This window comes from Panicum virgatum, chromosome 4K (assembly GCF_016808335.1).
Source record: "Panicum virgatum strain AP13 chromosome 4K, P.virgatum_v5, whole genome shotgun sequence".
NCBI lineage: Eukaryota > Viridiplantae > Streptophyta > Magnoliopsida > Poales > Poaceae > Panicum > Panicum virgatum.
Genome location: NC_053139.1, coordinates 14,580,996 through 14,652,659, shown reverse-complemented (window position 1 = coordinate 14,652,659; position 71,664 = coordinate 14,580,996). Strand labels below are relative to the sequence as shown.

The 71,664-nt window shown below is 49.4% G+C and overlaps 2 protein-coding genes across 2 annotated transcripts; both read left to right on the top strand.

The window, feature by feature from the left end:
* The first annotated feature begins 35,636 nt into the window (after positions 1–35,636).
* On the top strand, positions 35,637–38,019 carry LOC120701935 (protein FAR1-RELATED SEQUENCE 5-like). Its single transcript, XM_039985729.1, has 2 exons — positions 35,637–37,239; positions 37,955–38,019. The coding sequence occupies exons 1-2, from the start codon at positions 35,637–35,639 to the stop codon at positions 38,017–38,019; spliced, it is 1,668 nt and encodes a 555-aa protein (XP_039841663.1).
* Positions 38,020–43,582: 5,563 nt separating this feature from the next.
* LOC120701933 (SH3 domain-containing protein C23A1.17-like) lies at positions 43,583–45,002 on the top strand. The gene is made up of 4 exons (XM_039985728.1): positions 43,583–44,124; positions 44,217–44,307; positions 44,382–44,473; positions 44,711–45,002. The coding sequence occupies exons 1-4, from the start codon at positions 43,583–43,585 to the stop codon at positions 45,000–45,002; spliced, it is 1,017 nt and encodes a 338-aa protein (XP_039841662.1).
* The last annotated feature ends 26,662 nt before the right edge of the window (positions 45,003–71,664 follow it).

Below are 71,664 nucleotides of genomic sequence, written 5' to 3'. Positions count from 1 at the left end.
GGGTGGATTCAAAGAATCAACTGCTCCTCTATCAAGGCTCCCCTTGATCTTTAGCTGGCTTGAATCAATGAACCTCTCCAAACCTCGATTCCACTAGAGTTGCTCTGCACCACACCAGCGAGGTGAGCACAAAGACCTGTCACAACCAATTTCGGGGCTCCTCCACAATCTCTTTGAAGGGCTCCACGAAATCACCTTCTTCAAGTCGTCTAGGGAGTAGCAACTCCCAAGAGTAACAAGTCAAGGATGCTTGCTTGAAGATTCTCTAGTGCCACAAAGCTCAAACTCTTGATGCAATACACTAGGATGCTCTCACACTCACAAGAATGCAATTCCTAAGTAAAGAGTGTGTAAGAGAGGGGGAAACTAGCTCAAGTATGTCAGAAAAGCTTTCCAAGAGGTCAAAAGAGCTCCCCCATGGCCGGGTATGTGATATATATAGAGTATCCCTTGGGATCTAGCTGCTACACTCAAAACGCGTGCAAATAGAGGATTTGCGGACTGTCCGCTTTAAACAAACTGGACTGTCCACCATTCAAAACCAATGGCTAGATTCACAACTATTACATGTCAGAGTCTACCGTTACAGCACTTCGAGGACTGTCCGCACCTTAGGTGCAGACCGTCCACCGTTCAAAAGCTCTAACAACTCAGAGAGACAACATCTCTAGACAAAATAGAAAATGAGGGGCGGACCGTCCGCACCCACTGAGCGGACCGTCCGCCAGTCAATTTTTGCGAGCCACTAGAGACGCTATGTTTCTGTCCAAACTGGACTATTAGGGGGTGGACCGTACGCCTGTGAGGGCCGGACCGTCCGCCCTAATATACTTCGGCACAACACAGAAACAAGAGTTTATGTCCAGACAAACCAAGGAGGGGCGGACCGTCCGCCCACAGCATTCAGCCCTCATTCTCAAACCGATCTTGCCATTTTACAAATGAAGTTAACCCTTATGCATGCAACATAAGTGTAACACCCGGTTTATAAAAGGACATAAACCGAGCAATCATATACGTGCCAGGATCAAGTCACACGTATATACAACAGAATGAACAGTATATCATAGCACATATCACGTAAAAAGATATAATAAAGCGAATACGAATGTTATTTATTACATTAATGACAAAAGTCTGGTACAGAGTACGCGAAAGCGTAATACATAAACGATAACTCTCGTCGGAAGCTGAGCAGGGCGCCACAGGGACGTCGACTGGGAGACGAACGCCTAGAAGTCCTCGTAGTCCTGGTAGCTCCGAGTGAACTCCCTCGCGTCAGCAGGGACTGAGCAGCAGTAGAGTATCCAAGAGGAAAAAGTAGAGAAGAGGCAAGAGTGAGTACACAACTTGTACTCAACAAGTATAACACAAACTATGAGGCTCTAGGTTGGCTGACTGACTGCATTAGCTTTTAAGTCTTGGCAAAATTTTATTAAAGCTATTTACTACAAGTTGATGAATTACCATAAACCCGGTTACATAGTAATTAATCAGAATTAATATGATACTACTGAGAACCAAACCGAAACCACCAAGGTAACCCCGAGAGGCACCCCCTCGTCGGAAGGAGCTAAACCCCACTAATCAAAAGGAGGATCTGGGCCGCTCATGACCGTGAGCACGGCTAGTATACCAGTTTTACACTCTGCAAAGGTTGCACATCTTTACCCACAAGTCGTGAGCTACGCTAGAGGTTCATCACACTTCCTTAGGTGAGATGACTAGCGACTCACTACGAGGCCGTTACAAAGGACACGTTGGTAAGGTGTAACCGCTAAGGATTCAGGCAATGCAACGATGGTACCCACCTCGAGGGGTACGCACACCAAGCCTCGTAGCCTGGGCACCATTGAAGGCTCGACTCCTCTCTTGCCCCGTCGGTAAGTTACTCCCGAACCAAAATGACCTAATTAGTAAGCCAAGACCGTCCCATTCCAGTCTTGTGGTAGCAGCTGTTGTCCCAGGTTGTCGCTCTATGAACCGGTCCTTATGGAGAGTGGCCAACCAGGCAGTAAGCACCGTGCTGGCCCCCTAAACCATGTTTCTAACAAAATCAATTTTAACGAGACGTGAGCCACTCAAGCCACACAGAGGGCCACTCTCAGAAATAAGTTCAAGTAAACCATTAATCAAATTAATTAAAAAGAACCAGAGTGTGTTATAGCGCGGCACCTAGCACAAGCTAACCAAAATGCAACCCAAAGGATATATATAAAGGATATAAAGTGGCTAGGAAAGTCCTTATAGGCATACAGTATTAAAATGCAGTATGAAAATGTATTTAAAAGTGATAGGTTGTTCATGTTATACTTGCCTTCCTCAAACTGTTCCTGCTGCTCAAACTGCTCAGAAGATGACTCCTGGTACTGGTACTGGGGCTCCTCAGAAGGATCAACGTCTACTCACGAACACATGGCCAAAACAAGGCAACAACATAAACATACATGCAAACAAATGCTAACACTAAGAAACAGTACATCATTACATAAAAATAGCGAGAAAAACTAAGCTAAAACTATTCTACGCGTTACAATGATCATGTGGACATAAAGAATGCCTAAAACGGAGCTAAAACGCATATTCTAGGCTAAAAACAAGTTCTAGGGGCTTATCTGCGAGAAAAACTAAATTCTAGGGGGTTTTCTGCAAAAACCGAGGGCTAAAATGTAATTAATAGCTAGATCCGAGGTCTAACTCGCAAATCCACCAGAGCAGGACGGCGGGTTCTATTTTAAAGAAGCTCAGGGGTTAAACTGTTAAAAACAGGGCCTAGACTGCAAATACTTTTGAATAAGCCTGGACTGCGGGTTGAATTTAGGAAAGCTGAGGGTCTCTTTAGAAAAAGAGCCGGGCTGAAGCGGTATGGACAGATCGAAACCGTTGGATCTAGATCTAAAGGTCCAGGACGAAGAGGTAAGTTGGATCTAATCTGGGCCGTTTCCCCCAGATCTAACGGCCCAGATCTGATCCGCGTGAGGGGCGGCGGCGGAGCTCGCCGGGGAAACTTTTCCCGCGGCGACGCGGCTTGGGAGCCCGCCGAACTTCGGCGTTTCGGGGTTTCTAGGGCTGGTTTGGGCAGGGGTTTGGCCGTGGAGCATGCCCGTGGCACGCGTAATCCACTGGAGGTGGTTGCGCGGGGCTGCAGGGTACGTAGCATGGCGCACGGTGAAGAGGGCGGAACTGGGCGGCGGGTTTCGCCGGCGTGCACGCGCGCGGCCGCTGGGGTGCGCTACAGGCTACGCTAGCAGGTACAAAAGAGAGAGCGGGCGGAGGAGGTCCTCACCGAGGCTCGAGTCGAGTTGCGTGGATGTGCAGGGGTGTCAACGTCGACGGCGGGCGGCGGCGTAGGAGCGGAGCTTGCGGTCTGGGCGGTGGCGTGCTCCTCCAGCCTCCGGATCTCCACTGGCGGACTCGTGGGGTTCCTGCTAACGCGTGCAGGGAGTCAGGAAGGCTTGGAGATGGCCGGCGGCGAGCAATTGCGGCGCGGACTGAGCTCACCGAAGTTGGAGCTCGGGCACGATTTCGGCGAGGCAAAGGCCTAGGGCCGATGTAGGGACCGCAGGGACCTTTCTTGGGCCATGGCGGAGCTACTGGGGTGCTTGCCAGGGCCTGGGAGGCGGCGGGGCGGCGTGGCCGCGGCGGCGAGATGCTCTGCTCCAAGCAGAGGCAGGGCGGAGCGGCTAGGGTTTGGACGCGGTGCTACGGGGCGAGGATGGGGGAAGCGGGGTCGCAGGGAGGCGTTTAAAGGGGCGCCGGGGATCTCGGGGTGCAGCTGCGGAAGGGGATCCCCGGTAGTTTCGCCGGTGATCTCGGGCGTGCTGGTGCGGTAGAGAAGACGGGGCCGACAAGCGGGCCCCGCTGGTCAGCGGCAGAGGGAGCGGTTCACGGGGGGAAGAATGGGTGATGCGTGGGCCCGCCCGGTCAGGGAAGGAAAGAACGCGCATGGTACTGCTGGCTGAGGCAGGGCAGGCCGGGCGCGTGCGGGCGGGGTGCGCTCCGCGCGGAGAGGGTCTGGCAGGTGGGCCAGGGGCGGTCGGTGGAAGCGGGCGCGAGCCGGGCTGGAGCGAGCGGCGAAGCGAGCTGGGCCGGGCGTGCGCGGCTGCGCTGGCTGGCAAGCGGGGCCGGCGGCTCAGTCGCTGAGGGGGGGAGGCGTCGCGCGAGCGGGAGGGAGCGTGCGGGCTGAGAGCGGGAAAAGGAGGGAGTGGGAGTCGGGCCGCAGGGAAGTGGGCCGCGGGGAAAGGCTGGGTCGGCCCGAGTGCGGGAAAGGGAAAAGAGAGGAGAGTTAGGCCCAGGGAGGGAGAGGGAGGAGTGGGCCGCGGGATGGGTTGGGCCACGGGTTTGAGCTGGGTTTGGGTTGCTTTGGGCTGGTTTTCAAGTTTGGGGTTTTGGGCCGGGTTGCAAGGGTTTGGGTTGGGCTCACATGTTTGCGTTGGGTCTTTCCTAATTTCAAACCAACACAAACTTAGATGAATTCAAATTCAAATTTGAATTCACAACTAGCGCTCAAACAACAAAAGCAATGCACCAGCATGTATGCATCAACAAAGTTAAACCTAAGAAAATTTTAATTACTTGTGAAACAAAAACTAGATTAAATGCAAGACTAACACAATAAACCTTAGAAAATTAAATAAATCCAATTAAATTTATTATTAATTATTGAAATTTGAATTAGGGTGTTACAAATCCTACCCCCTTACAGGAATCTCGTCCCGAGATTCTGGGCTAGGCTAGCAAAGAGATTAGGATATGTCTTCATCAACTCCTCTTCCTTCTTCTGGCAAGTCTTCCGGAAAGACATCCGGGAATTCAGACACCAAGCGAATACCATCCGTGGGTCTAGCCTCCATCTGATGAAGAAAACCAGAAGGCTCTGTAGCACTGACTGTCACTTCTTGGCCATTAGATACTAACAAGTGAACTGACCGCTGAGCACAATCAACTCTGACTCCCCACTTGGCAAGAGTATCCATTCCCAGAATCACATCGATACCCTTGGTGTCTAGCACCCTCAGAGCAATGCTGAACGTTGCCCCCCTTATGGCTATACTGACTCGAGGGCTAACAATATGGGATCTCAACTCCCTTCCTGGTGAAGAGACTAGCAGATACTTCTTTAATGGGGTGGTAAAGAAACTATGCTCCTCAACATATGACTTGGTGATGAATGAATGAGTAGCACAAGTATCGAAAAGCACTGTAGCTGGATGGGAGTTGACCATGAACGTACCAATAACCACGTTAGGAGCCTCGGCCGCTGACTCGGCCATCACGTGGTTCACTCTGCCCTGTGCTGGCGTCCTGGGCTGAGCTGGGCGCCCCTGCTGTCCCGCCTGCCGTGGAGCCAGGTGAAAGGCGCTTCTGTGGACAACCTTTGGCATAATGACCTTTTTGTCCGCACTTGTAGCACTTGCGGTGGTGGTGAATGGCGCTACTTGGTTGACCTCCAGGTGAACTTAGCATCACATCTGGCATCATTTCTGCTGCTTGCTCTTTGGACTCCTTGCGACCGCGTGGCTGAATCACATTCATAGTGATAGTCAACCCATCAACGTAATCAGGGAGAGCTTGATTCTCGACCTGTGCATCTCTAGAGCACTTAGGATCCTTTCTCTTCTGGATGGTCTGTAGCTCAGTGACCGATGGGGAATCAATGAAAAGGGAATCATCTGCTAGCTGCTCTTGATAAGACCTCTTTCTCTTTGTACTGGAGAACAACCTCTGATTCCTTCTATTTGTGGCTTCATCTTCAGTTGCACGAACTTGACGACAAGGGACGCCGTAGAATTGGCAACACGGGCAAGCTTCCTCACCATTCTTCGGGTGGTGTGTTGTTTGTGAAGACTGATCTTGTATCATCGTCGGCTGCTTCACGGAAACTGTTGCATGAACACCATCACCCATTGCACGGTCTCCAAGGTCTTTTTGTTCTGCCGCCATCTAAGCTGGGTAAAGAGGAAACACAGGTAAGGTCAAGGAAGAGAGAAAAACTCCAGATAGGTGTTACATAAATCCGGAGAAAAAGGAACTATAGCATAACTCTTCTGCCTCGTCTGAGAGATTCTCAAATTCTCCAGTACTATCTGTAGGCCAGGGTGTCACATCCCTACCCCCTTACAGAAACCGATGTCCTCGTCAGTGAATCCCTGGATATCACCTCGCCTTCGCGCTATCCTTCTTCTCGACGAGCAAGACAGAAGCCCAAAGCATGATAAGGTAGAGAGAATAGAGTGGATGATTTTACGCCCGGCGATCTAACTCTTTTTATTAATTAATTAAACTTTAACTTAAGAGCTTTTTTTTTCTAGACAAATCTAACTACTAAGCTATGCAATCAACCAAAAATCCAAATCAAACATGTAGCATAATAACAAGCATACAAATTTCACAACCTAGCCGAGTTTAACATCCGACTCGACTAACCACAACGCGTCGCGGAACGTGCTATCGTATTATTATAAAGGGTCACCTAGATGATACTTATGGTGGTCAGCTGACTGATTCAGGCCAAAATCTACGAAAACTATTCTTTAGAGAGAGAAATCAAGACAAGACGAGTAAAAGGCATAGAATTCAAGTGGTATAATAGCAAAATAGTTTCAGCAGACAAGTATTGGAGAGAAGAAGTCCTAAAACTCGACCAGTTCTATCTAGGCTTCGTCCTACAGTCGATACGGCTCTGATACCACACTGTAACACCCAGTTTATAAAAGGACATAAACCGAGCAATCATATACGTGCCAGGATCAAGTCACACGTATATACAACAGAATGAACAGTATATAATAGCACATATCACGTAAAAAGATATAATAAAGCGAATACGAATGTTATTTATTACATTAATGACAAAAGTCTGGTACAGAGTACGCGGAAGCGTAATACATAAACGATAACTCTCGTCGGAAGCTGAGCAGGGCGCCACAGGGACGTCGACTGGGAGACGAACGCCTAGAAGTCCTCGTAGTCCTGGTAGCTCCGAGTGAACTCCCTCAGCGTCGGCAGGGACTGAGCAGCAGTAGAGTATCCAAGAGGAAAAAGTAGAGAAGAGGTAAGAGTGAGTACACAACTTGTACTCAACAAGTATAACACAAACTATGAGGCTCTAGGTTGGCTGACTGACTGCATTAGCTTTTAAGTCTTGGCAAAATTTTATTAAAGCTATTTACTACAAGTTGATGAATTACCATAAACCCGGTTACATAGTAATTAATCAGAATTAATATGATACTACTGAGAACCAAACCGAAACCACCAAGGTAACCCCGAGAGGCACCCCCTCGTCAGAAGGAGCTAACCCCACTAATCAAAAGGAGGATCTGGGCCGCTCATGACCGTGAGCATGGCTAGTATACCAGTTTTACACTCTGCAGAGGTTGCACATCTTTACCCACAAGTCGTGAGCTACGCTAGAGGTTCATCACACTTCCTTAGGTGAGATGACTAGCGACTCACTACGAGGCCGTTACAAAGGACACGTTGGTAAGGTGTAACCGCTAAGGATTCAGGCAATGCAATGATGGTACCCACCTCGAGGGGTACGCACACCAAGCCTCGTAGCCTGGGCACCATTGAGGCTCGACTCCCCTCTTGCCCCGTCGGTAAGTTACTCCCGAACCAAAATGACCTAATTAGTAAGCCAAGACCGTCCCATTCCAGTTTTGTGGTAGCGCTGTTGTCCCAGGTTGTCGCTCTATGAACCGGTCCTTATGGAGAGTGGCCAACCAGGCAGTAAGCACCGTGCTGGCCCCCTAAACCATGTTTCTAACAAAACCAATTTTAACGAGACGTGAACCACTCAAGCCACACAGAGGGCCACTCTCAGAAATAAGTTCAACTAAACCATTAATCAAATTAATTAAAAAGAACCAGAGTGTGTTATAGCGCGGCACCTAGCACAACTAACCAAAATGCAACCCAAAGGATATATATAAAGGATATAAAGTGGCTAGGAAAGTTCCTTATAGGCATACAGTATTAAAATGCAGTATGAAAATGTATTTAAAAGTGATAGGTTGTTCATGTTATACTTGCCTTCCTCAAACTGTTCCTGCTGCTCAAACTGCTCAGAAGATGACTCCTGGTACTGGTACTGGGGCTCCTCAGATGGATCAACGTCTACTCACGAACACATGGCCAAAACAAGGCAACAACATAAACATACATGCAAACAAATTCTAACACTAAGAAACAGTACATCATTACATAAAAACAGCGAGAAAAACTAAGCTAAAACTATTCTACGCGTTACAACGATCGCGTGGACATAAAGAACGCCTAAAACGGAGCTAAAACGCATATTCTAGGCTAAAAACAAGTTCTAGGGGCTTATCTGCGAGAAAAACTAAATTCCAGGGGGTTTTCTGCAAAAATTGAGGGCTAAAACATAATTAACAGCTAGATCCGGGGTCTAACTCGCAAATCCACCAGAGCAGGACGGCGGGTTCTATTTTAAAGAAGCTCAGGGGTTAAAATGTTAAAAACAGGACCTAGACGCAAATACTTTTGAATAAGCCTGGACTGCGGGTTGAATTTAGGAAAGCTGAGGGTCTCTTTAGAAAAAGAGCCGGGCTGAAGTGGTATGGACAGATCGAAACCGTTGGATCTAGATCTAAAGGTCCAGGACGAAGAGGTAAGTTGGATCTAATCTGGGCCGTTTCCCCCAGATCTGATCCGCGTGAGGGGCGGCGGCGGAGCTCGCCGGGGAAACTTTTCCCGCGGCGGCGCGGCTTGGGAGCCCGCCGGACTTCAGCGTTTCGGGGTTTCTAGGGCTGGTTTGGGCCGTGGTTTGGCCGTGGAGCATGCCTGTGGCACGCGTAATCCACTGGAGGTGGTTGCGCGGGGCTGCAGGGTACGTAGCATGGCACACGGTGAAGAGGGCGGAACTGGGCGGCGGGTTTCGCCGGTGTGCGCGCGCGCGGCCGCTGGGGTGCGCTACAAGCTACGCTAGCAGGTAGAAAAGAGAGAGCGGGCGGAGGAGGTCCTCACCGAAGCTCGAGTCGAGTTGCGCGGATGTGCAGGGGCGTCAACGTCGACGGCGGGCGGCGGCGTAGGAGCGGACCTTGCGGTCCGGGTGGTGGCGTGCTCCTCCGGCCTCCGGATCTCCACTGGCGGCCTCGTGGGTTTCCTGCTAACGCGTGCAGCGAGTCAGGAAGGCTTGGAGATGGCCGGCGGCGAGCAATTGCGGCGCGGACTGAGCTCACCGGAGTTGGAGCTCGGGCACGATTTCGGCGAGGCAAAGGCCTAGGGCCGATGCAGGGACCGCAGGGACCTTTCTTGGGCCATGGCGGAGCTACTGGGGTGCTTGCCAGGGCCTGGGAGGTGGCGGGGCGGCGTGGCCGCGGCGGCGAGATGCTCTGCTCTGAGCAGAGGCAGGGCGGAGCGGCTAGGGTTTGGGCGCGGTGCTGCGGGGCGAGGATGGGGGAAGCGGGGTCGCAGGGGGGCGTTTAAAGGGGCACCGGGGATCTCGGGGCGCAGCTGCGGAAGGGGATCCCCGGCAGTTTCGCCGGCGATCTCGGGCGTGCTGGTGCGGTAGAGAAGACGGGGCCGACAAGCGGGCCCCGCTGGTCAGCGGCAGAGGGAGCGGTTCACGGGGAAAGAATGGGTGATGCGTGGGCCCGCCCGGTCAGGGAAGGAAAGAGCGCGCGCGGTGCTGTTGGCTGAGGCGGGGCAGGCCGAGAGCGTGCGTGCGGCGTGCGCTCCGCGCGGAGAGGGTCTGGCAGGTGGGCCAGGGGCGGTCGGTGGAAGCGGGTGCGAGCCGGGCTAGAGTGAGCGGCGAAGCGAGCTGGGCCGGGCGTGCGCGGCTGCGCTGGCTGGCGAGCGGGGCCGGCGGTTCAGTCGCTGAGGGGGGGAGGCGTCGCGCGAGCGGGAGGGAGCGTGCGGGCTGAGAGCGGGAAAGGGAGGGAGTGGGAGTCGGGCCGCGGGGAAGTGGGCTGCGGGGAAAGGCTGGGTCGGCCCGAGTGCGGGAAAGGGAAAAGAGAGGAGAGTTGGGCCCGGGGAGGGAGAGGGAGGAGTGGGCCGCGGGAAGGGTTGGGCCGCGGGTTTGAGCTGGGTTTGGGTTGCTTTGGTCTGGTTTTCAAGTTTGGGGTTTTGGGCCGGGTTGCAAGGGTTTGGGTTGGGCTCACATATTTGAGTTGGGTCTTTCCTAATTTCAAACCAACACAAAGTGAGATGAATTCAAATTCAAATTTGAATTCACAACTAGCGCTCAAACAACAAAAGCAATGCACCAGCATGTATGCATCAACAAAGTTAAACCTAAGAAAATTTTAATTACTTGTGAAACAAAAACTAGATTAAATGCAAGACTAACACAATAAACTTAGAAAATTAAATAAAGCCAATTAAATTTATTATTAATTATTGAAATTTGAATTAGGGTGTTACAATAAGTTTGAGCAAATATGGCACTAAAGAACAGTCAAGCATGGGCACAATCACCCCTCTTGATAGTACGGCTATTTATCCTATCAATCCGGTCATATGTTATCCTCTAAACACCTCATGGCCGATAAATCTCTACTACTAAAAAGATGCTAAGGGTGACATTTTTTTCAGTAGTACTTCGTCCGTCGCCCCCACCCCGATCGTACATCGCTCGCACCCGTGCTGATTCAAAATTCATCGCCCCTACCCACCACCCATCACCCACCGCACCAAATCACGTTGCCCCTCCCCAACATCGCTCTTCCCTTCCCAGAACCGGATGCCGCCGTGCCCCATCCCATCCGCATCGTCACTCGTCCCCGCCGCTGCACCACAGCTCCGTCATCGGCGCCATCCTCGCCTAGCCGCCGTCCGTGCCGTCCCGGCCATCGATCCTCGTCCCCGGCCGCCGTCTGCGTCATCCTCGCTGCGCCACCGCTTCGTCCCCGGCGGATCCTGTGACACCCTAGGTGTTCAAAAGTCATTAATGGACAAAACTAGAACAAAGGAGAGAGCTAATTTGAGAGCAAACATTTATTAAAAGCAACAAAAGGCAATTTAAATTCAAATTCGAACAGTGGTTTCACAATTTGAGGGCAAATAGAGCAAAATCTAACTATATTTCATGTACAAATAAACTCACCAAAATAAAGTACACAAAATTCTGGTACAATTAGTGACATGTGCTCAATTGGAGGTGGGCCAAAATTCAGCCCAAGTAAACAAATCAAATTGAAGTCTTTTGTGTAGTTTTGGAATCTTTTAAATTAACTCCAAACCTTTGCTCAAATGAAAAGGTGCCTAAAACGAAAGTTGTAGCTCTCGAAAAACTGAGAAATATTGGTATTCAACAGTTTTTCATTTGAGGCCAAGAAGAGGGAGAAAAATTGAAAATAGAAAACTGAAATCAGAACTTCGAAATATTTACAAGACTGCCACTGAGTCTATCTCTCTCTCTCTCCTCTCCCTCTCAACCGGCGACCGTACGCCGCCGGTCGCGCCGTGCGCCGCGCGAGGTCATTTTCGGCCAAGTGGACCCCGCAGCGCCCCCGGTTTTGCCATCCCGCATCCGTCCTGTCCTTCCCTCGCGCCTCCACGTGTCCCAGAATAGCTGGGAGGACGCCACGCCGCCTGGCCGCCATCGCAGAGGCACCCCTCGCTCCGCCAGTGCCACCGGCGATCGGCCGTCCCGGTCCCGACCTCCCCCGGTGCCTACATTGCCTCCCAAGCGAAGCAAACGAAGTCCTCTCAGTCTATAAATAGAACCCAGGCCTCACCCTCGCTCGCGACCCGCATTTCTCCTCCCTCTGCCGCCCGCCATTGCCGGCGAGCTCGAGCTCGCCGTGGCCGGCCCAATCCCGCCCCACATTGCCCAAACCAAGGCCACCACGAGCTTCGCCTCACCCTGCTGAAGCTCTAGAGCCCGGTGTTTGCGCTCCTTAAGTACCCATTTTATCCCTTGTTTATCCTTGATAATGACATGAATATAATATCAAAATCACTAACCGTCCTAACCCTGGCCTAATTATTGGTCATTTTCATATTTGCACATATATTTTGGTGGAACTTCGTTTTTGCAGGTTTTTGGTCTATTTTGGAGCATGAAATGACGAGGCCCGTGATTGAGCGCTAACACAGAGAAATACAAAGGCCAAAGCCCAAAGGAAGGACCAAAGCCCATGTTGATTCGAAGCCCATTCATGCACATCCATCCTCCAAGAGAGCCCAAAGGACCAAGCCCACGAAGATGAGATCACAATACTTCGGGATTAAGCAAAGTAAATGAAGATTTAAGGAAGGATTCCCTATCCTTTCCTTTCCTCGAAGATATCTCCAAGATAACGATGTCTAAAGGGGTGCAATCGTGAAGGACATAAACTCTAGAAGATGCGAGGAGTCTACACGCGAAAGATGAGACCGAGGCGGGCCTGAAAGAGGGTAGGCCGGCCGGCCTAGGCCCATGAGCCGGCCGGCCTAGCCCGTTTCCGAGGCGGTTCGGCCTCCCCTTCGACCGGTGGCTTCCTCGGCTCATAAATAGCTCGCACCTTATTCAACTCGCGGGATCCGTCCACCTAGAACTCGACGAAAAATTAGGGCCAAGACCGGAGGGAGGCGACGGCCGCCGCAAGTCTAGGAGATGGCTTAGGCCGCCCCTAGCCACCATGGCCTCCCTACGTGGTTGTGTCATGGTGGAGTTCATTGTAACACCCGGTTTATAAAAGGACATAAACCGAGCAATCGTATACGTGCCAGGATCAAGTCAGACGTATATACAACAGAATGAATAGTATATCACAGCACATATCACGTAAAAAGATATAATAAAGCGAATACGAATGTTATTTATTACTTTAATGACGAAAATGTCTGATACAGCGGAAGCGAAGTACAAAATACGATAAACTCTCCGAAGCTGAGCAGGGCGCCACAGGGACGTCGACTGGGAGACGAACACCTAGAAGTCCTCGTAGTCCTGGAAGCGCTGAGCGAACTCCCTCGCGTCGGCAGGAACTGAGCAGCAGTAGCGTATCCAAGAGGAAAAAGTAGAGAAGAGCCAAGAGTGAGTACACAACTTGTACTCAACAAGTATAACACAAACTATGAGGCTCTAAGGTTGGCTGACTCAACTGCATTAGCTTTTAAGTCTTGGCAAAATTTTATTAAAGCTATTTACTACAAGTTGATGAATTACCATAAACCCGGTTACATAATAATTAATCAAAATTAATCATGTTACTACTGAGAACCAAACCACTACCATACCAAAACCCCGAGAGGCACCCCCTCGTCGGAAGGAGCTAACCCCACTAATCAAAAGGAGGATCTGGGCCGCTCATGACCGTGAGCACGGCTAGTATACCAGTTTTACACTCTGCAGAGGTTGCACATCTTTACCCACAAGTCGTGAGCTATGCTAGTTGTTCATCACACTTCCTTAGGTGAGATGACTAGCGAAGAAGAAGGATAGCGCGAAGAGAAGGTGATATCCAGAGATTCACCGACGAGGACGTCGGTTTCTGTAAGGGGTAGGGATGTGACACCCCGGCCTACAGATAGTACAAGAGAAGTTGAGAATCTCTCAGACGAAACAGAAGAGTTATGCTCTAGTTCCTTTTTCTCGGATTTATGTAACACCTATCTGGAGTTAGCAGCAGTGATGCATGGGCAGTGTTGTCTAAATAGGATAGAACCTTAAATAATGGAGTTTTTCTCTCTTCCTTGACCTTACCAATCTGTGTTTCCTCTTTACCCCAGCTCAGATGGCAGCGGAACAAAAAGACCTTGGAGACCATGCAATGGGTGATGATGTTCATGCAACAGTTTCCGTGAAGCAGCCGACAACGGTACAAGATCAGTCCTCGCAAACAACATACCAACTGAAGAATGGTGAGAAAACTTGCCCGTGTTGCCAATTCTATGGCGTTCCTTGTTGTCAAGCTCGTGTGACTGAAGATGAAGCCACAACTAGAAGGAATCAGAGGTTGTTCTCCAGTACAAAGAGAAAGAGGTCTTATCAAGAGCAGCTAGCAGATGATTCCCTTTTCCTTGACTCCCCATCGGTCGATGAGCTATAGACTATCCAGAAGAGAAAGGATCCTAAGTGCTCTAGGGATACACAGGTCGAGAATCAAGCTCTCCATGATTATGTTGATGGGTTGACTATCACTATGAAGGTGATTCAGCCACGCAGTCACAAGGAGTCCAAAGAGCAGGCAGCAGAAATAATGCAAGATGCGATGTTAAGTTCACAGGGAAGTCAACCAAGTAGCACCATTCACCACCACCGCAAGTGCTACAAGTGCAGACAAAAAGGTCACTATGCCAAAGGTTGTCCACAGAAGTGCCTTTCACCGGCTCCACGGCAGGCGGGACAGCAGGGGCTCCCAGCTCAGCCCAGGGCGCCACTTCAGGGCAGATAGAACCACGTGACGGCCGAGTCAGCGGCCGAGGCTCCTAACGTGGTTATTGGTACATTCATGGTCAACTCCCATCCAGCTACAGTGCTTTTCGATACTGGTGCTACTCATTCATTCATCACCAAGTCATATGTTGAGGAGCATAGTTTCTTTACCACCCCATTAAAGAAGTATCTGCTAGTCTCTTCACCAGGAGGGGAGTTGAGATCCCATATTGTTAGCCCTCGAGTCAGTATAGCCATAAGGGGGGCAACGTTTAGTACTGCTCTGAGGGTGCTAGACACCAAGGGTATCGATGTGATTCTGGGAATGGATACTCTTGCCAAGTGGGGAGTCAGAGTTGTTTGTGCTCAGCGGTCAGTTCACTTGACAGCATCTGATGGCCAAGAGGTGACAGCCAGTGCTTCAGAGCCCTCGGGATTTCTTCATCAAATGGAGGCTAGACCCATGGACGGTATTCGCGTGGTGTCTGAATTCCCGGATGTCTTTCCGGATGATCTGCCAGGTATGCCGCCTGAACGCGCCATTGAGTTTTGTATTGATCTCTTGCCTGGCACAGCTCCTATTGCAAAGCGGCCCTACCGTATGGCACCTATAGAGCATGAAGAAGTCAAGAAAGCTATTGATGAGTTGCTAGCCAAGGGCTATATCCGTCACAGCTTCTCTCCTTGGGCTTTTCCATTGTTGCTGGTAGATAAGAAGGATGGCTCGAAGAGAATGTGTGTTGATTATCAGGAGCTGAATGCAGTTACTATCAAGAACAAGCATCCACTGCCCCGTATTGAGGATCTCTTTGATTTGCTTCGAGGTGCTCGTATATTCTCGAAGATTGATCTTCGCTCGGGTTATTTTCAGCTGAGGATCCGTCCTGGGGATATTCCGAAGATGGCATTCACATGCAAGTACAGGCTATATGAGTACACGGTCATGTCCTTCGGCTTGACTAATGCCCCGGCTTTCTTCATGCATCTGATGAACATGGTTTTCATGGACTATCTGGATGTCTTCGTGGTGATCTTCATTGATGACATTCTGATCTTCTCCAAGACAGAAGAAGAGCATGAGGAGCATCTGAGACTCGTATTGCAGAGACTGAGGGAGCATCAGTTGTATGCCAAGTTCAGCAAGTGCGAGTTCTGGATTGACGAGGTTCCATTCCTCGGTCATGTTATCTCTCAGGGAGGCATTACTGTTGATTCGAGCAAGGTGAAGGATGTGCTCGAGTGGGAGACACCACAGACAGTAAAGGAAGTCAGGTCATTCTTGGGCTTAGCAGGATATTATCGGAGGTTCATTGAGAATTTCTCCAAGATCGCGAAGCCTTTGACTTCTTTGCTGGAGAAAAATGTGGCTTTCGTGTGGACTGATGAGCGTCAGAAGGCCTTTGATGAGCTGAAGAAAAGGTTGACTACGGCGCCAGTCCTGACTCTGCCAGACCAGACCAAGAGGTTCACGGTATATTGTGATGCTTCGAAGGATGGTCTTGGGTGTGTTCTGATGCAGGAGGGCAGAGTGATAGCTTATGCTTCACGGCAGCTACGCCGGCATGAGCTGAACTATCCCACTCATGATCTTGAGTTAGCCGCAGTTGTGCATGCTCTGAAGATTTGGAGGCATTACTTGTATGGGCAGCAGTGTGATATCTACACTGATCACAAGAGCCTCAAGTACATTTTTACGCAGAATGAGCTGAACATGCGGCAGAGGAGATGGTTAGAGTTGGTCAAGGATTATGACCTGGAGATTCACTATCATCCGGGTAAGGCCAATGTTGTAGCAGATGCTTTGAGCAGGAGAAGCTATGTCAACATGGCCGTGGTTTTCTAGATGCCTCCAGAGTTATGCGAGGAGTTCGAGCAGTTGAGTCTGGGCTTCTTGCATCATACCTCCAGTGCAGCGTTTGAGGTAGTACCGACTCTAGAGTCAGAGATCAGGCAGCATCAGAAAGAAGATGAGAAGCTGCAGGAGATCCGTGAGTTGCTCAAGAAGGGCAAGACTCCTCATTTCAGAGAGGATGATCAGGGTACCTTGTGGTACAAGAACCGGATCTGTGTGCCAGATGTGAAGGATCTCCGGAAGTTGATTCTGAGTGAGGCCCATGATACAGCTTACTCTATTCATCCGGGCAGCACGAAGATGTATTATGATCTAAAGGAACATTTCTGGTGGTATGGTATGAAGCGTTCAGTGGCAGAGTACGTGGCTATTTGTGACACCTGTCAGCGTGTCAAGGCTGAGCATCAGAGGCCAGCAGGTCTGTTACAGCCCTTGAAGATTCCAGAGTGGAAATGGGAGGAAATCACTATGGACTTCATTGTTGGATTGCCTCGTACTCAGAAAGGGTACAACTCCATATGGGTAGTAGTGGATCGTCTGACGAAAGTTGCTCATTTCATTCCAGTGAACACTACTTACTCCGGTGCTAGACTTGCAGAGTTGTACATCTCTCGGATTGTCTGCTTACATGGTGTGCCCAAGAAGATCATATCCGACAGAGGGTCTCAGTTCACTTCTTGGTTTTGGGAGCAGCTCCATGATTCGCTGGATATGAAGCTACATTTCAGTACGGCTTATCATCCTCAGACAGATGGGCAGACAGAGAGAACCAACCAAGTGTTGGAGGATATGCTGAGAGCTTGTGCCATTCAGTACGGTACTAGTTAGGATAAGTGCATGTCTTATGCTGAGTTCTCATATAACAACAGCTATCAGGCCAGTCTGAAGAAGTCCCCCTTTGAGGCATTGTATGGCAGGAAGTGCAGGACTCCTCTCTATTGGGATCAGATTGGTGAGAAGCAGCTCTTTGGCCCTGAGATCATAGATGATGCAGAGCAGATGGTTCAGGCTGTGCGAGAAAATCTGAGGATTGCACATAGCAGACAAAAGAGCTATGCAGATGGCAAACGGAGAGACCTGACTTTCAATGTTGGTGATCATGTATACCTGAAGGTGTCTCCGATGAGAGGAATCCGCAGATTCAATGTCAAAGGGAAGTTAGCACCTCGGTATGTTGGACCATTCAAGGTGCTAGAGAGGAAAGGCGAAGTTGCTTATCGCCTGGAGTTGCCCACCAGCCTCTCAGGAGTTCACGATGTCTTCCATATATCTCAGCTGAAGAGGTGTCTGTGAGTACCCGAGGAGCAGGCACCACTGGATGGAGTAGATATGCAGGAAGATCTGACTTATACTGAGCATCCGGTGAAGATTCTGGAGACATCAGAGAGGGTTACTCGAAACAAGCGCATCAAGATGTGCAGAGTTCAGTGGAGTCACCACAGTGAAGCTGAGGCTACTTGGGAGCGAGAAGATGAGTTGAAGAAGACATATCCAGATCTCTTTGCTAGCCAGCCCAGCTAAATCTCGGGGATGAGATTTCTTTAAAGGGGTAGGGTCTGTAACACCCTAGTTTAAATTCCAGCATTTAATAATAAATTTAATTGGCTTTATTTAATTTCTAAGGTTTATTGTGTTAGACTTGCATTTAATCTAAAATTTTTGTTCCTTAAGTGATTAAAATTTTAACATAGGTTTAAATTTTGGTGTTGCATTCATGCTGGTGCATAGTTTTAATTATTTGAGTGTGGTTTGAATTCAAATCTGTATTTGAATTCAAACTTTGTTTGATTTAGAAATAGAAAAAGGAGAAGAAATAGAAATAGGAAGGAAAGAAACCCATAGCCCCAAACCTAGAAACCCAACCCAAACCCCACACTAACCCGGCTCAAGAACCCAGCGCGGGCCCAGTCCCTCCCTCTCCCGCTCGCCTGGCCCACTCCCGTTCTTTCCCTCCGCTCCACCGTGGCCCACGCAGCGGCCCATCCCGCGCCCCCGCTCCCACGCCACGCTCAGCTCCATGTCAACGCCCCGACCCGCAGACCTACCTGCTAGCGCTTTCCCCGCTCACCACGCGCGCTTGCGTCCACTGACAGCCCGGGCCCAGCAGTCAGCTCCGTCTCCCCCCCCCCCCCGCGCTGAACTCCTCTGCTCCGCGTTGCTCGCTGGCCGTGGCCCCGCTCCGCCCCGCGCGCGCGCCCGAGGCCCACTGGCCGGCTGCACCTAGCGCCTCTCCCCTCTTCTAGAAACCACGCCCTGAGCCGGGATTTCTGCCAGGCCGTTGGCACGTCCGCCTTCACCGCGCGCGGATGTCAATCCCGCGATTCTCGCTGGGATCACGCCAGGCACGCACGCCCAGGATCCCCGGCTCCCCTCTTTAAACCTCTCTCCTTCCCCAAACCTGCGCCGCACCTAGCCCACTTTCCTAGCCAGTTTTGAACCAGCGCCGCTGCCTTGCTCCGCTCCGCCTTGCCCAGCGCGCTGCGCCACCGTGGCCCGGCCGTCCCGCTACAGCTCCACCCCGGAAGGCCCTCGGTCTAACTCCGCATAGTCGCCCTGAAGCCACCGAGTTCCCTGCTCGTGACTCCGAAGCCCGCCCGCTCGGGAATTCCACCCGTACCCGTCTCAGGTGAGCACCGCCACCCCTGCGATTTCCTCGCCGCCGGCGACTTCGAAGCCCCCCTGACCCCTCTAACATCCCCGCAGGAGCTTCACGAGTCGAACCATCGGATCCAGGAACCAGGAGCCCCGCCGCGGCGACCCCGTCCGCAAGCACGGCCTCTGCACCGCCGCGCGACCTCGACGCCAGCTCTGCTGCACCGTGTCCTCAGCCAATTCAGTGCTCGGTGAGCATATCTACAACCTCTCTGCCCTGTTGCACTAGACCCCGTAACCCGTAGCCTCACACCGAGGCCGGGATGCCTCACTCCGGCGAGCGCCGCCGCGTAGAACCGCCACCAGTGCCACACACGCCACCCAAAGCCTCCCCGCCCCGCGCACGAGGCCCAGGTGGATTACGCATGCCGCGTACTCCATCCCAGGCCAAAGCCCGCTCGATTTGAGCCCCGGACGGCCAAGATTGGCCAAGTCCGGTGAGCCCCCGGCCGCGGGAGCACGTCGCCGGGGAGTCCCGCCGCCGCCCGCGCACCCAAATTCCCCTGGCCGCCCGATCTGAAACAAGCGGCCCTGATTAGATCGAATCCCCATCAGATCTGAACCACGAGATCCCGATCTAACGGCCGAAGATTGCGTGTACCGGTTCGGCCTGTTACTTTTGTTAAAGAGTCCCTGGACTCTCTGCTATTCAACCCGCAGTCCAGGCGCTTTCAAAAATAATTACAGTTAGGCCCCGGTTTTTATCAAAACCCCCCTGATCTTCCTGGTTTTAGCGCCCGCAGTCCAGAGACTTCGGTTTTGCTTGTTAGCCCTTAGATTTAACGGTTAATTATGTTTAGGCCCTCGATTTTTATAGAAAACCCCCTGGAACTTAGTTTTTCTCGCAGATAAGCCCCTAGAACTTGTTTTAGGCCTAGTTTTCGCGTTCTAGCTCCGTTTTAAGCGTTCTTTATGTCCACGTGATCGTTGTAACGTGTAGAATAGTTTTAGACTAGTTTAGTGTGCTGTTTTTATATACTGATGTACTGTTTCTTAGCTTTTGTTAGTGTTTGCTTGTATGCTTATTGTTGTGCCTTGTTTTGGCCATGTGTTCGTGAGTAGACGCTGATCCAGTTGAGGAGCCCCAGTACCAGTACCCGGAGCAGCCGACTTACGACCAGTTTGAGCAGCAGCAGGAGCAGTACGAGGAAGGCAAGTATAACATGAACAACCTATCACTTTTAAATACACTTTCATACTGCATTTTAATACTGTATGCCTATAAGGACTTTCCTAGCCACTTTATATCCTTTATATATACCTTTGGATTGCATTTTGGTTAGTTGTGCTAGGTGCCGCGCTATAACACATAATGGTCCTTTTTAATTAATTTGATTAATGGTATATGCAACTTAACTCTGAGAGTGGCCCTCTGTGTGGCTTGAGTGGCTCACTTCTCATTAAAATTGGTTTTGTTAGAAACATGGTTTAGGGGGCCAGCACGGTGCTTACTGCCTGGCTGGCCACTCTCCATAAGGACCGGTTCATAGAGCGACAACCTGGGACAATAGCGCTACCACAAGACTGGAATGGGACGGTCTTGGCTTACTAATTAGGTCATTTTGGTTCGGGAGTAACTTACCGACGGGGCATGGGGGGTGGTGAGCTTCAATGGTGGCCAGGCTACGAGGCTTGGTGTGCGTACCCCTCGAGGTGGTTACCATCGTTGCAGAGCCTGATTCCTTAGCGGTTACACCTTACCAACGTGTCCTTTGTAACGGCCTCGTAGTGAGTCTCTAGTCATCTCACCTAAGGAAGTGTGATGAACAACTAGCGTAGCTCACGACTTGTAGGTAAAGATGTGCAACCTCTGTAGAGTGTAAAACTGGTATACTAGCCGTGCTCACGGTCATGAGCGGCCCAGATCCTCCTTTTGATTAGTGGGGTTAGCTCCTTCCGACGAGGGGGTGCCTCTCGGGGTTTTGGTATGGTAGTGGTTTGGTTCTCAGTAGTAACATGATTAATTTTGATTAATTACTATGTAACCGGGTTTATGGTAATCCATCAACTTGTAGTAAATAGCTTTAATAAAATTTTGCCAAGACTTAAAAGCTAATGCAGTTGAGTCAGCCAACCTTAGAGCCTCATAGTTTGTGTTATACTTGTTGAGTACAAGTTGTGTACTCACTCTTGCCTCTTCTCTACTTTTTCCTCTTGGATACGCTACTGCTGCTCAGTTCCTGCCGACGCAAGGGAGTTCGCTCAGTGCTTCCAGGACTACGAGGACTTCTAGGTGTTTGTCTCCCAGTTGACGTCCCTGTGGTGCCCTGCTCAGCTTCGGAGAGTTTATCGTATTTTGTACTTCACTTCCACTGTATCAGACATTTTGTCATTAATGTAATAAATAACATTCGTATTCGCTTTATTATATCTTTTTACGTGACATGTGCTGTGATATACTGTTCATTCTGTTGTATATACGTGTGACTTGATCCTGGCACGTATATGATTGCTTGGTTTATGTCCTTTTATAAACCGGGTATTACATTCATGAGCTAGTTGGAGTCATTGATGGTATGTACTCGGTGGTGACGATCCAAATGAATCAATTATGTGAATAATGTCTTCATGTCATCCGATCTATTTAGCGATCAAGTATCTTCTGGGTTGATGCTTGGGAGTACCTCTTTTGTTGATTTCGTTCTTTCTTTGGTGCACTTGTTCTTAGATCTATTCTTAAGATAGGTCACTTGGGGTGTTCTTGTAGCCGTGGTGGCTAGGGGTTCATGCCGGACATACCAAAGGGGTTCGACACATCTTCGTGCTCTGAAACTACTCTACCGATAGGGAGCGCCGTGACAGGGCGTGGCCTGTGTAAGATTTGGGATTTCGAGGGTCAATTTAGAGGTCGTGATTTAAAGAAGCTTTGGATGAGATGCATGTTGTGCTTACTCGTTTAACTAGAACTACAACTAGAATGCGTGTGATAGGCTTAGTCATACCTTCAGTCATGCTTTATCCTTACCGATGTTCATGGATGAGATCGACCTTTACACAACACTCATATCTATTAAAGGTTTACTCTATATGTGCAATTCATGCTTCATGATAGGATAGATTCGTTAGATTAGATGGAAAACCTCAGGTAGTTCTTTGTCGATCCACGGATTGATAAACCTTGGGGGAGTACTCTAAGGGAAAAGCTACCATGATTCGTGCGCTTGCAGTATACAAATTGGGGTGCTAAGGAGTGTCAACACCCAGCCACCCCCTCCAAAACTCGACGGAGCATCGCCGCCGGCGAGCCTCAATTGACAATTTGAACAAATTGTCATAGTCATCGGGAAGAATGCTTGCCTCGACAATCCGCTCAAAGGAAGGACCCATGGTCCTTAAAGTATTAAGTACATGAGCTGACTAAGAAGAGTAGTTTGAGCCATCTAGAACTAGGGGCTCAAACAGTACCTCACAAGTAGTCGACATCATGATTCTCCAAGTGGTGAAGCTTCAATCCGGAGACCAAAGCTCTGATACCAATTAAAAGGACCTTGGATGTCACCCAGAGGGGGGTGAATAGACGTTTCAATAAATTCTGCAAATTACAACACTTAAACCAAACTGTCAGCACATTGACCGGTCAGATAGACCGGTCAAACCGGTCTAACACTTAGATGCTGAGCAAATAGACCAACCAGTCAGACCGGTCACTTGCTGAACCTGCACAAATACCAGAGTTTCTCCCCTCCTCGAGCTCTAGCACTAATACAACTTGATGTAGTGTTCCTGCAGGTGATTATGAATGTATTGCAAGTCTCTGCACACAGAAACAACACACCAAAGTAGATCGATGCGGAATTATAAAACAAATGCTAGAACTCAAAGTAGTGAGGCAAACCACAAAGGAGACACAAAGATTTGTTTCCCGAAGTTCAGATTCACCATAGTGAATCCTACGTCTCCGTTGAGGAACTCGTTAGGTGTGAGCCTCTTTCAACTTGATCCCTTGAGTTGGGTCTCTTTCAACCACTTCCCCGATTCCACTACCTTGATCCTTTCCACCAAGGGGGCAAGATCACGCCCTCACAGACTTGCCGCTGCTCACCACAACGTTGGGAGCTAGACGGCGACGCCTAGCCGTCTATGAGGCAAACCTCCAAGAGTAACAAATGCAAACTTTGAAAGCTTTGACAAATCTCGAGTGCTCAAGCTATGGTTGCTTACTTGCTGCTCAAAATGCAGCTCTCACAATGCTCTACAATCTCATACTTGCTCAATCTCTCAACCCAATCCAAAGATATGCAATCTAGATGGCTTAACTCACAAAGAGTGTTGGAGAGAGCAAGCTGGTCAAGAAAATGCTTCTAAGAGCTCAAGAAAGGTTAGGGAACCAGCAGCACATGCAAGAGGGAGCTGAGGGGCATAAATACCCCACACTTTGAAACTAGCCGTTGTAACTGTCAGGCAGACCAGTCAGACCGGTCCCCCAGACCGGTCAGACCGGTCTGTTCAAACAACTAGCCGTTAGAACCCAGACCGATCAGACTGGTCTGGGCCAGAGAAGCCCAAACTCTATATTAGATGCTCCCAAGGTTTTAAATCTCCCGCTACAGCTTCCGCTATGACCCGCTATAGCTATTTGAGACATGGTTCCGCTATTTGAACTCGTGTGTATTTTAGCCGCTATAGCCCGCTATAGCCTCATTTAGCTCGCTATTAGCTATTTTTTGAGTCCAACCGCTAAACCTCTTATCCCGCTATTTAAAACCATGGATGCTCCACTCGGTCCACCAAGTCAACACTTGATCATCCAAGTAGCATAAAGTTAATTCTAAGGGTTTTTCTCTCAGGATTCTCACTTAGAGTGACCTATGAGTACTTTTGACCATGTCATTCAATCAATGTTGCATCCCTCTTGATAGTACGGCCTACCTATACTAAAGATTAAATATGAAACACAAATCAACCACTTGAGTTTTGAATTGCTTCAGCTTTGCCATACTTTTATTTTCTTCAACTTTGGGATTCCAACATTGCATAGCATCCTTTTTGAGCAAATCCATATTTGAGCTAGTGACTTAGAGTTCCAAATCATTTTGCAAAACTGTCCTTGAATACTCAAGTCACTCCAATAAAAATATTTGATGTATTGCATTGCTTCTCCCAACAAGGCTTGGATATGATACTCGAACATCCCACGGATACTAGCACTTTACCTTAGCACTTGCACACATGGTAAGCCATCGCTTCACCAAAACTTGCTTAGTCCCTCGCACTAGTCATCTCGGTTGGTTTCTTCATTACTTACCCTTGCCATGTTGAGCTAAACTTTACACATCAACAATGAATTCCATTATTCATTCTTGTATCTTCATTTCTTTGTCTTGCATTGTAATAAAGACCTTTTGATCCTTTGAGACAAAGCATAATTCATTTGGACAAGCCATATTTAGAAACCATCATATAACGCATGAGCACTTGTTTCTATCTTTACTTCATAATGTGCTTGTCTTGCTTTGTAACTATGATTTGATAACAATATTCCAAGCATTGCAAACTTTAAAATATAAGACCAATATGTAGCACATAAGTGTATGTCTTCTCTTTTTGTTTGACTCCATGAAGCCTTGCAATAAAACTTTCAACTATTTTATATCTCACATATTCTTCAAATATATCAAGCCATGAATAGAAACCGTATATTGTCATTGCATGAATACTTGTTTCTCATTTCTCATCACAACATGCTTGACTTTCAATAATAAACTCTCTTTTATTTGATTCCTTGATACATGAGACAATACACATAATGATATACAAATAAATCCCTACTCATGATATCTCAAATAAAGCATTAGTCCTTTAATCATGTTGTTATTCAATTCAAAAAACCCATTAGGGGCCTAGATGCACTTTCAGTCTGGCGCACCCCCGCGTGGGCCGGCGGCCCTGCCACGTGCGGCGCAGCCACGTGTGGCGCAGCAACAGCGCACCCCAGCGCGGACTGGCAGAGCAGCCAGGCAGTGGCGGTGGCCGCTACCGCTCTTCATCGCTCCAGCACTGACCTCGATTCGCCAGACCATGATGTCGATTTGTCCGAACGGGACCTCAATTTGCTGGAGCACGAGGTCGCAACGTCTCCGCGCGGCTCATGGCGACAGGGGTCGGAGGTCGCTTGCGCGGCCAGGGGCGGAGCTTGCAGCTCACGCCGGCCCGCGGCAGTGGAGCGTGTGCACTTCCCGCCCGCCCGGCGGCGGCGGCGGCGGACCTCGTCTCCCGCCCAGAGCGCCTGGCGAAGCGCCCGCATGCTAGCGGCGGCTCTGCTAGCTTGGTAGCACGGACGGCTATCTCGCGGTCACGGCGGCATGCGCGGGTTGCCGCAAAGTCCGCAAAAACTTGCGGCGCTATGCGGGCTGCCGCAACTGCCCACGTGAGAGGTTGCCGCGCGTGCAGGCGTGGAGCGGACAGCGGCGACCCGCCCCGCTTTGCATCCATAACAGTGACCACACGCGGATCTGGATGCGGCACATCAATGGCGGAGCGGCGGGACGGTGACCACACACGGATCCGGATCCATATGCCACCGGCACTTGTGGCCTCCGAAGCTCGCCGCTACCAGGGCCCGCGGGGACGCCGAGCGCGGCGGAGGTGAGGGCGTCGCAGCGAGGACGCCAGAGCGGGGGCCCGTAGGTAGGCGAGGGCGAGGGCGAAGGTGTGCGTGGGGAGGGAGCAGCATGGCTTCATGGGTGGCAGCCCTCCTCTGCGGCAGCGTCGAGGGCGGCACCAGGCTTGAAGAGAGGAGGGGCGCTCCGGCCACAGTGGAAGGTGCCGACGAGCGTGCGGCGCATGGGGAGGGAGTGCCCCAGCGGCGCACGGCGACAAGCGGGCGGAGAGAGATGGCGGCGTGGATTCGTGGTCGGCGGCAGCGTGGAGGGCGACGGCCGCGGGCACCATGTGATTCACTGTGGTGGAGGAGGAGGCTGGGGCGCGGCGGCGTGGAGGGCGGCGGGTGCGGACACCGGGCGCCTGAGGGATCCGCTGGGGAGGAGGAGACCGGGGCGCGGGGGAGGCGACGGGGAACCGTCGGGTGTGGTGGGCGGGGTGGTGTGGAGGGCAGCTGCTCAAGTTGAAATTGCTCTGCGCGCTGGTGAGTGGACCTTCGCATGGGAGGGGGCAGAGCCGCGGAGCGCAGGCAGACACACGGGGGAGGCAGACTCACTTCGTTCTTTTTAGGTAGTAGGAGATTAGAATTTTTATTTTTCTTTAAACCAAATGAAAAATAATTGGCCTAAAGGGCCATAGCGTCTGGCTCGCCCCGGGGCCCTTTGAAAACCATGAGCTGGCCCTGATCATGATGTAGTTAAAAAAATCCGTGAACAAGAAGATCAGTGAGCAACAAAAGCTTGCTATTTGCAGACGAATTTTCATCGAAGGGGACGACAAGGTCATCCAACTTTATTCGTACATATGTAAGGCACAGAGTTTACATAGTACAACTATATATGTATGGTACAGAAAAGAATAACGAATAGCATCAAGGCCTCGCACGATACGACTCTCAAGGAGCCGCCCGCTCAAATCTGCAAGAGAAAGCACGATCCTATCGCATCAGCGCGGCCACGAGCAGGGCCACCAGCGCGGACGACGCCACGGCCACGGCCACGGCCGGAGCAGACGCCGCCCCGGCGACCGGCGCGGGCGCGGGCTCGGACGACGGCGCCGCAGTGAACTCCTGCGCCGACGCGGAGGCGACGAGCACGGCCGCGGCGAGGAGCAGCACGGCGGCGGCCACGACGGCGCGGGGAGCCATCGGGACCGTGAGAGGCCGAGAGGGCTTGATGACTTGCTAGTAGCTCGAAGCACAGACTCTGCTCTGGCGACGCCGAGGGGCACGGTGTGTATGCGTGTGCGCGCGCGAGCTCTGGCCTGGTGGGGGGTGGTGCGACTGGGACAGGAGACTCGTGCTGTGGCGAGGGTTATATAGGCCGTCGCGCGCGTCGGACGAAGACGAAGCCGGGTGCCGCCCGCGCCGTTGGTTCGGCGGCCGCGGTCGCGGGTTTGCGTGTGTGTCGGCGCGTGGCGTTCCGCGGGGGGGGGGGGGGGGGGGGGGGGCACGCCACGTTTGTTCATGGTCGCGCGCGCGCGCCGCGTGGGAACGCGCGCAGGCGGCGGCGCGGCGAGGCTGCGAGGCAAAGTTTCCGCGTGGGGACGGGCCGGTTTGACGCGGAGCGCGCCCACGGCTCGCGCGCCAAAGGCCTGGACATCACGGGGTCTGGCCGTCTGGGTCGCTCACGCCACGCGCGGGTCCACGGGGAAACCGACCCTGTCGTGAGCTCGTTGGGTCCAGAGCGCCAGCAGGGGGGAGGTGCCGCACCTCGGTGCGTGCTGGTGGCGGGTCGCCGAACGCGTTGCGTTACAACCGCACTACTAGCAACTTCACTCTCGTTTTCTTTACAAAAGGGAGGCGGTTAAAAGTCTTGAGACGCCGAATCGTGAATCCACCAGAGAAAAAAAGGAGGATAAAACAAGTCCAAAGGCGCTTACCATGGGTAGAAAAAGGGCCGGCGCACGCACTTGGGCATGCACGCCAATTATCGTAAAAGTTAAGGTGCGTGGAATTTGGTAGGATCCGTGGAAGGTACGTGTACCGTGTGCAGAATAAAAAAAATCTTGCTAGTACGGCGCAAGTTTCAGGCTACTTGTTATGCGCCTCCAATTTATTAGGGGATTATCAAAAAAGAAATTTACCAGGGGTGTTTTCCTGAACTTTGTAGAGACAGTTCATCCCCCTACCCCTGAAAATAACGTTCATTTGTAGGGGCAGCTAAGGGGGTGATTTCTAAGGGCGTGTCAGTTACTATAGTACATCTGCTCACTTTATAAGAATAGGTGAAATTTTGGTCGGCTCCTAAACAAAATTGGAGTGTTCCTCCAAATCATTTCGACCTGCCGCAAAAATTAGGGTGGGCACGAATGATTCTTTTGACTCAAAACCCCAAAAATCCAACCCAACCCGAAAATTACATATAAACAATTTAACCAGATACTACAATCTGATACGATCCCTTGTCAAAAAAAAAATACTAAATTTTTCTTTGACTAGCATAGAGGCACGTGCGACACGCACGTGATTTTAGAAAATCTAATTGTCTTTTCATTCGAAAATGCATTGAATTATATATCAATTAAATTAATATTCAAATTAAATTCTAAAAACATGTAGCATGATAGACGTTACAGGTCGATACAAACTTATTGCAATAGGAATGGAGCTAAATCAATTGAGTGGCTGAGGTTTGAAGATACAGGAATAGAGGTTTCACAAAATATTGAGGAGGGTCTATTTGGAAATAAGTAATGTAAAAAACGCAGGAGCATGGCTTGATGTTTTTGGCAAAAATAGGAGAAAGGAAAACATAAAGAAAATATAGGAACTACTATTTGGAACACGGGAAATAGAATAGGAAATTAGATTTAGGTGGGTCACTGAAAAAAAACAGATCTGCGCTGCCACCAGTGCATCTCTTACCCACTTAGCTACGGACATGTGGACCCAACAAGCTAGGACCTGAAGCCAAAATCTCAGAAGCCTCATGATCCACTCGTTCTCATCCCCTTCCCCCCGCTATCTCTCTCTCTCTCTCTCACACACACACACATCTGGCACTCTCCCTTTCTCGTTTTCAGCTAAACACCCAACCAATCCTAATGGAGAATCCAAGCAACAATGGCAGCAAAAGCACCAGTGCAACACAGAGCTGAGGTGCAGCAAGAGCAAGCGAGCACCAGGTCAACACACGCGTTGGGGGGAGTTTGGTAAATCAACAATGGCGGAACATGTTCTTCGACGACTCAAAGTTGATGATTTTTCTTCTATTCTTCGTGCGAGGTTCCCACGGGCACACGTGAAGGTGAAGAAAACAAGGGATTCGAGTGGATCAAGGCTGCGGGACCCGCCCATGTCAATTTAACCAGATACTACAATCTGATACGACCCCTTGTCAAAAAAAAATACTAAATTTTTCTTTGACTCGATCTGACCCTAATCGGACCCGCCCATGGTAGGACGGATTGGGGGGGGGGGGGGGGGGGGGGGGGGGGGGTCTTCTGTTCATAACACGCGTGAGTGGAGGGCCTGCTACTGCAGAAGCCCCTCACTATAGCGTGCCTATGTGTCCACAGAAAGCTCATGCAATCTAGATTAAAAAAAATCTAATTCACAAATTAAATGTCCTCAATGCATTATTATCTCTATTATATCAGTTTCATTGAAATATGAGCATACTCAATATATTTGAGGAACGAGATTCTAGTTGGAGCAATTTGGACCTCAGAAACACGGATACGCCAGGGTAGGCGCGTATCCCGTGTCGGTGATGTATCCGATATGGATACACGCCGGATACGCACCGGATACATATCTGTGGCGTGTCCGCGTATCTCAATTTAAATGGGCCGGAAACTAAGGAAGGGATACGTATCCTTGCCATCGATACGACCCGGCCCAACCTTCTGCGTTGCCCTACTCCCGACCCCTCCCTCCCACGCGCAGTCCGCCTCACGCAGACGCAGCCACCGCCGCCGCCTTGCGACTGGACGAGACTTCCCCACGCAGCGCCCGTGTCCACCGCCCGCCGCCGGCGGCGACCAGCCTCCGCCCTCACCGGCGACGAGCCCCCGCGACTGCGACCGCGACAGGCCGACAGCGCTCGACTGGCTGCAACGCCAACGATCCCCTGCGACGGCAAGTCCATGACGAGCCCCCGCGACTGCTCGCCGGCGACCCCTCTCGCCTGTCCGCCGGCGGCGAGCCTCCACGCCTCCGCCTCTGCTTGCCGGTCACCAACAACACGGATCCAGGCCCCTACGATGCGGCGAACTCCCGTGAGTTAATCCCCTTCCCCCTTCTCGATCTCCTCTTGTTCTTTAGTTCGTGGCTGTTTGTTGCTTGATTTCTTTGCTCCCCACATCGTCTTCCTGTCCCCATTCTCGATCTATTCTATTTCTGCAGTGCAAACGTGCAGTTAGTGATTTCCTGTTGCTTGATTGCTTGTATGCAGTAGATGGTGTCTCCAAATATGAGTAGTGTAGGTAGTGGCAGTGCAAGTGCTGGTGCTAGCATAGGATCTGAAGCCACACACACAACAGACATCAAGGCTCCACTTTGGGATCATGTCACCATTCTGGAGAAGCCTAAAACTGGTGGAGGAAATGATTTATGGCGCTGCAAGTACTGTCCAATGCAAAAACTGAGTAGTTACACTAGAGTTGAAGCTCATTTGCTGCAGAAGGGAAGACAGGGAATAGGTAAATGTCCTAATGTTACATATGAAATGCTTAGTGACATGAGGAAGGAAATTGAAAGGTGCAAAGATCTGGTGGAAAGATCCAAAACAAAAACTGTTTCTTTGCCTACTGCTCCTTCCTCAAGCAATACTGCTGACACCAACAAGAGGAACAAGAGGGGGCCTGTTTCCTCAAGCACTTGTTTTGGCTGGTAATTGCTATTGCAAGTTAATTTACTACTTTCACAAATTTAATATATGCCATTATTTATTTATTTAAAAAATAGTGAAACGTATCCGCGTATCGGGTTTTTTAGAAAATTGCCGTATCCGCGTATCCGTATCCTTCCGATACCGATACGCGTATCCGTATCCGTGCTACTTAGATTTGGACAACAATGCTAGAAAAATTATTCCTCGTTCAAAAATAAAATTTGTTCTGGAACAACTAAAAATGTTCTAGAAAATTATTCAAGGTAGAAATAGAATGTTCCATCAAATATAACTTGTTTCGAGAATAAACAAAACATTAAAAAAACGAAACAAATGTTCAACAGAATTGCTTTGGAACAAAGAAAATATTTTTAAAAAAATATTGTCCAAATATAGTCAAGAGTGATCCAGTTTGAAAGATCTTGTCGTAAAAGATACAGTGATAATCCGTTTGTGAACTACAGCTTTTCCCCATTGAATACGTGAGTCTGGTTTTTATGCTTCCTCTTCATCAGTATGACAAAAACGGGCAGCCCCGGTGAGCAAAATTCTTGTACGGTAGCACATCTCCCAGCCACGGGCGACAAGTAGAATCCCCGGGATTGGAACCGGTGCTAGCTAGAATTACTGCCGGGTCCAAATTCTACTGGAATTTCTAGAGTGGATGAACGAGGATTTTTCTAGAATTCTAGTGGTGATATGGTGGAATAATCATGCATGCTATTCTTCCCCCACGGATCATTGCATGCATCTTTGTCGACGGTTCAATGGCCAGACGAAGTCCGTGTGGAATTCCATCCCCTCATTGCACGCCAAGCAAGTTGGTGCCGGAGAAGTTGACGCGAGGCTCGGACAGGCTAGGAATGTCGTGGAGCCTCGGACGACGACCCCTCGGCGGTAAATCAAAAGGCGAGGCGCATCGCCATCACGTATGTCCCGTCGACGGCGACCCGTGGTGCAAGTTCCACCCGATCGAGGCTCAGGCCGTGTTTAGTTTCTCATTTTTGAAATTTTAAAAGAGAATTTTTTTTCATATTTGAAATATATATAGATTAATTAGAAAACTAATTACAAAAAACTAATTACAGAACTCGTCTATAAACTACGAGACAAATCTAATGAGTCTAATTAATTCATCATTAAAGCATGTTGTAGCAATTTAATGTCTAATCATGACCTAATTAAGTTCATTAAATTCGTCTCGCGATTTACAGTCTATTTGTGTAATGCGATTTTTTTCTAACTACAATTTATAGACTATGCAAGCGATTTACAAATTTTTTGTAATTTTGAAGTTTGAAACTAAGGCCCTGTTTGGCAGGGCTCCACGAGCGGCTCCGGCCGGAGCCCTGCCAAACGCCCGTTTTTGGTGCAGCTCCAAACAAGAGCCGGAGTCCTGCCAAACGCCCGTTTTTGGTGCAGCTCCAAACAAGAAGCCAGACTTGGAGCCAGTCGCGGCTTCCATACGGGAGGCGAAGCCAAGAAAACGTGGCTCCAAGCGGCTCCGCCACACTCTGTCCCAGAATGCACCTCGGCAGCGGACGGAGCGCGCGCTCGAGGCAGGGCCTGAGCAGCCAGCGGCGGCGGAGGGAGCGCACAGTCGAGGTGTCCGGCGGCATGGAGAAGGGCGGCGGTGGCGGCAGCGCACGGTTGAGGCGGGTCCCGAGCGGCTAGCGCGCGCTCGAGGCGGCCGGCGGTGGCGGAGGGACAGCGCGCCTGGGGCAGGGCCCGAGCGGCCGGCGGCCGGCGGCGGCGAAGGGAGTGCGCCTGGGGCGGGGCCTGAGCGGTTGGCGGCGGCGGAGGGAGCACGCGCCCGAGGCGGGTCCTGAGCGGACAGCGCGCGCTCAAGGCGGCCGGTGGTGGCGAAAGGAGAGCGCGCCCGGGGCGAGGGCCGAGTGGACGCCGGCGGGGCCCGAGTGGCCGGCGGCGGCGGACGGAGCGCGCGCCTGAGGTGGCTGGCGGCGTGGAGAAGGGCGGCGGTGGAGGCAGCACGCGGCCGAGGCAGGGCTGAGGCCGTCTAATAGAACCCGCTGGGGTTTGCTCCTGATCTTTCGATGAGAGTGGGGGATAACACGATTTGAGGTGGATCGACGTTGTGCTGCCCGACTACAACACCACAAGGGCTGCGCTGCGCCTTAGCGACAGTTACACCGCCTACGATTTGTGTTGTTCTTGCTGTGCCAAGAACAATCTTGAACCTGCAAGCAAATCAAAGAACAAACAAGAATAAGTGGACAAGCAAATAGCACACAGACCTTGCCCAAAGGATGAATCTGATACACACAAGTTTGGGGTTCTGAATCAAGCAAACGGGTGGTCTAATCAACACACGCGCTCACCAGGAAGTAGCAGAAGCTAAACTTACAACAAAACAAAACTCAAGTGCTTTCTGGTGGCTGCTACTTACTTATATAGGTGGGAGAGCTGCCAGGGGGTGCTGAGGTCAAAACCCTAACTCAAAATGGGCCCCTAGTGGGCTGGACGAGGTACAAGTGACTCAGCCCATGTCTGGAAGTCCGACCATCATTTTTGCTCTTATTCTTTGTTCTGGACGAATCTGATGATGAGGTTGGATCCATCTAAATGTAGACCTCAAGAGCTTTCCAACGAGTACTCATGGGCCTCAATCCACCTCCGGAGCTAAGAGTTACCCTCGATTGAAATTTCTGCTATGTGGGAGGTTCGAAACGGGACAAACAGCTCCGTCCACTCCTCGTCTGTTTTCTGGTGCGCGAAAGGTCCAAAACGGAACGAAGAGCTATGTCCGCCCCATCCTCCATTGCTGCTGCACGGAAGGTCGGAAACAGAATGAGCAGCTCCGTCTGCTCCTCCTCCGTTGCTGCTGGGTGGAAGGTCTGAAATGGAGCGAGCAGCTCCGTTTGCTCCAAAAATGATTTCGTGATCGAATCCGGTCCATGCAGATCCTCTTCCCTTCATCCTCTTCATCATTCCTAAAAAAACAAGAGCACACACATTTCCATTGTCTAAATATAATGGACAAGAACATAAGAATGAATTTACCTGAGAATTAAGCATGTAAGCTTGGTTTCTAGTCATGTAAGTTTGCTGTCCATTAGGTGTGGTTGTATCTATTACAGGGATGTCCACATCACCGTCGGTGCGCCAGAGGTCCGAGTGGATAAGGAGTAGAAGAGAAAAAAAAAGAAAAGGGGAGAGAAAAAAGAGAAGAATAAATAAGAAAGAAAAAGAAAAAATACGAGGGGTAATTTAGATATTTTACCACTTCAATTCAACAGGTGAAGCCGTTTTGCCAAACGATTCTCCAATCATACCAGAGAAGCCGCTCCACCAGTGGAGTTAGAGCCGGAGCAGTTTTTAGAGGAGCCGAAACCCTACCAAATAAGCCCTGAACATGGCCTCAGTTGATCGGTAGACTGGTCAGAAGAAAGTACGTAGACGTCCATGTTGTACGATGGGATTCCATCTATGTTCCCAGACACAGTAGTGCAGTACCCGCATGCTAAGCTAATGGTATTCCAGCAGAGTTTGAGATTGTTCATAAGTTTGGCGAATCTCTCATCCACGAAACGCGCAGTGAGGCAGTGATCAAGATATAACGGACGCCTCTTTTTTTTCCCGATGGCAAATTAATCTGGTGCTCAACAGGAACCAAATAAAAGCGTACAGCTACCACAGAGCATGCATGATCATCAGCTGGGGCGCATGAATGATTAGGGACACAAGTATTGGCGTCTGAATGAAGATTCTGCTGTCGAGCCACACTGATGATCGAATACAAAACTCGAACCAACCACACCCTGGGCGGCGGCGCGGCCCTGATGATTTTATTTGCCGATCCAGGCTGAAAACATGATCTCTGATTGGGCTGGCCACTCACTCAACCACCCTGCTGATTGGCCAGCAGCTGCTGCAAACGCCTTTGCTTTCTTCTTCCTCTTTCCTAGCTTGCAAGAGCAATAACAACACCAGTTTCTTGTACGTACGAACTACTACTTTTCTACGAGATAGTATATAGAAAGAGTAGTACTGGTAGTACGTTTATTATCCTGGCTGTCTCCTGCCTGCCGTCATACATGCCATGGACAAAAGAATCTCTCTCTAGCTGTCAGAATGATCAGTAGCTTATGCATGGTGCTAATTGATCGGTTAAGCTAATAAGCGCCTAAGCCCAGTGTTCAACAATGCAACCCAGCGTACGGCACCACCTGCACTTGCGTGAACGGAGCCTGCTGCATGCGTACTAACCCCAACGACGACTTTCGATCGGGTAGCAAACTAGCTAGCAAATGGCGTGGGTTAGGACTAATCGAATTTCATTTATGGCCTTTCCATTTTTGCTTTCATTTGTCTCTAAACTCGATGATCTAAAACTGTGATTAATTTCAACTTGGGCTTCTTTTTGCACTTTTCTAAACCAGTTGTCTTGTACCTGCATGCACTGGGTGACGGCACCGTAGTTGAGAGCGAGAAAACAAAACTGTAAACTTGCAGCCACAATATTGAAGACTTTGACCTCACAAATAAAAGAAACCATGCTGAGAGACAAATGGAGACGCCAGCATCATCATATCATTAATTAATCAAGCAGGGTCGTCGTCGTTGAACTGGTTGTGTGCATGCGGCTTTGCAGGCCAGCAAGGGCAAATGACATTGACAAGTTGTCAACATCCTTTTTGCCAGCTTGGAACCATAATGCCTCCATATGTCGCAAAGTCCAGTTAAATTACAATACTTTCTTGCAAAAAAAAGGACTTTTACAATGGTTGGAGGTGCCTCCCGGTGCCTCCCCTAAATAATTAATTTAATTAATTTGATGTGTGGAAGGGTACTGTGGTAATTTTGCCCTCCCCCTCCCCCCCCCCCCAAACCCCACACCCCTGGACTATCAGCCCGCACAGTGCTACCGCCCGCCTTCACCCGGTCGCCCTTCGCTGGATCGCCGTGAGTTCGCTGCCGCCTTGCTCCGCCCCAGTCGCCGCCGGCGACGCTGCCGCCCTGCTCTGCCCCCTCCGCCGTGACCGCCGACACCCTCCACTCGGCCCCGCACTCGCTCTTTGTGTCGACCTCCCTGCCCTCGACCTCGCCGCCATAGGCTGTCGCCCTACTCCGCGCGCTAGGTAGGGTTTGAACGCCGCCGGTTGTGTTCCCTACGCCCTCGAGTCGCGAGGTTGCCGCTTGCGCCTGCTTCGTCCCCACAGGTACTTGAACTCCGCCTCCTCTTGATGGGTCCCTTGTTTCATGATTAGAGGATAAATTGCTCAAGATAGTATTAGATGATTGGAGCGAAATGTTTGTTTGTAGTCTGCATTCTCAGGTGAAAGAAATGCTACGAATTTTCTATGTGTATATTTAATTTGTTTAATGTTGTTGATAGGTGCAGTAGAAAATGGCGGATCTTGAGAATTTGATGGAGTACAGTGAAATCATTAGCAAGATGTTCGCTGACGAAGATGAAGGACATCAGTTTTATAATGCATACGCTCTTGGCAAAGGGTTTAGTGTGAGGAAAAGCTATGTTGAGTGGAACAGGGACCACACTGAGATCACCCTTCGGCGGTATGTTTGCAGTCATCAAGGTTACCATGAAGAGAAGTATGTGAAGAAGGAGATTAAGAAGCGGAGGCCATGGGATATAACTCGTGTTGGATGCCGTACAAAATTGGTGATTGCACTAGATCGAAACAGCGGGCAGTGGTATGTGAAGAATTTCATCGATGAACATAACCATCCGCTGGCTCCAGCCGATCTTGGTTATCTGCTGCGTTCACATCGATCAATCAGCGATGCACAGAAGGCTGAAATTGTTGAGTTGGGGGTTGCTGGGATCCGCAAACACCATATATTTGAAATTATGGAGATGCAGTACGGTAGGTATGACAAGATTGGCTATACATCAAGGGACTTGTATAATTTCTGCCATCTCTATAAGCAGGAGATAATTGCTGCTGGTGATGCTCAAACAATAATCAGTCACCTGATGGAACGTCAAAATAGAGATTCTGATTTCTTTTTCAAGTACATGACTAATGGGGAAGGACACCTGGAGGGACTGTTCTGGTGTGATACTCAATGTCTGCTAGATTATGAAGCATTTGGTGATGTTGTATTTGATAGCACCTACAAAACAAATTGGTACAACCTGCCCCTTGTTCCTTTTGTTGGAGTAAATCACCATTACCGCACAGTTATTTTCGGATGTGGAATTATTTCTCACGAGAATATCGAGTCATATGTGTGGCTGCTGAAAATATTTACTGAAACTAATGTTCAGAAGCATCCTATTTCTGTGATCACTGATGGAGACCTCGCTATGCAGAGAGCAATTAGTGTGGTGTGGCCGAATTCACCGCATAGATTTTGCGGATGGCATATTGAGCAGAACCTTGTGCGCAATATTCACGATGATACAGTGAAGGCTGAGTTCAGGATTTTTATGTATGACCTTTGCTCCATAGAAGAGATTGAGAGGAAATGGCAAGCATTTTTTGAAAAGTATGATATCACAGAGGACTCGTGGCTATATCAGATGTATGAGGTGAGAGCAACCTGGTGTGCTGTGTACCATGCTGGTAATTGTTATTTAGGATTGAGGAGCAACCAACGGAGTGAGAGCATGAACTCTAGGCTACAGATGAAACTGGATGGTAAAATTACCTTGTTAGAAATGGTACAGCACTATGAGAGTTGCCTTACAAAGGTGCGCAGAATTGAGGTGGATGACGACGCTAATGCACTGCAATCTGAGCCATTCACAGATCCAGATGCTTCAATTCTCGAAGTAAATGCGAAGAAAAGGTTCACGCCAAACGTTTTTAAGACGAAGGTTCAGTTCAACATGGAAGCAGCCAAGAAGTGTTCTCTGGTTGAGATTCTAGATGGCGATGATACAACTGAGTATATTGTAGGAAGGAGCGATAGAGACATGATGTACTATGTGAAATGTGAATTAACTGAAGAGGCCAATCTGAAGGAGATTTCTTGTTCTTGTCGTAAGTTGCAATCTCTTGGAACCCCTTGCTCACACATCTTCTTTGTATTGGACATTCGGGACGAGAGCATGCTTCCAGACTGCTGTGTTCTGGTAAGGTGGACAATGGGTGCGAAGCGTGCATTTCCGCCGATAAGGAAGAGCACCATGTATGACTATTCCCCTACCCTACTGAGGTACCGTGAGCTACGCAATCTCAGTCTTGCTGCATCCTTCGCAACACCTCGGTCAACTGAAGGATATGAGCATATCAAACGTGTCCTTGAACAAGAAGCTGCTGTGATCATGCCAAATGCACCAGAGGTTGATTGTGAAGAATTTAGAGATGTCTTGGATCCCATGCATGTGCCTGGCAGAGGGGCACCGAAGAAAAATTTGAAGTCAAGTTCAGATAAGACTAGAGCCGACTCCAAATGTAGCTTGTGTAATGGGCATGGTCACAATCGGCGAACATGCCACTTGAGATGAGAGGTAGTTTTCGATAATGTTCATCAAGCTGACAACTGGCCATGTTTGAGGCATGTGTAGTTATGACTAATGTTCATCTTCATTTGTAGGAAACAAAGCTCCCAGAAGATGTGCTAGATTAATGATTTGCCAATGATCCGATTGCAGCTACAGAATATTTATAGGTAAGGTGGCAATTTCTCATCATCTTTCACTGGCAAACTCCTCGTTACATGACTAAATTATTCTTTCTTTTTCTTGTGGTACAGAACTTGGTATATCAGTAGGATCCATCTTGTTCGTGCACCTCGTTAGTGATAGCAATGGAGATTAGTGGAATTGTATCATTAGACTTAGTTTAGCATGGGTGTCTTTCGAGACACCTTCCTTGGTAGAATTGTAACCAAACTCTAAACATGTTATGAAGCGCCTGCTTGCATTTGTGAATTCTTTCTGTACCGTTTGTGAATTGTTCTGCAACATCATGTCTCACTGCACTCACAAGTCAGACCGGTGTTCTCACCGTACAGCATCACCGAATCGTTTTCCTGCACTTCGTCTCTGTTGGAACTGAGGTTCCCACGCACTGGTTTATTGTTTCAAAATATTAACAGTCACCGGACAATGTTTCAATGTTACGACTGTTTGGAGGTATTGATCGTCACCGGACCGTGTTTGAAGGTCACCGGACAAACTTTCAAGGGCTTGCCATTCACCGGACATGTTTTCATGTACTCGGCAGATTTCACGCGCCGAGTGTTCGGTGGGTGCACCATACATGAACACCGAAGCATTTTCCTATACAACAAGACTATGTTGGAACTGTGGTTCCCACGCACTGGCTAGTGTTTCAAAAACTTACAAGTCACAGGAATAAACTTTTAGGGATTTGACTGTTTGAAGGTTTTGACAGTCACCAGACAGAAATTCAGGGGCTTCACATTTACCGAACAATTTTTCAAGGGCTAACTCAGACGACTTCAATTTGCACGAGATCTTCATCACCAGTCCATATTTTAGTAAACTGCGAGCCTATCAATTCAAAATTGTCCCTCTTACTCTTAGTGGGTTGGGTCCAGCGCCCACTCCCATGCAGCTTTGGTTTGTTGGCTCAGGTGTTCATCGATTCGTCCGCCATTGGTGACTTGATCCCAGTGATTTCACCGGTCTCCCCTGTGATACGGGACTACAAGTCCCTCCTCAAAAGACACAGCATGACACCATCAATGGATCTGAGTTTCATTGTTCATAGTTTTTAGGCTTAGTGTAGCATGGGTTTATCTCGAGACACCTTCCTTGGTTGGATTGTAACCAAAGTATTACCATGATATAAAGTACCAATTGTTGCAGTGAAATGTGCGGCAACATCATGTCTTACTGCACTCACCAGGAAGATTGGTTCTGGTGTGAAAATGTTGAATAATTTGTATATGAATTTAGTGCATGTGTGGCAGAACCACTTCGAGATACACCAGTTTTAGTGCCTCAAACACTTCAACTAGTATAACCAATGGTCCTTCGGGTAGAATCCCGATATATCCACTCGATATCGGATCGTAATACAAGTATACATCCCGCACGAAGGCGAGTCAGAGATACAACAATTCCACAATATTTTACATCACATAGATAAGGAGTATAATTTACATCAAAGTTCCGAAGCTAGCAAGCCGAAGCTTTAGTTCTTACAGTTTTATTCCAAAGGAAGAGGTTTCACAGAAACAAACTATAAGAAAGAAGTCCTGCAGCGGAAAGTAAAACACGACTATGTATAGACGTCGTAGGGGTGATGTCATGGTAAGCCCGAACATGACATCATTCATCCGAACCATGGCTGGTGGATGGTTCCCATTCCATCATCCAGCTAGCAGGTAAAGCATTAGGCCAAGTGGAACTAATGTCTTGGTCATTGGAAAACACTCCTGAAAACATTATCAAAAGCATGTCTGAGTATACTAATACTCAGCAAAACTGACCCGTCTAAGGGTATAACAGCCCTTTAACCAGACCTGCAAAGCTTGTGAAGGCTCTGGGGTTTCTTTTGCTGAAAAGCAACAAAGAGTAGATCCTTACTTTCAAATTTTAGCTTTCAGATTCTAGTTGGATTAACCATTCTAGGTAAACACTCGTCTACACAAACATGGTAGAGAATATATGCATACAACAAGATTGAGTATCATCAATATTTCATTTCTTACTCTATGTGGCAAAGGGATCAAACAGTCTCAATTTCCGCGAGAAACGGACGATTCTGAATCGAATTTCCAACCTTGCAAGGGTAAACCTAACACACACACTTGGAGCACTGACGAGTCACTCCAAAGCAATTGTTTCCCTTTTATTCCGGTTTATGGACAGGGCCACTCTCCCCGGTTACAGCGAGCCCGACCCTCTCTGTAGCCGTGGATTGTTGCAACATATAATATATAACTTCCTATCTCTACAAGAGAGTGGGGTAAAGTCCACTTGCCGGGCCGATCAGTTACTAGGCTTGCCGCGTACCATATTTACGGCATGTGGCTAGTACTTTCAAATGCTTAACCACCGCTACCACACACTGCGGCCTTATCAAGTTTATCAACATAGACGGACTTCAACAAATCTGCCCATGATCCTTATAGTGATTGTAGAAGGTAAACAATCAATTCCTATAAGCTCGCGAGTGACAGGAAATCACTCGACTTTTACCGGTCTTATTAGCAAAGCATCTATTTGGACTCTATTTCTAGTATTCAAACAAAAAGGTACCTAGGATTATGCATCTGAGGTTTTCATTTAACTCCAATAACTTAAATGCACAAGTAACGATAAATTGCATAATTTGAAATAATAGGATTATGCTCCAGGGCTTGCCTTTGGTAGAGTCTATAAAGTTAGTAGACTTCAGCTCTTCCGAATCGAAGTTCAGAATTTCAGTTAATTCCACGACGTTGGTTGGATTTCATGTAGTTCACTCTTGGACTTCGGGTTCGTGTTTAGGTCTTCGTTATCTTCCATAACGCTGACTTGGACTTCAAAAGTATCCTCGTCTGGTTCCTGGATGAGTTTGTACGTTCCGTTGACTAGCGATATCGTTTCTATATGCAATGCAATACTCGAAATTAGTGAAGTGCTTAAGTATAGCTTTTCTTCACTAAAGAGTTGTTATCCAATAAAGTAAACATTTAAGACTAGCTTAAAAGTGTTACTTTACTGGGCAATCGTTTATACAGTAAAAGTAAACACAAGGAAATTACATAAAATAACAAGACTAGCTACACTAAGAAGCATGGTTTAAAATAAAAAAAAGGAAGGTTAATCCTATTCAGGAACATGGGATGGTTGAATTCAAATTTAGAATTTGAATTCAAAAGAAATTTCACAACTAGGGTTCAAACATCAAACATCAATTCAAAGTCTAAAAGAAAAGATCATGTATATAAATTAATGCTTAAACATGGAGCAAAAACCACACTAGTATGAATTAATTTTAAAACTCAAACTAAACAGTGTAAAAAATTATTCCAAAAATTACCATAAACTATTTATGATTATTAGAGTCCATGGGAAAAAATGATCCTCATAAATCAATAAAAACATGCTTTAACAAAATAAATAAGTGCATATGCTAGAAATAAACAAACCACGTGAAATAACAAGCAAAAGTCAAGCATTTGAGCCACAAATTTCACACAATACTATACATGGCAAAAGGATGCTAGGTTTCAAAAAGCAAGTATAACAAAGCTATGGTTAAAAAGATATAAATAAATTACTCATTTACTAACAATTAAACTAGAGCACACAATATAAGTTTTCATGCAAACTTTAGTAGCCAAAGTTATAGATCTAGTTGAGAGGAATACAAAAAAATTAACTTGGCATTTTTAGATTTTTTCCATACTTTTCTAGGGCAAAACAGTTTTACAGAAGGGACCCTGGAAAGTTTTAGGCGATTGCAATCAGGTCCCTGGCGCCATTGACAGCCATGGGAAGCTTTGGCCGGCCGAAATCCGGTGAGGGAAGGTCACGGCAGTGAGGGGAAAGTGGGGGAGGAGCAAGAGGGCGTCGAGAGCAACCTGTAGGTGGTTTTGGAGAGGTGAGGGGTGGCCTGTGGTGTGCTGCCCGCGGGAGCAGTATCTCCGGCGGATGGGAGCTCTGTTCCGGCGACACTCCGGCGAGGGGGAGCGATGGCTGAGGGCTTGGTGAGCTTAGGTGGGTTGTGGGGAACCGATTTTGAGGGTCGGGTTGAGGGAAGGGAGGTCAGAGGTGGGGGTGCCACGGCGAGCTCGAGCTCGGCTCATCAATGGTGGAGTCGGCGTGAGGCAGGAAGGGGGCGAGCGGTGTGTATGCCCGCAAGTGTTCCGGTAGGGGCGATTTATAGGCCAGCAAAGGAGAGGATAAGCGCTGGAGGAGAGGGGGGCTAAGGGATGAGCTTGTCGGAGGCTATTCCAGCGACGGCAGTGGGTTCCCAGGGGCGACCGGCGAGGTGGTGCGGGGGGGGGGGGGGGGGGCGGTGTGGCGCAGGGAAAAGGGGCCAGCGCGAGGCGGTTCGGAGGCAGCGGGACTTCACGCGCGACGCGTGGAGGCGGCGAGGCCAAACCGAGGCGAGGAACCAGCGGCGGCGGCCCAAAACGGCGGTGAACGGCGGCGCCCCTGTTTCAGTGAACCAAGGAAGAAGAAGACTGTGAGAAGAGTGGATTTGTAATTTCCAACATTCCAGGGGTCAAACTATAAAGTAAAAATTTCCCGTTGATCTAGGGCTCAAATGAAAAAGTGTTCAGCATGAAAGTTGTGTAACTTTTTAATATCTACAACTTTCATGTTGTGCAAATTTTCAATAGATCGAAGGATTTTGAAATATTTTCAAATCCGTCAAATCTTTTAAAATACAAAAGAACACAACTTATTTTTAAAATTGCAAGGGTAGCCTTAGGCATAAATAAATCTTTTTATGAGGGCAAAAGTGAAAAACAAAATATGCATTTTAACCTCTCATAAATTTTGAAATTTTGCCTTTTTCAAACTATTTTGTAAAAAGGACTTTGCACTTTTCAAAAATACCCTTGCTAGGATAAACTTTGTTTACATTTTTACAACAACACAAAAATTTTATTTTTAACCCCTAAAACCTGGATTGTCACAGCATGTGACTTCGTTTCATCTCACATGTGAATAGCAGTGGGGGATCACCATGAGACCGGTGATCCACCGGAACAAATCACCGGATTGATTTTCTGAAACTCAATGCTCAGCCACACTATGGTTACACACATATGTTTGACCGATGCAATTAGTGTTGTCACCGGTACGAATCACCGGATGCAGTGGGGGATCACCATGAGACTGGTGATCCACCGGAACAAATCACCGGATTGATTTTCCGAAACTCAATGCTCAGCCACACTATGGTTACACACATATGTATGACCGATGCAATTAGTGTTGTCACCGGTACGAATCACCGGATTGATTTTCTGAAACTCAATGGTCCCGCCCACCCGATGATCTGGTGCTGACCGGTCCAACTGGTGCGGTCACCCGAGGGAGCGTACCTGCGTTTCATCATGACGTGGGGACTCAGCGATGCTTCCTCTGCAACGCATTCATTCCCCGATACGGAGACGCCTCTCCACTTCTTCGGACTCCACCACTGGAGTTAAATGCAGCTTAACGGCAGGCGCTGGATTCCGGGGATTCTATAAAATCAACGACGACACTGTTTCCATCTACACTCTACCCCAATTTCCTCCGCAATTGCCATCGACCTCCCTCCCAGAAGCTGCTATGGTGCCCACGAGTTCCCTCCCCGTGCTTCCAGAAGAGATGCTCGTCGAGGTCACCGCCCGCGTCGCGACATCATCGAAGATTCAGGGTCACCTCCACTTACAAAGAAGACCCGTTCAGCATGTAGGACGATGCCCTCCACAAACCCGCCACAGTCCGAGAATCTTACCACCACGCGGACTAACTGTGTGGCTGACAAGACACCAACAGTTGATGAAGGTGCGGCGGGTACCTCTGTGACACCACCACCTGAGGTACCGATATCTACGACTGTGTCTCCACCATCGGCGACCGTGCCTCCACCAGGGCCGTCTACTGATGCCAACGGATATGTACCGATCAACAAGCCGAACATTTCCTACGTCTACACATCACGAAAAAACAAGGCCCCTATGGTGCCGCCAAGTCCCTCGACGAAACCAGTTTCTCCTACAGGGGCGTCGGCTTCTGGCGGGGAGGATGGGGGTGCCCCCGCACAGTCTTTTCAAACTTCTCCAGCCCCTGAGAAGGTCAACCCTAGCCACGAGGAGCCAGTATCTTCTTCTCCTTCAGCATCAAGCACGACTCTGGCTGCCGCGTGGCCTCAATCGGCAGAAAGCATTCGTCGCGCTGCGGCCCGCACAGAAGACTCCAACATTGCCAGTCTGGAGATCGAGGAAATCCCCCGCACCAGGTCGATGCGCCCCCGTCGCCACCGCGACCCTTTCAAATTGGGTGCGCACCTCTCGGAGCTGGATGGGATGACGATCGGACGTTCCAATTCAGCTCCGAGACTGATGATGAAGATTTGAAGAAGGTGAAGGAGTTGCACACACAATTTGAGGAGCTGAATGCACAAGTTGCAAAGTACAATGAGGTAAGTTTCTCTTGTAGATTTATCCTTTGTGATAAAGAAGTATCCTGTCCTGATTGTTCTCTTCTCAAAAACAGTGTGTCCTCCAGCGCTCGATCCAGAAGACTGAGATTCTACGCAGAGCAACCACCAGCGTCGCCAGGGCCGAACAAGCTGAATCAAAGCTTGCGTAGCAGCAAGCAGCCTGGGACGTGGAGCGCGCTCGCACCAAGAGGGAACTGGATGAGTGCTATAAGAAGATTGACTTTATCCAAAATGAAAGGGAGGCACTGGTGATCAAGAATGATGAGCTCAATGCGGATATCAGAGGTGAGCCCTTTGATTGATCCTCCGAGACCTTGATCAAATTTTGGCCTTTTGCTATGCTTGCCTTCCTATCGCTGCTGTTTTTGCCATAACGAGACAGAAAGATTGGATCTTTTGAGGCAGAGGTGACTAACTATCGGAGGCGTGATGAGGAAACCATCCGTCAGCTCGAGACAGAGAAGAACATGCGCAAAGAAGGGGATGAGCAATTGGTTAAGACCAGGAGCATCCTGAGCAACAAGCAGCAGCAATTTGAGGCGCTACAAAAGGAATTTGAAGCGCTGCAGAGCACCCTGCGCAACAAGCAGCAGCAATTTGAAGCACTGCAAAAGGAATTTGAAGCACTGCAAAAGGAATTTGAAGCGCTGCAGAGCACCCTGCGTAACAAGTAGTAGCAATTTGAAGCACTACAGAAGGAAGTTAAAGCACAGCAGAAGGAGATCGAGGATCTGTCAGCCGCCGCTCTCCCGATTTTAGACATGATTACTCCCATCGAACCGAGAACTGCACCGACTTCTATGCTAGACCGTCTTCGTCAAGCTCTGTCTGTGCTGCGGCCGTTCTGTGAAACCCTGGTCAAGATGTGTGTGAAGCATGTCCTTGCGCTGATGAAGTCGTGGTGGCTGCCGTGGATATTAGGCGATTAAGAGGCATCAACCTGGTCGTCCCTCCTGAAAAGTTTAGGGAGCTGACGGATGAGATCGAGGGCACCGCCAACCATATTGTTGGGCACATACGGTTTTAGGCTGTTTATCAGTAGTAAGATATGTATCCAGTTGGAAGAACTTAATGATGCATGTATATATTTATCTGTTGCAAGAAGATATGTAGCCTATGGAAGAACTTAATGATGCATGTATATATTTATCTGTTGCAAGAAGATATGTAGCCTATGGAAGAACTTAATGAAGCATGTATATATTTGTCTCTTGCTAGATATGTGCCTGTGTGAAGAACTTAGTGAAGTTGTTTCCACGCAATGCAAAGAGATCATCCGGTGAGGATGTGCGGTGACACCACAGGTTGAACTGGTGAGGATGTGGGGAGACATAAACTCGGAATGTTACATTGCACCTCTGAAAGTTTATCCGGTGAGGATGTTGGGAGACGTAATAGGTTTAACCGGTGAGTGCGTTAAATTTGGAACGTTACCTTGCACTGCAGGAATATCATCCGATGACGATGTACGTGACATGACAAGTCTAACCGCTGAGTGCAGTGATCTTGGAACACATCTGATTCACTCCTTTTGAGTTCCACCAAGAAATCACGAATGTAAAAGATCTGCATCACCCTGTAGATATCAACTCATCATTTATTGTAGAAATATATAAAAAATAAATGTTAGCAGATATCTAAAATTATTCCTTCCAAGGGCTGCGCTGGAATCGCCCTAGAATGCTAACCCTTTTGTCTCCGTCTCGAGGTTTTAGTCGTTTAAGTCTTTTATTGATAGTGTCAATGCTGAATTCATCTACGACAGTTGATGCGGGAGTTTGTGGAGTAGTTGTAATTTTGCGTGGCCGTCTGTTGTCGACCGAAACCCACCAGCGAGCAACGACGGGCAACACGAAGAGCCGGGAGGTTGCTGGTGCGCTGGCAAGCACTGCTCCCTCGTCGACGGCCCGCAAATTCCGTCACGCGCCCGGAGGATGTGTGAAAGCCGGGCGTGCCACCTGACCTATACCCGATCAGGAGGGTGTAGACGTGCCCCGAACAGTTTCCTGCATACAAAGACACGTGTAAACGTAAGTCCGAGCCGTGGTCGGCTCCCCGGGACGACTCTTGCATCGGCTTTGAAGAGCCGATCGAGTCCCGGTGTCAGACGGGATCTGATTGTAACCGGATATGATAAATAGAGCAAATCACTATAAAACTGCTTCAATCAAGTCTAATTAATCTTAACCCTTGATGGTAACAGCCTCACTGCTAGATCGGAACATCCTACACGTGACTGGGCCTAGCGAACGTAACAGACAATTAAACCACAACCTAAAACAGAGGCCTAAGAACTAGCAAGAGCCGATTCCCGGAACAATCCCTATCAAGGCTAAGATAAAGCATCTACTACGCCACCGGATCATCCAATCCGTTTGCAAGGCCTAACCCAGCAGATATTATGCCAACTCTTAAGATAAGAGCAAACCATAACAGATCGGATCTACTAAACATGAAAGAAGCAGGGTGTTGTCCCTGTGCGACTAGTTCTACGCGATAAGAACTAGCGAGAGATTGAAACGTGACTACACAGAGACAACATGATATTCGCAGATGATAAGCAACAAAGCACAAAAGATCTACTAAAAGCCATGCTACGAACATCATGATAACTAGTACTACTCGCCATCAAAAATGCTTCAGTACGAGTAATACCAAGGTAAAAGCAAGAACAATACTGCCCTGATCGCAAGAAGCGATCAGGGCAGCATGGCACTTACTTGGTTGAAACCCTAGGATTAGGGGTGGCGATGCGCCGAGAGTTGTTGTTTGCGAGTCGTGATGACGCTCTCTTACGAATAACAAAGGATACATATTTATAGTCCGGAGACTTGGGAAACAATCTAAACTAATCTTGTCCCGATTGGACTCTATCTCTAATCTTGAACTAAATCTAAGGATACACAGCCAATGTGGCCCATACGCTCACGCAGGAGCCGATTTACAAGCCTTCCTCAATCTTCTGCTTTAAGCCCATCTTGCTTTCGGCCCATAAATTAACCCTGTTAATTTATGGCGATAACACATGCCCCCCTGGTTTTGGCAACGATAGTTCCAAAACCAATCTGTCGCTTCATCTTCCCGTTAATGCTCATTAATCATACTGCAACCACCAAGGAAGACGCAACATCTCTGCAACTGGCTCCTCGTAGAATGTGAAACTGCCGATCCACCTTCTATCTTCTTACTATTTAACCTCCCTCTGCATCGGCTCCTCTTCACAGCAAAACTTCATCTTCTTTCCAAAGCCAGTAGCACAGAAACCACCCCAATCCTCCAACAGCCATGGCCATCTCTTCCTCCTCCGGCTCCAACTCGTTCGGAGACTCTTCTTCTTCTTCCTCTTCCCCTTCTTCTTCTTCCTCCCTCTCGGCCTCCTCCATCGACTCCATCCCAGAGAGCCGAGAGCCGACCCCTGAGTGGGACCCAACAGCGGCCTACGAGGCGCTGGCTCCTCTGCACTGGGACGCAGACGAGTTCGACTTCGGGGTCGCCTCCGAGGAGGACGAACCCACAACTGAGGGGGAGGAAGACCTCCAGTTCCTGCTCCATGAGGAACTGGAAAGCAGCGAAGACGATACCTTCTCCTGGGAAGGAGCCGACTCCTCCGAAGAGATCGGCTCTTCCACCAGTGACGACACGGTGGCAGGGGGAAACCCCCACCAATTCCTCAAGGCCCCCTTGGAGGGGAACGAAGAAGGAAGCAGCAGCAACAGCAGCGGACGAAGCAGCAGCAGCGCCGAGGACGATGGCATCAGCAGCGGCGACGACGGCGATGATGATGACGATGATGGTGGAGACGCACCGCCGCGAAGCCCGAAGCGCCGCAGGTGCTCAGACACCTACGACTGGTAGATATAGGTAGCATCATAAGAATAGGACCTCAAAGCCGAAGGATTGATTCCTTTGTAGAATCGGCTTTCCTTGTAATGATCTTTCCTTTTTAATGAAATCGAGTTTCCCCAATTTCGCATGTCTTCATTTATTTCCCAAAAAGCCGATGGCAACGCATCAGGCTTCCATAAATATCCGAGAGCCGACGAAATTCAAACTAGGAGCAACCCGCACAAGAGTAGAATATCGCTTCCAGCTTGAACCGAACTCGACAAACTCTCAAATTCGAGTGTAATTCGAAAACCAAACTCTACAAATCCGAGCAAAAACTCTCCAAACAGCCGGAATTCGAATCAGAATCTCCAACAACCAAACCCTAAGTCAACAGATCTGTGACCATGGCGGATTCTGCAGTTCAGACAATAAGCTCTAATGATGCGGCAATCCACGGCCTGAAGGTAATACTCGGCCTAATCTTTTAGTTTTCTTCAGCTCACTAAGCTTCTGAAACTGAAACTCTGAAATATGACACCAAACGCATATTTCTGAACTTCTGAACTTCAGGTGTCAGACATCCTTCTGCCGCATCCCTCCAATCCAAAATCTTTCTGTCTTGGCCCACAAACCCATGAAACTCCCACAGATTTGATCTCTTGTGAAGCAAATAGGATCCCTTTTGTGAGTCAAAATATTGATTTGAACCTCTGGGCCGACTGCTTAAGAGCCTGGCCTAATCCACCTGAAAGCTGGATAACATGGTATAACAGAGTAGCAAAAACCCACATGCCCTTGTGGCAAGATTTGAGCATAGCCGATGCACTTAGCCTATCACTGTCACCCCTTGACAAAGACGAAAATCTTCTGAAAACCATCGGCTATTTCTGGTCTGATGCTCTGAATTGTTTCCTTTTTGGTCACGGACCCATGACCCCTACTCTGCTAGATGTTGTCATGATCACCGGACTAGACATTAGCTCTCCTAATCCTGCTGCTCACAAAATGGCAGAAGTCCCCTTTAAACTTTCTTCCAAAGTCAACTGCACAAACTGGGGTACTTACATGAGTCAGCACATGAAAACAAAAGGTCCAGTGACTGAGAAGGAACACACAGCATTATTAAATCTTTGGCTAGAGCACTTCATCTTCTGTGGCCCTTCTTTAGCTCCAACTAAGAACTATCTCCCCTTGGCCTATCACCTGGCCCAAGGTAATCACACTGGCCTAGGCAAACTTTTTCTTGGAGAAACATATAGATATCTCCACTTAATGACATCCAATCTGCTCAACCACAAGAAACTGAGAACTGGAGGCCCTTGGTGGTTCATTTAGTTATGGGCACAGCTGTACTTCCAGCATCATATTCCCAACTTCCAAGGCCTGACCAATATCTCTTTCCCTGATGAGAGTGGCAAACCAATTAGATGCACAAGCTATGGCCAAGCTTTATTCAGTCTTCCTGGCAGTAAACTAAATTCAGCAGATGCAGCAAACTGGTTCAGAGTCTTCTACAAAGGACTAGATAATCCCCTATATTTCCCATTTACTGAATTTGAATCCTTCGAAAACCCAACTGCCTTTAGATTACATAACTTTGCTGATGACGACAGCACTCGGCATCTGTATTCTTTGATGATTCGACCTAGCTTCCTTCCTGTTGGCATCAGCACTTCTAATAGAATTATCAAGCCAGGCTATGAATCTTACCAGCCAGTCGTAGCAGCTCGGCAACTTGGTCTAGGACAGGTCCCTCCCCACTTCCATATTCACCACTTGGTGGAGAGCAGAGTCGATCTGCCCGATGGTCTCACCAGTTCAAGATGCTACAGCATGTTTGATGACCTCCACATTCCAATACCAGCCGATCTGTTCTTTATCTCTTCATCAATCGGCTTTGATACTTGGTGGAACATGTGGAGAACTCATGTCTTCAGAAAAGCTCTAGGTCCTCGACTGCAGCAAATCGATCCTGAATACGTAATCCTCGAGGAAGAGGTACTGAATTTGTGCATTTAATTCCACCTAAGTCCCCTATCCTTTTCTCTTGGCTAATCCTGCTCATCCTGTTAGCAGCAACAAGATGGCCCAGAACCCATAATCAGTACTGGGGAACCGTTTCACCTTCTTCCAACTGCTCCTGATGTACTTTTCTGCAAAGGATTACCACCAATGAAGAAAGTGATAATGACTGTCCAGCCAGACTTACTTCAGTCAGCTTTCAAACGAAGACAAACTTCTGCAGTAGTTGCACCCCGAGTCTTGACCAAGAAAAGGAAGATGATCACCAGGTGAGTGATCAAGAAACCGGTACCAACTTCTCCGAGCCCATCAGAGTCCAACACCAACCAGGTAACTCATCATTCAAGAACTTCCTCTTTATTTCAGACATATATACTCCGGTTGACTGTAATTCTATTTTCAGGATGCAGCTGAAGAAACCTTCAATGCAGAAGGCCTGAATCAACATGAGACAGCTGCAACTCCTGATGCACTGATGGATACAAACGAAGAACAAGCTGATACAGTCGATGCTCTTGACGCTAATACTAGCTCTGATGGGACGATTGCTCCTGAACCGACCAACACTTCTTCTCCAGAACAGGTGACATCACAAAACCAATTCTAAACCAGCCGATAACTTCATAAATGCACCTTGTTCTATCTCCAAAGATGTCCATAGAGCTTTGACATTTAGGTTTGCTTTCCTTCGACCCGGCATCAATGGGTCTGATTGTCCCTGGAGCAGAAACATTATCTCTGCAGCAATCGGCTAACTTGACACATCAGCTTCAACTCATCAAGGATCTTCTATCCGCTCCAATCACCGCTCTGGTTGACAATTCCAGCAAAATAAAGAACATCTTCGAGCAAATAGAATCCCAACTTCGAGAGCCATTGCAAATCAAGCTCTAGTCAGCCAGCAACCTCCCATTCTTTCGGATAGAAGTCAGTAAAGCACAACAAAGGATGGAAGCACGTCGCTCTCAAACTTCTCTGAAAGCTGACATTACCCAAAAGTGCAAGGCCCTCAACCAGAAGAAGGCAACTCTAGATATCAAAGCTGACATGTCTGCCAACGTGAACCGACTCAACCTCCTAAAGAAAGAACTGGCGGAACTCGAAGAAGAGGTCCGCACCACCAAAGAACTCATCCAGGCCGAAGAAACCTCCATCGCAAACTCCAAGCAAGAAACCCAGGAAATAGCCAAGCAGATACAAGCAGAGTTTGCAGACATCAGCACCTTGAGTCGGCAGATAGTCACAGGCGATGACAAGGATGACGAAGCGATTGTAGCACGAGCAGACGCCGTCCGTACTGAAGCCATCCATGCCATAGTGGAGTTCCTGAACCAGTAGATAGGCTCTAGAGAGAATTAGTACCACCTGTTAATTTGAGACTTGTAACTGTTCTTTTAAAACATCTTAAGTCGATGGTCACACATCGGCTGTTCGCTTTTCATATATTTTTTTACTAGCCAACTCAAAGTGTTGGCCTGTCATGATTTTTCTTTTTCTTTTTTTTTCTTTTTTCTTTTACTGGCCAACTCAACGTGTTGGCCTTTCATGACTCTCTTTCACTTTTTTTTTTACTGGCCAACTCAACGTGTTAGCCCGTCGTGATATAGCCAGATGGACGTCATCGGCTTTCATTACTCGCCTTCCCACATGCTCGGGAAATACCTCTTGAGATGCTAACCATTGACAGCAACAGGAAACTTGACACTGTCCAATTCCTCGAGCATGTATGCGTTCCCAGGCAAAACCTGATCAACCTTGTACGGCCCATGCCAAGTTGGAGACCATTTACCAAACTTTTTGTCTTTAGTTCCCAATGGCAATACCGCCTCCCAAACCAGATCTCCAACTCGGAAATCCTTAGGCTTGACCTTCTTGTTGTATGCACGGGCAACTTTAGCTTTGTTCTCTTTGATTTTTTCCAGCGACCAAAGCCTTAGCTCTGTCAGGTCCTCCACGTTATCGTTCATCAAGGCCGCATACTGTTCAGCAGATAGATCATTCTGAAACTCAACACGCCTCGATCCAGCCGTGATTTCCCATGGTAGCACAGCGTCCTGGCCGTAGACTAGATGGTACGGCGACGTCTTGGTAGACCCATGACATGAAATACGATATGCCCACAAAGCTTCTGATAACACCTCATGCCAGCACCTAGGATATTCATCGATCTTTCTCTTTATGAGCTTGATAAGGCTCTGGTTGGATGCTTCAGCTTGTCCATTAGCTTGGGCATAATACGGAGATGATCTGATCAGCTTAATCCCCATGTCATCGGCAAACTTTCTGAACTCCTCTGATATAAAGACCGATCCTCCATCGGTCATAATGGTCTGAGGGATCCCAAACCTATGAATGATGTGTTCTTTGACAAAGCTGATCACATCTCTCGATGCTACTGACCTCATGGGCACTGCCTCTACCCATTTTGTGAAATAATCTGTGGCAGCTAAGACCCATTGGTGACCCTTGCTAGACGACGGGTTGATCTGTCCAATCATGTCCATGCCCTATCCTCTGAATGGCCAGGGTTTGATGATAGGATTCATCACTGATGCTGGCACTATCTGAATTTTGCCAAACTTCTGACATGCTTGACATCCCTTGTAATATTTGAAACAATCCTCAAGCTTAGTGGGCTAGTAATAACCCGATCGCCTAATCAGCCATTTCATTTTATGAGCCGATTGGTGAGTACCGCAGGCTCCTTCATGCACCTCATGCAAGAGCCGATTTGACTCTGAAGGCCCCAGACATTTGAGCAGTAGTCCTTCCAAGGTCCTGTAGAACATGTCATCCCCTATCAGAACATACTTCATGGCCTTGAGTCTTATCCTTCTGGGTGCCCCCCGAGCCGAATCCTTCAAGTAATTGAAGATATCGGCTCTCCAGTCTCCGGGTTCTAGAAACTGAACCTCCACATCGACTCCATCGGCTGCTTCCCTGTACCCGGAAGCCATCTGTGCCAAATCATTGGCTTCATTGTTCAGAGTCCTGCGTATCCAGTGGAAATTGATGTATCTAAATTGTGACATCAACTCACGGCACTGCATCCATATCGGGAAAAGAGCCTCGCTCTCACATCTATATTCCTCTGTGAGCTGAGAAATCACCAATTTTGAGTCCCCAAAAATTTCCATCGCCTCTGCTCCAGCCTCAAGGAGTAGTTCCATCCCTTTGCGAACGACTTCATATTCCACCAAATTATTGGTGCATGAGGCAGTCATTCTGATGGAAAAAGAATTTGTCGCCCCACGAGGCGAGACCAACAGAATTCCCACACCGCACCCATCATCACAAGCCGATCCATCAAAGAACATAGCCCAAGCACGAACAAATACTGCAGCAATATCAGTGCTGATCCTGTCCGCAACAAGATCCGCCAGTGCTTGTCCCTTGACTGCTTTTGCAGGCTGGTATCGGATATCAAACTCTGACAATGCAAACATCCATTTTCCAAGTCGGCCTTTCAGGACAGGAGCCGACAGCATGTGCTTTATGACATCTGATTTGCATATAACAATTGTTTCCGCCGAGAGCAAAATATGACGAAGCTTTGTACATGTAAAGTATAAGCAAAGGCAAAGCTTCTCGATTTCAGGGTACCTGGTCTCGGCATCTAACATGCGTCTGCTGAGGTAGAAAACCACCCTCTCCTGGCCGTCATGCTTCTGAACCAACACTGAAGCAATAGAAGTGTCACCCACGGATAGGTACACATAGAACGGCCTATCATGCTGAGGAGGAACCAACACTGGAGGCTTTGACAAATATTCTTTGATTTCATCGAAAGCTTGCTGTTGTTCTGCCCCCCAGCGAAACTCATCATCAGATTTGATCTTCACTAGACCCATGAACGGCTCAATGCACCCAGACAGATTAGAGATAAACCGTCAGACAAAGTTGATTTTACCGATGAGCTTCTGCAATTCTTTCTTCGTAGTAAGTGGCTTCATCGTCTTCACAGCTTCTTGACTCTTTAGGCCGATCTCGATTCCTCGTTCATGCACCAGGAATCCCAGAAATTGACCGGCCGATACACCGAAGGCACACTTCTTTGGGTTCATTTTGAGCCCGAACCTTCGAGTCTGCTCCATAACTTGACGCAGATCTTCTAAATGCTCCGCAGTTGACTTGGACTTGACCACAACATCATCAATATAAATCTCTACCAGCTTGCCGATGAGATCATGAAAAATGTAATTCATAGCACGTTGGTACGTTGCACCGGCATTTTTCAGTCCGAAGGTCATAACCAAGTACTCAAACAAGCCAACTGCACCTGGTACTCTGAACGCAGTCTTGTTCACGTCCTCTGGGGCCATGAAGATCTGGTTGTAACCGGCGTTGCCATCCATAAAACTCATCATTTTGTGGCCAGCAGCGGCATTGATCAACGTCTCTGCAACAGGCATTGGGTATTCATCCTTCGGAGTTGCTCTGTTGAGATCTCTAAAATCGACGCAGACACGCCATCGGCCATCTTTCTTTTGTACTGGCACCACACTGGAGATCCATTCTGCATACCGGCACGGCCTGATGAACCCAGCATCCAGTATTTTCTCCACCTCTTTCTTGACTTCTTCTAGGACTTCGGCCTTCATCTGACGTGCTGGTTGCTGAAATGGTCGAAACCCCTTCTTGAGCGGGAGCCGATGCTCGACGATGCTTCTATCCAGACCGGACATTTCAGTGTAGTCCCATGCAAAACAGTCCCGATACTCTTTCAGTAATGCAATCATCTCCTCACGCAAAACCGGATCCAACTTTTTGCTGATAAATGTCGGCCATGGCTTATCCCCAGAACTGATGTCAACTTCTTCCAAATCGTCAGCTGACGTGAACCCGTATCCTAGTTTGCCGACGTCTGAGAAACCCGCTGCGAATGCAGGCGAGTCTTCATTGTCTGCAAGATCAGCGGCAAACACAGGGAGATGACAAGAAAAATTATTTGGCCAACCGCATGAGCTGGCCGCCTCTATACTTCCATTATAATTCGAAATCAAATAGTGGATGAGTGGCCAACTGCCAGAGCAGGCCATCGTGTGTACATGATGTAACAATTCCGAACCCAAACAGGATTTTTCCTATTTTTTGGGGCCGATCGCCGGGATCGGCCTCTCTATTTCTATTACATCCCGTGGCATGCCAGGATGCATTTACTCTGTGAGGCCAGTGGATAAGACCAGCCTCAATCCGTTTTTTGCCGCCTCGATCCGATCACAGTCTTCAAGGGTGATCCCTGAGATCGGCTCTTGTCCTTCTACATCCCAAGCATGCATATCCGCGACGGAGACTTCGCTGGAATCGTCTGCAGGGACCACTTCTACTTCATCGCCGTCCCATTGGACGAGGTACTGATGCATTGTGGAGGGGATACAACAGTTGGCATGAATCCAGTCCCTTCCAAGCAGCACCGTGTATGTACCCTTGCTGTTAACGATGAAGAACGATGTCGGTACAGTCTTGCGGCCCACTGTCAGTTCCACATTGAGAACCCCCATTGCTTCTGATGGTTGTCCGTTGAAGTCATTGAGCATCACGTTGGTATTGATCAGATCAGCAGAAGAACGACCCAGTCAGCGCAGCACAGAGTACGGCATCAAGTTGACTGCAGCACCAGTGTCGACCAACATCCTGTTCACAGGCTTGCCATTGATGAAGCCCTTGAGATATAACCCCTTCAAATGTTTGTAGCTCTTCTCCTTGGGCTTCTCGAAAACGATTGGCCGTGGGCTGAGATCCAGCTGCGCGACGGCCAATTCCTCCTGTTGGGGTGCTCGAAACTCTGACGGGAGCACGAACACCATGTTCACGTCAGCCGATGGCTTTTCATCGGCTTTTGTCTACTTGGGGCGCCACTCCATCCTCTGGGGGCGCCTCTCTTCCCTCTGCGGTCGCCTAACTTGCTCCGCGCGAGATCCGGACGCGCTTTTCTTAGCACGTCAAGATACTTTGCTTCTGCGTCTTCGAGGTTGCGCAAGCGCTGTATTATGCGCTTCTGCGACCGATTGAGCCCGTCAGGACACCACCGTGGGCGATGGTACCTGTCTTCTTCCTCTAGCTCTGAACCACCTCCGGATGGGCGCCCCACATGGTCGTCCTGACGTGTTCTGGGCCCCAAACGCCGGAACACCGATGTCTTGTCTTGTTGATGCCCTCGAGGCCTGCACTCCAAGCAATCATCTATAGTAGGTAATCGGCTCATGCCGGAATTCCAACAGTACCTGAAGAACGGGCAATGCCAGTGGTTGCGTGTAGCCTGGCGCCTGCCCAGTGTCCTTCCTGAGTGGTTCTCGTACTCGTCTTCCTCCGATTTGTATCGGCGGCGTAGCTGATACTGGTACTGGTATTTCTCCAGAAGCCGATTAGAAGCTGGAAGCTGATTGCGGATGTGACGTACTTGCTCTTCAGTCACATGCTGCTGTTCCAAATCACGTTCATCTTGCGGCCGTTTGCCAGAAGCGGCCTCTCTCCTCTGCTTGTTATGGCGGCGCACAGGTCCCACCATGTTGATCTGGAATGCTAGATCCTGGTCTTCGGATCCGACGTCTGACAGCTCCACAACGTTAACCGGTGGGAAGGGCTTCGTGTCAACCTTCATGGTGTGTTGAGCCAGGATCAATCGGCCTTGTTCGATAGCCGATTGGATCTATCGACGCAGCTCCTTGCATTCACCCGTTGCATGAGTGAACGAGTGGTGCCATTTGTAGTACAGCCTCCCCTGCAGCTCTTGTGGCGTCGGTAGCTTGTGGTTCTCTGGGAGCTTCAGCTATTTTTCTTTGAGGAGCAGGTCGAATATCTGCTCTGTTTTGGTTACGTCGAAGTCGAAGCCCTTCACAAGCCCCTGCTGCTTGATCCACTTGCATGGGACAGGATTTGCCCCCCGGGTCCACTCTACCACGGCTACTTCCTGCTCTTCGCAAGAGTCGTCAGATTCCTCAGCTTGTGCCATGTTTACATGGCGCTTGAACTTGTCCTGGTACAGCTCATGATGGTAATTCTCGTACGCTGTAAGCTTCTGCACCAGGTGAGCCAAAGACGTGAACTCCAACTGGAAAGCCGCATCCTTGATCGGCTTAGCGAGTCCCAGGGCAGCCAGATCGACTGCCTCCTTCTCTGAGATGCGTGACGAGTAGCATCGGTTCTTGACCTCCTTGAAGCGCTGCATGTACTCTGACATGGTCTCTCCTCGCTTCTGCCTGACTTGGGCGAGGTCGGCAATTCCGGCTTCTGCAGGTTCCGAGTGGTACTGGGTATGGAATTGATCTTCAAGCTGCCTCCAAGTCCGGATCGAATCCGGAGCCAGTGATGCATACCATCCAAAAGCTGGGCCTGTCTAGGATTGGCCAAAGAACCGGACCCTCAATGTATCCGATACTGAGATCATCCCAAGCTGCGTTAAGTATCGGCTCACATGCTCGATGGAGCTGGCTCCTTCTGACCCGTTGAACTTGGTGAACTCAGGAAGCCGATACTTGGGTGGTAGTGGGATCAAGTCATAATCACTTGGATACGGCTTGGAATAGCCGATCGCTTTCCTCTTGGGCAGGATGCCGAACTGGTCTCTGAGTATTGCACTGACCTGCTCCACACTGAGAACTCCTGGGGCCGATGGCTCAGCATTCGGCCCAGTAGTGTACTTTGCCAGCCACGCTTGTTTTTCTGCGTCTGCTCCAGGAGCTCCTGGGTTCACCATCTGCACCGAGCATGCTGGACTGACGCTGTCAGGGATGTAGGCGCACGTGTAGCCGTGCGGGATCTCCTTAGGTGGCTCGGTGAGGAACTGGCCTTCTCCAGGATCACCGCCGATCTTGTGGATGACGTAGATCGGCGAGCTGTGTGGTCTGGGAGCTGCAAACGAGAATGGCAGTTGCGGCCTAGAATGCAGTGCAGATGGTCCAGGCTGTGCGAGAGAATCTGAGGATTGCACAGAGCAGACAAAAGAGCTATGCTGATGGCAAACGGAGAGACCTGACTTTCAGTGTCGGTGAGTATGTATATCTGAAGGTGTCTCCGATGAGAGGAATCCGCAGATTTAATGTCAAAGGGAAGTTAGCACCTCGGTATGTGGGGCCATTCAAGGTGCTAGAGCGGAAAGGCGAAGTTGCTTATCGCCTGGAGTTACCTCTCAGCCTCTCAGGAGTTCATGATGTCTTCCATATATCTCAGCTGAAGAGGTGTCTGCGAGTACCCGAGGAGCAGGCACCCCTGGATGGAGTGGATGTCCAGGAGGATCTGACTTATACTGAGCATCCGGTGAAGATTCTGGAGACGTCAGAGAGGGTTACTCGGAACAAGCGCATCAGGATGTGCCGAGTTCAGTGGAGTCACCACAGTGAAGCTGAGGCTACATGGGAGCGAGAAGATGAGCTAAAGAAGACATATCCAGATCTCTTTGCTAGCCAGCCCAGCTAAATCTCGGGGACGAGATTTCTTTAAGGGGGTAGGGTCTGTAACACCCTGATTTAAATTTCAGCATTTATTAATAAATTAAATTGGCTTTATTTAATTTTCTAAGGTTTATTATGTTTAGTTGGCATTTAATCTAATTTTTGTTCCTTAAGTAATTAAAATTTATCATAGGTTTAAATTTTGTTGTTGCATTCATGCTGGTGCATACTTTAATTGATTGTGGTTTGAATTCAAATTCATACTTGAATTCAACCTTTGTTTGACTTAGATTTGAAATGAGAGAGTAAATAGAAATAGAAAGGAAAAACCTAAAACAAAACCCAAGACCCAGCCCAAACCTCTTTCCCAAGCCGGCCCAGCGCGGCCCATGGCCAGCCCAGCGCCCGCTCCCACCTCTCCCGCACGGCCCATGCCGCGGCCTGCTTCTGCCAGCTCGCGCGCATCCCTCCCGCTCAGCCCAAGTCGCCTGCGCCGCGCGCGTGTCGCTCGCTGACCAGCCGGGCCCGCAAGCCAGCCGCTCAGCCCGCCTCGCGTCGCCTTCACGCCCCTGACGGCCCGGGCCCAGCGGTCAGGCTCGTCCCCTTCCTCGCGAAACCGCCGCGCCCGGCACGCCGAGATTCTCGGCGGGCCTCCCTTCCTGGGCACGCACGCCCAGGCCATCCCGCCGCCCTACAAATAGGGGCCCGAGCCTCCCCTCCTCCTCCCACCCGCAGCCGCCACCCCTAACCCTAGCGCCACCACCCTCGCCTCGCTCCGCCGCGCCGCTCCTCTGCGCCGCTGCTGACACGCCGTCCCGACGCACCGGAGCTCCGGCCAGGCCGCGCAGAAGCACCGCCCCGACGTCCCGAGTTTTCCCAAGGCTAGCACTCCTCGATCTCGGCCCCACACGTGCCGAATTTCACCCACGACCTCGCCGCCGGTGAGAAGCTCCGCCCACTCGATTTCTCGCCGCCAGTGGTTTCCCGACCTCCCTAACCCCCTACACACCTCCACAGGCCATTCCCGGACTTCCTCTACGGTTCAGCAGGCTCGGAGACGGTCTGCATCGACCACGCCGCCGAGTTTCGGTTCTGCGCCGCCGCTCGACCTCATCGCCGGCATCTATACGCTGCACCACCGGCCACTTCAAACCCACGGTGAGAACCTGCACATCACCCCGCTTCTTTTGGCACTAGGTTTTGGGTAGTTGTAGAACTGGGAGACCCCGAACCGCCCTGCACCGGCGAGGCGCGCCGCCCAGAGCCGCCATCGCTGGCGAGCACACCGCCTCGAGCCCCGCCAAGCCCAGATGATGCCCTAGGTGGTTCACGCATCGCGCAACGAACCTTCCTGACCCAGACCCGGGTCGAAATGACCCCCGGAGTGCCAGATTAGCTAGCTCCGGCGAGTCCCCGACGAGCGCCGCCACGGGATTTGTCGCCGGCGATCCCCGCCGCCGCTGTAGCCGTGATGACCCTGAGCCGTCCGATCGAGAACCTGCGCCCAAGATTAGATCTAGCGCTCACAAAATCCTGGCCCTCCGATCCAGATCCGACGGCCGTGGTACGTGCGTACCTGTTCGGCCTGGAAGTTTCGTTAAAGAGCCCCTGCCCTTTCTCTGTTTCAACCCGCAGTCCTATTTAGTGTAAAAATATTTACACTAAGGCCCAGATTTTTGCACGGACCCCCCTGAGTTTTCCAGTATTAGTACCCGCCGTCCAGCCTGGTAGTTTTTGCGAGTTAGACCCTGGAGTTAGTGTTTAATTACGTTTTAGCCCTCGGTTTTTGCAGAAAAGTCCCTAGAACTTAGTTTTTCTTACAAATAAGCCCCTAGAACTTGTTTTTAGCCTAGAAAACGCGTTTTAGCTCTGTTTTTAGCGTTCTTTATATCCACGCGATTGTTGTAACGAGTAGAATAGTATTAGAGTAGTTTAGTGTGCTGTTTCTATGTATTGATGTACTGTTTCTTAGTTTTTGCTAATGTTTGTTTGTATGCTTATTTTCGTGCATTGTTTTGGCCATGTGTTCGTGAGTAGACGTTGATCCATCTGAGGAGCCCCAGTACCAGTACCCGGAGCAGCCGTCTTCCGAGCACTTTGAGCAGCAGCCAGAGCAGTACGAGGAAGGCAAGTGTAACATGAACAACCTATCACTTTAACTACAATTTCATACTGCATTTTAATACTGTATGCCTATAAGGATTTCCTAGCCACTTTATATCCTTTATATATATCCTTTGGGTTGCATCTTGGTTAGTTGTGCTAGGTTGCTGCGCTACAACACACTTTGGTCCTTTATAATTAAATTGATTAATGGTTTACTTGAATTTAATTCTGAGAGTGGCACTCTGTGTGGCTTGAGTGGCTCACGTCTCGTTAAAATTGGCTTTTGTTAGAAACATGGTTTAGGGGGCCAGCACGGTGCTTACTGCCTGGTTGGCCACTCTCCATAAGGACCGGTTCATAGAGCGACAACCTGGGACAACAGCGCTACCACAAGGCTAGAATGGGATAGACTTGGCGTAATAATTAGATCTTTTTGGTTTGGAGTAACTTACCTGCGGGGCAAGAGTAGTAAGCTTCAATGGTCCCTGCTCCTCCGGCTTGGTCTGTGCTTGGATTGCGCTCCTGTGCTTGTACCCCCGGAGGTGGGCCCCATCGTCGCCGACCTAACTCTCGCGGTTACGCCTTACCAACGAGATTCTTTTTAAAGGCCTCGTAGTGAGTCGCTGGCCATCTCACCTAAGGAAGTGTGATGAACAACTGGCGTAGCTCACGACTTGTGGGTAAAGATGTGCAACCTCTGCATAGTGTAAAACTGGTATACTAGCCGTGCTCACGGTTATGAGCGGCCCAGATCCTCCTTTTGATTAGTGAAGTTATCTCCTTCCGACGAGGGAGGTGCTTCTCGGGGTTACCTTGGTGGCTTGGTTTTGGTATGGTTCTCAGTAGTAGTATAATTAATTCTGATTAATTACTATGTAACTGGGTCAATGGTAATTCATCAACACGTAGTAAATAGCTTTAATAAAATTTTGCCAACACTTAAAAGCTAATGCAGTTGAGTCAGCCAGCCTAGAGCCTCATAGTTTGTGTTATACTTGTTGAGTACAAGTTGTGTACTCACTCTTGCCTCTTCTCTACTTTTTCCTCTTGGATACGCTACTGCTGCTCAGTTCCTGCCGACACGAGGGAGTTTGTCCAGCGCTACCAGGACTACGAGGACTTCTAGGTGCTTCGTCTCCCAGTCGACGTCCCTGTGGCGCCCTGCTTCAGCTTCGGAGAGCTTTTTCGTATTTTGTACTTCGCTTCCGCTGTATCAGACTTTTATGTCATTATTGTAATAAATAACATTCGTATTCGCTTTATTATATCTTTTTACGTGATATGTGCTATGATATACTGTTCATTCTGTTGTATATACGTGTGACTTGATCCTGGCACGTATATGATTGCTCGGTTTATGTTCTTTTATAAACCGGGTGTTACAGAGTGGTATCAGAGCCATATCGACTGTAGGACGAAGCCTAGATAGAACTGGTCGAGTTTTAGGACTTCTTCTCACCAATCCTTGTCTGCTGAAACTATTTTACTATTATACCCCTTGACTTCTTTGACTTTTTACCCTTCTTGCCTTGATTTCTCTCTCTGAAGAATAGTTTCGTAGATTTTGGCCTGAATCAGTCATCTGACCACCATGAGCATAGCTAGGTGACCTTTTTATAATAATACGATAGCAGGTTCTGCGACGCGTTGTGTTAGTCGAGTCTATTGCTAAACTCGGCTAAGTTGTGAAAATTGTCTGCTTGTTATTATGCTACATGTTTGATTTGGATTTTTGACTGATTGCATAGCTTAGTAGTTTAAATTTGTTTAAAGAAAATCACTCTGATGTTAAAGTTAACTAATTAATAAAATGAGTTAGATCGTTGGGGGTAAAACAGTCAACTCTATCCTGTCTACTTTATCATGGCTCAGTCTTTTTTCCGCAAAGAGTTATCATATCCATCTGAGTTTATTCCTGCAATATCCTTACTCGTGAAATCTTTTGTTCAAATCAGATGGTGAACACCAGGAGCACCGGTTCAGGTTCTGGCCAGCAGCAGGGTCAGAACAGCCAGGGTACCGGGATCCCGATGCCTCCGCCTTTGACTCCGGAGCAGTACTTCCAGCTCCAGATGCAGATGATGGCTACCCTAAACAACACGGTTCAGGCTCTTCAGCACGCTCACACTCAGCCTCCGCCTCCTCCACCGCCGCAGCCTCGCGACAGGCGTGCTGAGTTCCTGAGGGGTCACCCGCCGACGTTCTCTCACACGTCCGACCCTCTTCAGGCCGACGACTGGCTCCGTGCAGTGGAGCGTCAGCTGGACATCGCCCAGTGCGATGATCGTGAGCGCGTCTTGTACGCAGCAGGACAGCTGCGAGGGGCAGCTTTGGACTGGTGGGAGTCCCACCCAGTTCACGACCGCGAGGCTCTCACCTGGCTCCAGTTCAGGGAGCGTTTCCGTAGCCACAACGTCCCCGCGGGCGTTATGAAGATGAAGCAGAAGGAGTTCCTTGCACTGAAGCAGGTAATCTTAAATATAATCATTCAGCGGTTTCTTTTGAGCTAATGCCCCTTGTTCTATCCTTATGAATCTTGAGTTAATCTTCCGATATCTATCTGTCTTTGTCAATTCAGGGGACTATGTCGGTCACGGAGTATCGTGATCGCTTTCTTCAGCTGGCACGCTACGCCCCTGCCGAGGTTGCGGATGACCGCAAGAAGCAGGAGCACTTCATGGAGGGTCTTGAGGACTACCTCCAGTACGCGCTGCTCAACCTCCGCTTCGACGACTTCAACCATCTGGTTGACAGCGCGCTCAACACTGAGCGTAAGCACCTGGAGATGGAGGACAAGAAGAGGAAGGTTGTCCCCGTTGCTTCCGGCAGCAACACTCGTCCTCGACTCCAGCAGCCCCAGCAGTACCAGCAGCAGTACCGGCCTCCTCAGCAGTACCAGCAGAGGCCACCGCAGCAGTACCCGCCTCGACAGCAGCAGGCAGGTCAGGGCCAGAGGTTACCGGCACCTCCGGCTCGTGCTCCACCAGCTCCACCAGCACCGCAGGCTCCACGTCCGGCAGCTCCTACCGGACAGCAGGCTCAGGGACCTCCTCGCACCTGCTTTCACTGCGGCCAGCCGGGGCACTACGCCAACGCTTGCCCCCGGAAGGCGCAGGCGGGACAGCAGGGGCGCCCAGCTCAGCCCAGGGCGCCAGCACAGGGCAGGGTGAACCACGTGACGGCCGAGTCAGCGGCCGAGGCTCCCAACGTGGTTATTGGTACGTTCATGGTTAATTCATATCCAGCTACAGTGCTTTTTGATACTGGTGCTACGCATTCCTTCATTACTCAGTCTTTTGTCGAGCATCATGGTATCCATACTAGCACATTAAAGAGGTGCCTGTTAGTATCTTCACCGGGAGGACAGTTGAGGTCTCACACTTACTGCCCGAGAGTCAGTGTTTCTTTGAGGGGAGTAGAGTTCTGTACTGATCTGATGGTGCTAGACACCAAGGGCATTGATGTCATTCTGGGAATGGAGACTCTGGCCAAGTGGGGAGTTCGGATAGATTGTGCTCAGAGGACAGTCTTGCTATCAGCTTCCAGTGGCCAAGAGGTTGTTATCAGTGCAGTAGAGCCTTCTGGATTTCTTCATCAGATGGAGGCTAGACCCACGGACGGTATTCGCGTGGTGTCTGAATTCCCGGATGTCTTTCCGGATGATCTGCCAGGTATGCCGCCTGAACGCGCCATTGAGTTTTGTATTGATCTCTTGCCTGGCACAGCCCCTATTGCAAAGAGGCCCTACCGTATGGCACCTATAGAGCATGAAGAAGTTAAGAAGACTATTGATGAGTTGCTAGCCAAGGGCTATATCCGTCGCAGCTTCTCTCCTTGGGCTTTTCCATTGTTGCTGGTAGATAAGAAGGATGGCTCGAAGAGGATGTGTGTGGATTATCGTGAGCTGAATGTAGTCACTATCAAGAACAAGCATCCACTGCCCCGTATTGAGGATCTCTTTGATCTGCTTCGAGGTGCTCGTATATTCTCGAACATTGATCTTCGTTCGGGTTACTTTCAGCTGAGGATCCGTCCTGGGGATATTCCGAAGACGGCATTCACCTGCAAGTACGGGCTATATGAGTATACAGTCATGTCCTTCGGCTTGACAAATGCCCCGGCTTTCTTCATGCATCTGATGAACATGGTCTTCATGGATTATCTGGATGTCTTTGTGGTGATTTTCATTGATGATATTCTGATCTTTTCCAAGACAGAAGAAGAGCATGAGGAGCATTTGAGACTCGTATTGCAGAGATTGAGAGAGCATCAGCTGTATGCCAAGTTCAGTAAGTGCGAGTTCTGGATTGACGAGGTTCCATTCCTCGGTCATGTTATCTCTCAGGGAGGCATTGCTGTTGATCCGAGCAAGGTGAAGGATGTGCTCGAGTGGGAGACACCGCAGACAGTGAAGGAAGTCAGGTCTTTCTTGGGCTTAGCAGGATATTATCGGAGGTTCATTGAGAATTTCTCCAAGATCGCGAAGCCTTTGACTTCTTTGCTAGAGAAGAATGTGGCTTTTGTATGGACTGATGAGCGTCAGATGGCCTTTGATGAGCTGAAGAAGAGGTTGACTACGGCGCCAGTCCTGACTCTGCCAGACCAGACGAAGAGGTTCACGGTATATTGTGATGCTTCGAAGGATGGTCTTGGGTGTGTTCTGATGCAGGAGGGCAGAGTGATAGCTTATGCTTCACGGCAGTTACGTCGGCATGAGCTGAATTATCCTACTCATGATCTTGAGTTAGCCGCAGTTGTGCATGCTCTGAAGATTTGGAGGCATTACTTGTATGGGCAGCGGTGTGATATCTACACTGATCACAAGAGCCTCAAGTACATTTTCACGCAGAATGAGCTGAACATGCGGCAAAGAAGATGGTTAGAGTTGGTCAAGGACTATGACCTGGAGATTCACTATCATCCGGGCAAGGCCAATGTTGTAGCAGATGCTTTGAGCAGGAGAAGTTATGTCAACATGGCCGTGGCTTTCCAGATGCCTCCAGAGTTATGCGAGGAGTTCGAGCAGTTGAGTCTGGGCTTCTTGCATCATACTTCCAGTGCAGCGTTTGAGGCGGTACCGACTCTAGAGGCAGAGATCAGGCAGCATCAGAAAGATGATGAAAAGCTGCAGGAGATTCGTGAGTTGCTCAAGAAGGGCAAGGCTCCTCATTTCAGAGAGGATGATCAGGGTACTTTGTGGTACAAGAACCGGATCTGTGTGCCTGATGTGAAGGATCTTCAGAAGTTGATTCTGAGTGAGGCCCATGATACAGCTTACTCTATTCATCCGGGCAGCACGAAGATGTATTATGATCTGAAGGAACGTTTCTGGTGGTATGGGATGAAGCGTTCAGTGGCAGAGTACGTGGCTATTTGTGACACATGTCAGCGTGTCAAGGCTGAGCATCAGAGGCCAGCAGGTCTGTTACAGCCTTTGAAGATTCCAGAGTGGAAATGGGAGGAGATCACGATGGATTTCATAGTTGGATTGCCTCGTACTCAGAAAGGGTACAACTCCATTTGGGTAGTAGTGGATCGACTGACGAAAGTTGCTCACTTCATTCCAGTGAACACTACTTACTCCGGTGCTAGACTTGCAGAGTTGTACATCTCTCGGATTGTCTGCTTGCATGGTGTGCCCAAGAAGATCATATCTGACAGAGGGTCTCAGTTCACTTCTCGGTTCTGGGAGCAGCTCCATGATTCGTTGGATACGAAGCTGCGTTTCAGTACGGCTTATCATCCTCAGACAGATGGACAGACAGAGAGAACCAACCAAGTGTTGGAGGATATGCTGAGAGCTTGTGCTATTCAGTACGGTACTAGTTGGGATAAGTGCCTGTCATATGCTGAGTTCTCATATAACAACAGCTATCAGGCCAGTCTGAAGAAGTCTCCCTTTGAGGCATTGTATGGCAGAAAGTGCAGGACTCCTCTCTATTGGGATCAGATTGGTGAAAAGCAGCTCTTTGGCCCTGAGATCATAGATGATGCAGAGCAGATGGTCCAGGCTGTGCGAGAGAATCTGAGGATTGCACAGAGCAGACAAAAGAGCTATGCTGATGGCAAACGGAGAGACCTGACTTTCAGTGTCGGTGAGTATGTATATCTGAAGGTGTCTCCGATGAGAGGAATCCGCAGATTTAATGTCAAAGGGAAGTTAGCACCTCGGTATGTGGGGCCATTCAAGGTGCTAGAGCGGAAAGGCGAAGTTGCTTATCGCCTGGAGTTACCTCTCAGCCTCTCAGGAGTTCATGATGTCTTCCATATATCTCAGCTGAAGAGGTGTCTGCGAGTACCCGAGGAGCAGGCACCCCTGGATGGAGTGGATGTCCAGGAGGATCTGACTTATACTGAGCATCCGGTGAAGATTCTGGAGACGTCAGAGAGGGTTACTCGGAACAAGCGCATCAGGATGTGCCGAGTTCAGTGGAGTCACCACAGTGAAGCTGAGGCTACATGGGAGCGAGAAGATGAGCTAAAGAAGACATATCCAGATCTCTTTGCTAGCCAGCCCAGCTAAATCTCGGGGACGAGATTTCTTTAAGGGGGTAGGGTCTGTAACACTCTGATTTAAATTTCAGCATTTATTAATAAATTAAATTGGCTTTATTTAATTTTCTAAGGTTTATTGTGTTTAGTTGGCATTTAATCTAATTTTTGTTCCTTAAGTAATTAAAATTTATCATAGGTTTAAATTTTGTTGTTGCATTCATGCTGGTGCATACTTTAATTGATTGTGGTTTGAATTCAAATTCATACTTGAATTCAACCTTTGTTTGACTTAGATTTGAAATGAGAGAGTAAATAGAAATAGAAAGGAAAAACCTAAAACAAAACCCAAGACCCAGCCCAAACCTCTTTCCCAAGCCGGCCCAGCGCGGCCCATGGCCAGCCCAGCGCCCGCTCCCACCTCTCCCGCACGGCCCATGCCGCGGCCTGCTTCCGCCAGCTCGCGCGCATCCCTCCCGCTCAGCCCAAGTCGCCTGCGCCGCGCGCGTGTCGCTCGCTGACCAGCCGGGCCCGCAAGCCAGCCGCTCAGCCCGCCTCGCGTCGCCTTCACGCCCCTGACGGCCCGGGCCCAGCGGTCAGGCTCGTCCCCTTCCTCGCGAAACCGCCGCGCCCGGCACGCCGAGATTCTCGGCGGGCCTCCCTTCCTGGGCACGCACGCCCAGGCCATCCCGCCGCCCTACAAATAGGGGCCCGAGCCTCCCCTCCTCCTCCCACCCGCAGCCGCCACCCCTAACCCTAGCGCCACCACCCTCGCCTCGCTCCGCCGCGCCGCTCCTCTGCGCCGCTGCTGACACGCCGTCCCGACGCACCGGAGCTCCGGCCAGGCCGCGCAGAAGCACCGCCCCGACGTCCCGAGTTTTCCCAAGGCTAGCACTCCTCGATCTCGGCCCCACACGTGCCGAATTTCACCCACGACCTCGCCGCCGGTGAGAAGCTCCGCCCACTCGATTTCTCGCCGCCAGTGGTTTCCCGACCTCCCTAACCCCCTACACACCTCCACAGGCCATTCCCGGACTTCCTCTACGGTTCAGCAGGCTCGGAGACGGTCTGCATCGACCACGCCGCCGAGTTTCGGTTCTGCGCCGCCGCTCGACCTCATCGCCGGCATCTATACGCTGCACCACCGGCCACTTCAAACCCACGGTGAGAACCTGCACATCACCCCGCTTCTTTTGGCGCTAGGTTTTGGGTAGTTGTAGCACCGGGAGACCCCGAACCGCCCTGCACCGGCGAGGCGCGGCGCCCAGAGCCGCCATCGCCGGCGAGCACACCGCCTCGAGCCCCGCCAAGCCCAGATGATGCCCTAGGTGGTTCACGCATCGCGCAACGAACCTTCCTGACCCAGACCCGGGTCGAAATGACCCCCGGAGTGCCAGATTAGCTAGCTCCGGCGAGTCCCCGACGAGCGCCGCCACGGGATTTGTCGCCGGGGATCCCCGCCGCCGCTGTAGCCGTGATGACCCTGAGCCGTCCGATCGAGAACCTGCGCCCAAGATTAGATCTAGCGCTCACAAAATCCTGGCCCTCCGATCCAGATCTGACGGCCGTGGTACGTGCGTACCTGTTCGGCCTGGAAGTTTTGTTAAAGAGCCCCTGCCCTTTCTCTGTTTCAACCCGCAGTCCTATTTAGTGTAAAAATATTTACACTAAGGCCCAGATTTTTGCACGGACCCCCCTGAGTTTTCCAGTATTAGTACCCGCCGTCCAGCCTGGTAGTTTTTGCGAGTTAGACCCTGGAGTTAGTGTTTAATTACGTTTTAGCCCTCGGTTTTTGCAGAAAAGTCCCTGGAACTTAGTTTTTCTTACAAATAAGCCCCTAGAACTTGTTTTTAGCCTAGAAAACGCGTTTTAGCTCCGTTTTTAGCGTTCTTTATATCCACGCGATCGTTGTAACGAGTAGAACAGTATTAGAGTAGTTTAGTGTGCTGTTTCTATGTATTGATGTACTGTTTCTTAGTTTTTGCTAATGTTTGTTTGTATGCTTATTTTCGTGCATTGTTTTGGCCATGTGTTCGTGAGTAGACGTTGATCCATCTGAGGAGCCCCAGTACCAGTACCCGGAGCAGCCGTCTTCCGAGCACTTTGAGCAGCAGCCAGAGCAGTACGAGGAAGGCAAGTGTAACATGAACAACCTATCACTTTAACTACAATTTCATACTGCATTTTAATACTGTATGCCTATAAGGATTTCCTAGCCACTTTATATCCTTTATATATATCCTTTGGGTTGCATCTTGGTTAGTTGTGCTAGGTTGCTGCGCTACAACACACTTTGGTCCTTTATAATTAAATTGATTAATGGTTTACTTGAATTTAATTCTGAGAGTGGCACTCTGTGTGGCTTGAGTGGCTCACGTCTCGTTAAAATTGGCTTTTGTTAGAAACATGGTTTAGGGGGCCAGCACGGTGCTTACTGCCTGGTTGGCCACTCTCCATAAGGACCGGTTCATAGAGCGACAACCTGGGACAACAGCGCTACCACAAGGCTAGAATGGGATAGACTTGGCGTAATAATTAGATCTTTTTGGTTTGGAGTAACTTACCTGCGGGGCAAGAGTAGTAAGCTTCAATGGTCCCTGCTCCTCCGGCTTGGTCTGTGCTTGGATTGCGCTCCTGTGCTTGTACCCCCGGAGGTGGGCCCCATCGTCGCCGACCTAACTCTCGCGGTTACGCCTTACCAACGAGATTCTTTTTAAAGGCCTCGTAGTGAGTCGCTGGCCATCTCACCTAAGGAAGTGTGATGAACAACTGGCGTAGCTCACGACTTGTGGGTAAAGATGTGCAACCTCTGCATAGTGTAAAACTGGTATACTAGCCGTGCTCACGGTTATGAGCGGCCCAGATCCTCCTTTTGATTAGTGAAGTTATCTCCTTCCGACGAGGGAGGTGCTTCTCGGGGTTACCTTGGTGGCTTGGTTTTGGTATGGTTCTCAGTAGTAGTATAATTAATTCTGATTAATTACTATGTAACTGGGTCAATGGTAATTCATCAACACGTAGTAAATAGCTTTAATAAAATTTTGCCAACACTTAAAAGCTAATGCAGTTGAGTCAGCCAGCCTAGAGCCTCATAGTTTGTGTTATACTTGTTGAGTACAAGTTGTGTACTCACTCTTGCCTCTTCTCTACTTTTTCCTCTTGGATACGCTACTGCTGCTCAGTTCCTGCCGACATGAGGGAGTTCGTCCAGCGCTACCAGGACTACGAGGACTTCTAGGTGCTTCGTCTCCCAGTCGACGTCCCTGTGGCGTCCTGCTTCAGCTTCGGAGAGCTTTTTCGTATTTTGTACTTCGCTTCCGCTGTATCAGACTTTTATGTCATTATTGTAATAAATAACATTCGTATTCGCTTTATTATATCTTTTTACGTGATATGTGCTATGATATACTGTTCATTCTGTTGTATATACGTGTGACTTGATCCTGGCACGTATATGATTGCTCGGTTTATGTTCTTTTATAAACCGGGTGTTACACGCATGGGCCACCATGTAGTTCATCTCCTGACGCAGGGCTCTGGTGCGTTCTTCAGATGGTACAGACAGATCTACATTGTCCAGAGCGCCTTCTGGTGAGAACCCCTTCCACTTGATGCCATAGTTGCGAGTCCTCTCAAAAGAGCCGATGAGATCAGCTTCCAGCAGAGCTTTGATCTCATCATACTTCTTCTTGTGTTCAGGAGGAAGCTCATCATATGTGACGGGCTTGGGAGCGGGTTCTTGATCTTGAGCTCCAGCCATCATTGCGGTGGATGTTGTTGCCGAGAGTCCCACCAGGCGTGCCAGAATGTGTTGTCGACCGAAACCCACCGGCGAGCAACGACGGGCAACACGAAGAGCCGGGAGGTTGCTGGTGCGCTGGCAAGCACTACTCCCTCGTCGACGGCCCGCAAATTCCGTCACGCGCCCGGAGGATGTGTGAAAGCCGGGCGTGCCACCTGACCTATACCTGATCAGGAGGGTGTAGACGTGCCCCGAACAGTTTCCTGCATACAAAGACACATGTAAACGTAAGTCCGAGCCGTGGTCGGCTCCCCGGGACGACTCTTGCATCGGCTTTGAAGAGCCGATCGAGTCCCGGTGTCAGACGGGATCTGATTGTATCCGGATATGATAAATAGAGCAAATCACTATAAAACTGCTTCAATCAAGTCTAATTAATCTTAACCCTTGATGGTAACAGCCTCACTGCTAGATCGGAACATCCTACACGTGACTAGGCCTAGCGAACGTAACAGACAATTAAACCACAACCTAAAACAGAGGCCTAAGAACTAGCAAGAGCCGATTCCCGGAACAATCCCTATCAAGGCTAAGATAAAGCATCTACTACGCCACCAGATCATCCAATCCGTTTGCAAGGCCTAACCCAGCAGATATTATGCCAACTCTTAAGATAAGAGCAAACCATAACAGATCGGATCTACTAAACATGAAAGAAGCAGGGTGTTGTCCCTGTGCGACAAGTTCTACGCGATA

What these genes read in the sequence shown, in the direction of transcription:
- LOC120701933 (XM_039985728.1), top strand. Translation starts at nt 43,583, where the DNA reads ATGCCCTCCACAAACCCGCCACAGTCCGAGAATCTTACCACCACGCGG. An exon ending in GAGGAAATCCCCCGCACCAG is followed by an intron (nt 44,125 to 44,216) that starts GTCGATGCGCCC and finishes GTTCCAATTCAG; the next exon opens with CTCCGAGACTGATGATGAAG. An exon ending in CAAGCTGAATCAAAGCTTGC is followed by an intron (nt 44,474 to 44,710) that starts GTAGCAGCAAGC and finishes ATAACGAGACAG; the next exon opens with AAAGATTGGATCTTTTGAGG.
- LOC120701935 (XM_039985729.1), top strand. Translation starts at nt 35,637, where the DNA reads ATGGCGGATCTTGAGAATTTGATGGAGTACAGTGAAATCATTAGCAAG. An exon ending in GGAGATTTCTTGTTCTTGTC is followed by an intron (nt 37,240 to 37,954) that starts GTAAGTTGCAAT and finishes CTTGTGGTACAG; the next exon opens with AACTTGGTATATCAGTAGGA.